The sequence below is a fragment of the Lontra canadensis genome, unplaced genomic scaffold (genome assembly GCF_010015895.1).
Source record: "Lontra canadensis isolate GAN:19392208 unplaced genomic scaffold, GSC_riverotter_1.0 scaffold11, whole genome shotgun sequence".
NCBI lineage: Eukaryota > Metazoa > Chordata > Mammalia > Carnivora > Mustelidae > Lontra > Lontra canadensis.
The window spans coordinates 9,771,157-9,843,245 of record NW_022631005.1 but is presented as its reverse complement, the minus strand read 5'-3'; positions in this window follow the sequence as shown (position 1 = coordinate 9,843,245).

Genomic DNA, 72,089 nt, shown 5'->3' with positions numbered 1-72,089 from the left:
ACTAATTTTGATAAATTGAAATTTCATTATCATTTAGTTCAAATATTTTAAATGTATCTTGAGATTTCTTTGACCTGTGTGTTATTTAGAAGTGTGTCATTTAATTACCATGTATTTTAGGATTACCCAGTTGTCTTCCTGTTATTTATTTCTAGTTTAATACTACTGTGGTCTGAGAGTAGTAGATATTGTATCATTTCTGTACTTAAAAATGACAAGTTGTATTTTATGACCCAAATTGTGGTCTGTTTTTGTGAATATTACATGTGAGCTTGAGAAAAATGTGTATTCTGCTGTTGTTAGATGAAATATTTCATAAATGTCAATTATGTCTTGTTGATTGATGGTATTGTTGGGTTTCACTATTTCCTTACTGATTTTTGGCCTGCTACATCTATTTCTGAGACAATGGTGCTGAAGTCTCATGTTTTGATTCTGGATTCATCTATTTCTCCTTATAGTTCTATCACTTTTCACCTTATGAAGTTTGACACTGTGTTGTTATGTATAGTAAGAGTTGTTATGACTTCTTGGAAAATGGATACCTTTATCATTATGTAATGCTCTTCTTTATCCCTGATAATTTTCCTAACTTTAAAGTCTGCTCTGTTTGAAGGTAATATAGTTACTCCTGCCTTTTTTTTAATTAGTGTTAGCAAGTTATATTTTTTTTCCATTTACTTACCTTTAATCTATATGTATCTTTATATTGAAAGTGTGTTTCTTGTAGGCGACATATACCTAGACACTATTTTTTTATTCACTCTGATAATCTCATTAGTGCATTTAGGCCATTGACATTCAACGTGGTTATTGATATTGATGAATTAATTACTGTTTTCTATTTGTTACACTTGTTCTTTGTTCCTTTTTTTCTTCCACTCCTTATCTGCCTTTGTGGTTTTAATTGAGCATTTTATGTAATTCCATTTTTTCTCTTATCTGTTATACTTCTTGGAATTGTTGACCTTGATTTTGCAATATACATTTTCAACTAATCAAAGTCCACTTTCAAATAACACTATACTACTTCACAGGTAGTGTGAGTATATTGTAAGAAAATAATTCTAATTTCTGCCTCCCATCCCTGTATCATTTTGTCAATTGTTTCATTTACATAGAAGCACACATAAGCCTATATATGTGTATGTATATGATATATATGTACACGTAATAATCTAATACCTCTTTGCTATTATTATTTTGAACAAACTTTTATCTGTTTAATTATAAATTAGAAAAATAAAAATTTTTATTTTATTTTTATTTATCCCTTCTTTGTTGCTTTTCCTTTATGTAGATCTGAGGTTTTGATCTATGTTGTTTTTCTTCTCTTTAAAGAATTTTTTAAACATTTTTTGCAAAAATAGTTCTACTTGCAACAAATTCTTTCAATTTTTGTTTGTTGAGAAAGTCTTCATCTGCCTTCACTTTTGTAAGATAATTTTACAGGGTACAGAATTCTAGGTTGGTGGTTTCTTTTGACATCTTACTCCACTTTCTTCTTGCTTATGTGATTTCTGAAGTCAGATGTAATTTTTATCTTTTGTCCTCAATTTTTCTTTTCTGGTCTTTGTTATTTATCTTGTGTGGTGTTCTCTGAGGTTCTTGCATCTGTGGTTTGGGGTTTAACATTAATTTGGGGGAAATTCTCAGTCATTATTATTTCAAATATTTCTTCTGTTCCTGCTTTTCTTTCTTTTTTTTTTTTTCTTTTCTTTACTTCTTCTTCTTCTTCTTCTTCTTCTTCTTCTTTTTTTTTTTTTTCATCTGTTATTTCCATTTGACATGTTTCACCTTTTGTAGTTGTCCCACAGTGCTTGGACATTTTGTTCAGTCTTTTCTCCCTGGTTTTGTTTTCTTTGCTTTTTGGCTTTTGATAATTCTACTGATACATACTCTACCTCAGAAATTCACTCTTCAGTCATGTCCAGACCACAAATTTGTCTGTAAGCCATTCTTCATTTTGGCTTCATTTTTTAAATCTTTAGCATTTCTTTGTATTTTTTTCTTAGGAATTCAGTCTCTCTGCTTTCCTTGCCCATCAGTTCTTGAATGCTGTCTGGTTTATTCATGGAACACCAAGCATATTAATCATACTTGTTCTGAGTTCCCTGTTTGATAATTCCACCATCTCTGCCATGTGTCACAGGTTTTGATGCTTGTTCTTTCTCTCTAAAATTATATTTTTATCTATTGATATGCCTTATAATTTTTCTTGATAGTTGGACATCATGTACTGAGTAAACGAAGTTCCTATAAATAAGGATTTAGTAATGTGGTAGTGAGGTATGGAGGGAGGGAAATTGTTCTATAGCTCTGTGATTAAGTCAGGTCTCAAGTCTTTTAGTAAGCCTGTGCCCCGAATTCAAACTTCACAAGTGATTCTCAGTCCCCTACCAGTACCGCCCATTTCCGTCTTAGATAAGATTGGATAGCTGCAGAGGACTGGGGTTAAGGATTTTCCTTCTCCTACATGGAAGTATGGAGCTGGCTCTGGGTATTTCCCTTCCCCAAGTCAGTTAGGATCTAATAATATTCCAGCAAGATAGGCTCTGCTTAATTAGTTTCCCTGATGGCAAGCCTTATTAAGATGAAAAGAGTGTTTTGGTGTATTTCAAAATGATTCATTTTCTCCTCCCCAGGAGAAGATTTTCCTGAGGGCATTTTCCTCCAATATTTACTGCATAAATCTGGTTAAGCTTTAGAGGTAAATCTCACAATACTGTGAGGGCCCTTCATGACTGGGTCCTTCTGGGGTTTTAAACTCTCCACATTGAGCAGCTAGCAATTCATCAAGTAAACTTTAGGTTTTCCTAACCTGGAACTTGTTCTTATGGCAGTTTCAGGTGGTGAATCTCTGCCCCACCATGACTTTCTGTATTCACCTGTCTCTGCAGTCTTGTGGGCAGCAGAGTGTCTTCTCCCTCCCTCCCTGTCTTCCTGTCTTTTTTCCTCTTATGGATCCAAGAAGAATTGTTGATTTTTCAGTATATTCAGATTTTTAGTTCTTGTTTGGATGGAGTGGTGACTTCCAAGCTCTCTACATGTGGAACTGGATATGAGCTGTCTCCAAATTGGATTTTTAAAAATATGATTCATGAAAAAGAAAGACAGAAAAAAGGAAAACAACAGTAACCAACAGTTGGAACAATACAAAACAAATAGTGAAATTGTAGACTTACACCCAACCTTATCAGCCATTACCATAAGTAAAGATGGGATGATCCCATTAATCAGAAGATAAAGATTGCCATGTGGGGAGAATACATAAAATAACAAAACCCAGCTATGTGCCATTTAAAAATATATACTTTAAAAATAAAGTCACAGGATGGGCGTTTGGGTGGCTCAGTTGGTTAAGCAACTGCCTTCAGCTCAGATCATGATCCTGGATTCCCAGGATCAAGTCCTGCATTGGGCTCCCAGCTCCATGGAGAGTCTGCTTCTCCCTCCAACCTTCTCCCCTCTAATGCTCTCTCTCACTGTCTCTCTTTCAAATAAATAAATAAAACCTTAAAAAAGAAGTCACAGGCTTAAAGTGAATAAATAAAAGAAAATATGTAATTAATATAATATGAATAGTAAAGTTGGCTATAGTAATATCAAACAAATGCAGGAAATATTACTCAACATTAAGGAGGACATTTCACAATGATGAGATAAACAGAAGTAGATAATATTCAAAACATAAAAAACAAAACTAGAAAAGGAAACACAGACAAATTATTGTCATATTTGGAAATTTTAATTTAATGGTCTCGTTAAGTGGTAGAAGCAGCAAACATAAATTAGAAAATGTAGAAAATTGAACAACAGTATTTATTACCTTGACCTAAATTTATTACCTTGACCTAAATCTAATCCACTAAATATGTTATCTTCAAGTATACATTACTCATCCCTAACAAAAGACACAAAACCTCCTTTAAATATACAAATAATAATTTTTAAAAAACAAAAAAATCATTCTATAAGTCAAAAAGAAGAAAAAAAACAAACTAAAAAAAATGAACAAAATAATTAAAGAAGGGTGCCTGGATGGCTCAGTCAGTTAAGTGTCCTACAGACTTTCATCACACAGAGACTGCTCTGTTGTAACTGTACTATGATAGTCCACAAAAAACAATGCTTCCTTCTGGGTAATGAGTACTCTTCTTTGTGTAACTTATGTAAAAACACTAAATAAATATGCAGTATCTTGACATTATAGTTTTCAGTAAAGAAACCCTCACCACTTCACTCAACAATATTTTCCAGTCAAAATATATCATAGGGAATGAATTGGGGTTGTTCTGTGGGGGTTTTTAGGGGGGTGAGGGAACAAATTTGAATTGTGCAGCTTGTTCCTTTTGGACATATCCAACATTTACAAATCCATATTTTATGACCAGAAAGTCCATTTTTTAGCACATCGGCTGTTTCTTGTGGCTTGAACCACATTTATCTTAGATTTTGTGTTACTCAAAGGGCAATTTTCTGTGCCATAACTTTCTAAGGTATAATTTTAATGGAAGATGAAAGTGAGTCTCTAAAGTTTTGAAATATTAGTGAGGAAAATGCTATAGAAAAAATAAATAGCCTTCCAAAGTTATCAGTTTCTCACAACCCACCACTACCAGCAACCATCTTCTCTTCTTTTGGGTAATATGGTCAATCTTTGTTACATTAAATTTTATGTACAAGCTGTATGAATTTCAAACTTGTCCATTGGGCTTATTTCTAAGAAGGGGAAGATAGAGCACCATAGTCAATTTAGTCATCTTGGTGCATAGTAGTGGTTGAAACAGACTTAACATTTCTCAGAGTAATTTTAAATATTATTGGAGGATCTCCATAGATTTATATGGGGTTTCTCAAAATGTACGAGAATGAAATGACTGCTGATGAAAAGGCCTAATCTACATGGCACAGAGGTCAATTTTTCTCTTAACCCTTCTTAATGATATAGATGGGGAGATAAAACCACTTTGTAATCAATCAATCAATCCATACATTTATACATACACTTTGCAGATATCTGCAAACAAGAGCCCAAAATAGTTCCACTACAGTACTAAAATCAACTTGTGGGTCTTTGAATCTAAAAAGCAAATATTTTCTCCTTTTACCATAAGTGTCTAGCTGATTTTGGCCATATGTTTTGGGGATGAATTAATAGGTCAACTTGCTATTTTGCTTTTTCTTATTTATATATGATCTTATTAAAGTAAAACCCCTGGTTAATGGCATAGAAGCTAACTTAATTCTTGAATTTTTCCATTTATTCATTTATTCATTAAATAGTGTTCCATCTACTTAATAAAATCTTTAGAATATTTAATATAAATGTTGAAATTTATTTTATAATGATCATTCAACAAGTCATTCACTTTGATGAATTGTCTTATAATAATTGGCTACCTTAAATTGTTTCTTGGTTGTATTTGGAGTTCAGCATTCATTAGCTACTGTATTCTTGTATTTTTTTTTTTTCTTTACTTACTTGCTTACATGGCTAGTTGCTTTTCCACAGATATTAATTACTGTGTATATTCAATATATATATATATTCATCTGCATGCCACATTGCATTATCAGATAGCACTGTGGAGACAATGTTTACCTAGGTTAGAATTGATTCCTTCTTAAACAAAGAATATGAATGATTATTTGGAGAAAGATCAAATAGAATGTTTAATAACTCAGAATTGAGAAACTTCAATGTGAGTTAGCCTACAGAGATGTCTTCTTTTCAAGAAGATACTTAAACAGACTTCTCCAAAGAAGGCATACAAATGGCTAACAGGCACATGAAAAAAATGTTCATCATCATTAGTATCAGGGAGATTCAAATCAAAACCACATTGAGATATTACCTTATACCAGTTAGAATGGCCAAAACCAATAAGACAGTAAACAACAAGTGTTGGAGAGGATGTGGAGAAAGGGGAACCCTCTCAAACTGTTGGTGGGAAACCAAGTTGGTTAGCTGCTTTGGAAAAACAGTGTGGAGATTCCTTAAGAAATTAAAAATAGAGTTACCCTATGCCTCTGCAATTGCACTACTGGGTATTTACCCCAAAGACGGATGTAGTGAAAAGAAGGGCCACCTGTACTCCAATGTTCATAGCAGGAATGGCCACAGTTGCCAAACTGGAAAGAACCAAGAAGCCCTTCAAGGGACGAATGGATAAAGAAGATATGGTCCATGTATACAATGGAGTATTATGCCTCCATCAGAAAGGATGAATACCCAACTTTTATATCAAGTGGATGGGACTGGAAGAGATTATGTTGAGTGAAATAAGTCAAACAGAGAGTCAATTATCATATGGTTTCACTTACTTGTGGAGCATAAAGAATAACATGGTGGACATTGGGAGATTGAGAGGAGAAGTGAGATGAGGGAAATAGGAGGAGGAGACAAACCATGAGAGACTCTGGACTCTGAGGGTTTTGGAGAGGGGGAGGGGGTTGGGTGAGTCTGGTGGTGGGTATTATGGAGAGCATGTATTGTATGGAGCACTGGGTTGGTGCATAAACAATGAATTTTGGAACACTGAAAAAAAATTAAATTAAATTTAAAAAAGAAAGAAGATACTTAAAAATAATTAATGTTTAACTTTTCTGACCATCCATTATTATAGCAATATCTCTAAGGAATGTCCCTCAATAGATGTATAAAACTAAACTGTTGTAAAGCTAAATTTGAAATTTTTGCCTGTCTTCTCAAAAATTGACAAGAATTGGGGTGCTTGGGTGGCTCGGTGGGTTAAGCCTCTGCCTTTGGTTTGGGTCATGATCTCAGCGTCCTGGGATCAAGCCCCGTATCGGGCTCTCTGCTCAGCGAGGAGCCTGCTTCCCCCTCTCTCTCTGCCTGCTTCTCTGCCTACTTGTGATCTTTCTCTCTGTCAAATAAATAAAATCTTTTTAAAAAACCTGACAAGAATACTATTTACATAATTTATTGAAGAAAAAAATTATGAGTGAAATATATTTGTCTATTTCTTCCCGTCTAAATCTTCATCACCTGAATGGTGCCTTGCATATAATGTTTTTTGAACAAATATCTTTTTCAATATAAATCATCATAACTATTCATTATTATCCATTATATTGATAAATGCAACAATAGCACTATATACTATAACGTCCTTTATATTACAGGAAATATGTTCACATATATTAATTTTTACACTATGAATTCTATTAGATTTACAAGATAAATATTATTAGTAATTCAAAAGAGTAGAACATATTTTTTCACTTGTTCATGATCATAGAACTAACATTTTCACAAACAATCCCAGGAAACAATTATTCTCACTCATGGTCCAGTCTTTTCTTTGTGCTTCAACATCTCTTGTGAAAAACTCTTATTTCTACCTGGTATAAATTTCTTTTATTCTTTGACCTCCAAAACCAGTTCCAACACTTTATCTTCACAAATATATTTAATATTCACTGTACCTAGAACATCTTCCTCCATGTTTTCAATTCAGTCCAGTTAAATTAAATATAGTTAAGTTCACATTTATGGTACATTTGCTAGATACTAAGTCCTCTGTTAGGAACTGAGATATCCATATTTGAAAAGGCGTTTCCAGTACACCTGAAAATTTACCATTAAACTGGGAGACTATACAACTCTAATATATGAAAATCTTTGTGAGTGCTGTAAAACAGCTGTAAACAAAGTTCTTAATTGAGCAGAAGGATTAATTGATTTTTGACTAAGAAGAGGAACATGGAAGGCTTCATTCTGAGATGTCATGTGTAATGAGTATGATATAATATGCCATACATAGTCCATATGAAAAAACCTTTGAAATAATTATACCTAAGTCCTTTCCAAAGCCCCAGTATACTATCCAGGATTCCCAATAGTGGATATTTTTAATTGATAATTTTAGAATAAACTAAGTTACTTCAGTACTTCTTATTATTTTAAAGTTTTTCCCTTTAGTTTTTTTTTATTTTTGTTGTTTTTGTTGGAGATACTTACTAATTTCATTTTTTAAAAGATTTTATTTATTTGATAGAGAAAAAGAGAGAGAGGGAACACAATTGGGTGAGTGGAAGAGGGAAAAGCAGGCCTCCCATTGAGTGGGGAGCCTGATGTGGGGCTCTATCCCAGGACCCCAGGATCATGACCTGAGCTGAATACAGATACTTAACAACTGAGCCACCCCGATGCCCCAACTATTTTCAAGTAATAAGTGGGCAAGATGTGATGAATAGGAAAAAAAAATTACACCAAAAGTCATTATAGGATATCCAGTAAGGTTTACATTATCCCATGTAGTCTACAGTAACTTTTCTCCCTCCAAGAAGGCATCTGCTGAGATAGCTATGTTCCCCCTGTACCCATGTTGCATCTGCTATTGCATCCAATTATTTAGATTTGTAAAAGTCTTTTAGTTTTCCTATTCTTTCTTATAAGTTCTCTCATCTATTATTATGCATTTTTTGGGTTTGCAGAAATCAGTACAGCTGGCTTCCCCTTCCATGAAACTTCTCTTTGATATTGGCTCTGCTTGTGCCGAGAGTTCAAAGCAGTATGTTAGGCTCTTGCCAGCCAGTGTTCCAGATAAGACACCTAACACCAGTGGCACCTATTTGTAGATCCTCCATGTTATCTGATAATCTCACCTCCAGGCCCCTTCCTTATTCTAGAGCTAGTGATGGTGGATGAGTAGGTACAACATTCAAACTCTACTGCTCCATCTTTGTTACTCTCTTCCAGTTACGTGCTGTTAGTATGTCCTTTGGGAAAGGACAAAAACAGTCTCAGAAACTTGTTTTTAAATATATTTCTTAGTATAAGACCCGTACTACAGAGTCCAACCTTGGTATCACTCTGGCAACTCCTCAAATCAATGAACAACTCCAATCTATCTGGCTAAATGGCAGTAATTTTAAGTGTGTAGAGAAAGAAGCTTGATGGCTGATATGTCAGAATATTATCTCATTAGGCATCTAACTTGGGCCTTGAAAATTGGACTTTTTTCCTAGAGTAAATAAAGGAAAGTTCAATTTCAGCAGAAGTGGCACCAGGCATAAAATATGAAGATGTGAAAATACGTGGCATATTTGGGTAATAGTCTGTATACTTTGCCTGGGCTCATGTTAATCATCTCCTACATCAAAGTATTTCTTTTCAAATACTTCAAAATATGGCCAAATATTCATGTCATGAAGGAAGTAGGTTTCAATCCTTTTATTAAGTCTATTAATCAATCCCAGTAGTCTCACCTCTATCAGTGACAAGCATTAAAAAGGAATGATATATACTCTCCTTTTACTCCTCCTTCAGAACATGGCTTACTTTTAGCACAAGGGGAACAGAGTAAATCTGGACTGGCTTTTTCAGATTTAAGCATTATGAAAATAGTTTTGAAAAATGAATGTGGTGGAATTGGACTGCCAGTCTTGGATTATTTACAATATGTCTTCTTTGATGTAGTTGCTGGTTTGTTTGTTAGTTAACACAGGCAGAAAGAAAAAGAAAGGAATTATTTGTCCTTGCCAATCTCTGAAAGAAAATGTAGGCCTATACACTGACTTGTATCTGTGTCAGGTGAGAATGTGGGGCTGGTGATTTGTCATATTGTTTTTGTTGTTGTTAAATTTTCATTAGAAATACTCAATGATTTACTTATTTGTTTTATGTTCTATTCAGTTAGATTGCTCCATTTTTTTTTAGGTGCATGTTATTTTAAACAACTTTCCAGTTCTTCATAGTAGAATCCTACTCATATTAAGTGTGATTGCCAGATATCAAATGAATGATATGCTTCTTGAAATAATACCGTTTGGAAGTCAAATGGTTGTCAAATGAATTATTTTATCATCAAAATAGTGTATTCCTATAATTTAAATATTTATTTCAGTTGTTAAGCATCAAATCACATGTTAAGTAATGATTTTAATATTTACAATGATGGAGAACAATTGTTCTGCAGAAGGTCAAGAAAACACCAACTCAATTCCTTTAGAAAAAGTCTCATAAGACAAGAGCAGCTGCCCATATAATCTCTTTTCTCCATGAGTCTACTTATTATTTATTTATAAATTAATTTTAATGTAAAATAGCTCTGTAGGAAATAGTATTCCATTTTGACAAAGAGTAGAATAAAAAATTATATCATATACTAAATTATATGTATATTAAATATATTTAAACATGAAACTAATTTAAGTAGTTATATTGTGTAACTTAAATAAATTAAATTAATTTATAATTTATAAATTTATAACTAATTTATAATTATAATTTATAATTTATATAGTTTATAATTTATGATTATATAAATTATAATTTATAAATTAAATTATGTAAGTAAAGACATATAAGATTTTGCCTTTTATTTTTGTCAGTGTTCTATTTTAGAACTATTAAATGTAATTTAGAACTAACCACTGATAGTCATAATAAAATAGTGCCATTTTCCTAAGTAGGAACAAAAATTTAATATCATAAATGAAACCTATAATACTTAGACTTTTATAATGAAAGGTGATATATTTTTGTGCGAACTTAAAGGTTCCTGTATGTCAAAGGAAACTAGAAATAAGCAGAATTTTTTCTCTTTGTTGTCAAAATGGTGGGGGAGCGGGGCGGTGCGTGGAATAAATTTGCTCCACAGAGAGAGAAAGAAGACAAGGGATGCCTGAACTGATAACTAGATAATTCCCTGATAATAAATAAAATGAGTAAGAATGTAGAAATTAAATTAATAAAAGTATGCATCTAAACTATAAGTCGGTAGGGGCACCTGGGTGGCTCAGTTGGTTAAGTGTTGACTCAGTTTCCCTTCAGATCATGATCTCATGACATGACATGGAGTCCCCTGTAAGGCTCTGCACTCAGTGAGAGTTTGCTCGTCCCTCTCCTTCTACTCCTACCCCTGCTCACACTCTGTCTCTCAAATAAATAAATAATTTAAAAAATAATAAAATAAAATATGAGTGGGTAAGTAAAAAAATAAAATTTTTGTTTCCTTGCTCTCCTTTAGCCTGCTTCCCACCCCTAATCTAGACACTAGTCAGCATTTTCTAGAATTATTCTTAGAAATGAGAATGAACTCAATCCAGTGAGATATAGGATGCTAATCAATTGACAGATCATATTCAAAATGAAATCCAGAAAGAAAAAATGTCAGCTATGTGAGTCATTCTAAATTACTCTATATTTATTTTTCCAGGATAAAAGTCTAAGTATGAAAAAATTCATGTGATATAAAAATTGTTTACTCTTTTACTCATATAGATATTTAATGTTTATTTTTTAAAGATTTTATTTATTGGTTTGACAGAGATAGTGAGAGAGCACAAGCAGGGGGAGCAGCAGAAGGAGAGGGAGAAGCAGACTTCCCACTGAGCAGAGAGCCTTACACAGGGCTCAATGCCAGGACTCTAGGATCATGACCTGGGCTAAAGGCAGATTCTTAACTGACTGAGCCACCCAGGCATGACTGTTTAATGTTTATTTTAAACTCAGTTGACCCTTAAACAATATGGGTTTGAACTATGTAGGCTCACTTATACATGGATTTTTTTTTCAATAAATACAGTACAGTGAATGTATTTTCTCTTCCTTATGATTTTCTTAACACTTTTTTTCTTTAGTGTACCTTATTGAAAGAATACAGTACATTCAAAATATGTCAATTGTCTATGTTATTGATAAGGCTTCTGATCAACAGCCCACTATTAGTAATTAATTTTGGGGAGAGCCAAAGGTTATATAAGATTTTCTGACCGTGTGTGGGGGGTTGGTGCTTCTAACTCCCATTTTGTCCAAGGGTCAGCTGTACTTTATTTTCTTAAAATAATATTAGCTACAAGAAGAATTTCAATTTACATTTCATTAAAATGTGACTAAAATTAATTGCAATGTAATTTTGTTTCATCAGAGAAAGATATTTTTATTAAATTGTCCAGAATTTCTAGAGATGAATACTAAGTCCTTGATTTCACTTACCATAATTCAAAAAATGGCAAAGGTAACTATAGAATCAAATAATGAAATAGTGAAAAAAATCTATTTGCAATATTTCCAAAATTTTTTTTCACTATTGAAAATCTATTTAAAATATTTTCAAATAGATTTTTTTCACTATTGAAATCTTTGCCAATTTTTCTTTTGTGGAATATCTAATAACGGTTTTTTTTTCAACCTGCATGCTATTATTAGTCTGAGTTATGAAAAATGTTTTGTGATAGTTGAACATTTTTTATTTTCAAGAGTATGCAAGGTTCTTCCAACATTCTTATAGTTGCATAGAAAATTAAGTTTTTTCTGAGTTGCCATTAAATGTCAATAATATATTATGAAAACCTATTCCTTTTTTCAATTAATAATTTAAATTTTGTAGTAATATTACTGAAATTACCTTGTTAAAATTACCTCAGGGTTAATGTTACTAATAGTGATAATGTTAATATGACTGTTATTAATAGTAATATCATGTTAATATTAAAAACAAATATAAGAAAGACTGATTATTTTTTATGAAATAATGCTAAAATTTAGGCTTGATTGAGCAGACTTTGGCATTAAATAATAAATTAAAGAATACATTTCAGTCTCAGTAGTTTATATTTTTTTAAATACAGATCAAATCAATAAACTTCACTGTAAGGAAAAGGTTCCACTTTATTTTGTGGGAACTTAAATCATAATAGTGTAGTCTTTGGAAAGTGGTATTGAATATGCAACATTTCTCAGGAAAGTAAAAATGAAGAATGATGTATGAATGTATTTTGAAAGAACAACAGTTTAGGAATGTTTGCTTCAGGCAAACAGTCTTTGATAAAGGTTATTCCTGGATGAAACAACACCATTAAAGATTAGCCATTTTAGTAAATGACAAAATCGATACTGCATTTGTTTGCTAGTTATCAAAGACTTAGTACATTTTTGAAAGAATTAAATGGATGTTTTGGCATTCACTGGGAAAAACCAATTTCTTTTTTTTTTTTTTAAAGGTTTTATTTATTTGACAGAGAGGGAGAATACAAGCAGGGGGAACAGCAGAGGGAGAGGGAGAAGTAGGCTCCCCACTGAGCAGGGAGCCTGATGCGGGACTGGATCCCAGGACCCTGGGATCATGACTTGAGCTGGAGGTAGTCCCTTAACTGACTGAGCCACCCAGGTGCAAGAAAAACCGATTTCAAAAACACTTTTTTACTAAGTATATTGTTGCTTTATATACTCAATTGTAATGTCCAAATAAATTCATAATTCCAGAAAGTCAAGTATTCATATTTCCATCTTCCAGAGAATGGAGATATTATAAATGCACCAGATAAACTCACTGTACACATTTCATTACACTGAATATGTGAGAGTTATTAAAGCCTATACGCAAAATTACTACACTGATTTGGATCATGTGGAGCTCAATAACATCAAAACAGGCAAGTTATTTGTTGAAGCTTTATTTAAAATATAGTTGTGGGTATTTTTAGTTTCAGTGTTTTTTGTTTTGTTTTAAGTTTTTATTTTAATCCCAGTTGGTTAATATACAGGGTATATTAGATTCTGGTGTCCAATATGATGATTCAACACTTTCTTAATACACCTGGTGCTCATCACAAGTGCACTCCTTAATCCATTTATGGATTAAGTAACATTGCATATATAACATTCTGTGTCAACTATACTCAAAATAATAAAGAAAGGAGAAAAAATACACCCGTCTTAATCTAAAGACACACCCCATCCACAGAAACAAGGGTTTGCCTTTGGTAGACAAATACACATGCACACACATACACAATTAATGTATCCTTCCTGCACATTACCTTTAAATAAAATTTTGAATATTTGTTGACTAATGTACATCTTTTAGATAAAAAATACCAATTTTTAGATAACACAGTTGAATAAAGGCACGATTTGTAGAGATATTTTAGTTATATTGACATTGGTAAAAAGTTTACCAATATTAAAGAAATGAATATTTGAATGTGAATCTGCTTTCCATTTGTCCACATGATTTTTAATTAGACTGAATCTCAAAGCATCACATGGTCAACTGGGAAAGGCAAAATGAAATACTAATTACATATGCAGTCTTACATATGCAATAAAAAATAAAGCAAGAGCGAAAGTGTATCGATTAAATAATAATAATATAATACATGTTCTGGAAATTTGGATGAGCAGAGATCACCAAAGCAATTTAGATATAATGGCACCTTTTGTGCAGTTTCTATGTACCTAATATCCTAAGATGTAAAAAGTGGCAAGCTTCATCAACTGTCGGTTCTTTTTTTAAAAATTTTTAAAAAAGATTTTATTTATTTATTTGACAGACAGAGATCACACATAGGCAGAGAGGCAGGCAGAGAGAGAGGAGGAAGCAGGCTCCCTGCTGAGCAGAGAGCCCGATGCAATGTGAGGCTCGATCCCAGGACCCTGAGATCATGACCTGAGCTGAAGGCAGAGACTTTAACCCACTGAGCCATCCAGGTGCCCCATCAACTATCTGGTTCTTACAACAAATAGCAAATTGGATTAGAATTGGAATAAACACTCTATCTCATTTTTTATTTCAAATTTTAATCAATTACAACAGGAATTATATTCACAGTGTCATGGAGATTTCTACCCTTAAAGTGTTATGCCAACACCAATACCTATTAAATATGGTGTTAGGACTATTAAATTCAATTGGTGAAATATGTTACATTTGCATGTAATTCAGTGAACCATACTCAACTAGGTATAACCACCCATTAATCAACATAATGCAATGTTTTCAGAGCTTGACTAAGGGAAAATGAATTAATAAATTTTATCTGGCAATGATTCCTTCTATAGTTTTTCTAATTTCATGTTACTCAATCTTGTAAGTGTTATCATTTAAGTTCAGATTTTATATAATGTTTTACATCTTTCTTAGTCTACTTCAATGCATCTTATATCTTGGTTTGTTCACTATATGTACATATGTATATATAGATATGGAAATACTGATAGACTCCTATTCTGAGCCCAATTAATATGTTTATAAAATATATTTATTCTTATCCCCTCTGTACGGAAATTCACTGCAAAATTGCAAAGCTATTCCTCACAGTCTTGTGTGATTATGTATAAGGTGTATCAGGTAAATATAATAATATTAAGTTATGTATGACGATCTGAGGGAGGATTTAGGATAGAGGGCAAAGTAATTTCTTTTGGGGGGTGGGGTTGGAGTAATAATAAAGAAAACCAATGTTAAAAAGAAAATCAGAAAATCAGATTGTTTGCAAGATACAGCAATAAACAGATTAAAGCAGGCAAGACAAGAAGAAAGATCTTGGAACCTTACAACAAATGATTTTTCACAACATTGTATTTATGGACAAATTTACTTACTTGTCACTGTCATAAAATTAGCAAGTTTGTAAACATCTTGCTTTGAGAGTGATGACATGTCTAAAGGGCATATTAACTTATTATAAATGAATGAAGTCATTAATGAAGTCACTTAAATGAGTGGATGAAGTTTTCATAAGAGACACATTAGTGTACTGCTGGTAATAGTATTAACAAATGCAATATATGATGAAACAATTTGGCATAATGTAACCAGATAATTAAAACTTTTGATCCTTTAAGCCAATAGTAAACCTGTTAAAGATAATTTTTAGTAAATGGAAAGTTAACAATGTGTCAATTGAAAAGATACTTATTATAATATTTTTATAGTAAAAACTTTTTAGGGGCACCTGAGTAGCTCAGTGGGTTAAGCCTCTGCTTTCAGCTCAGGTCATGATCTCAGGGTCCTGGGATCGAGGCCCTCATTGGGCTCTCTGCTCAGTGGGGAGCCTGCTTCCCCCCTCTCTCTCTGCCTGCCTCTCTGCCTACTTGTGACCTCTCTCTCTCTGTCAAATAAATAAATAAAATCTCAAAAAATCTTTTATAGTAACAAATAGAAATGGAAGAAAAAATCAAATCAAACCAATGCACTCCATAGAAATAATTCTTTATATATATATGTAATATATATAATGTATATATATAGAATATATATTTATATATATTATTAGAAATATATATTCTATATATATTTATATTCTCTCTATATATAGTCCTGAAAATATATATATTCATTCCTAAAAATAATTTAATGATAGAGGAAAATTCTTGGAGGGAAAAAAAAAAACAGGACATAACATTTTGCACATAGTAACACATAAAATTTTGTTATTTTATAAACATACCTATGTATATATTGAGCTAGAAAATTTATCTGAAGTCATAGGTAAAACAGATAATGGCATTTCAGTTCTGAATTCCTTTGATGAATTAATTTAACTATTCTTATTCTCTTTGACATCTTTGGTATGATTTCTACTTTCCCTTCAGTGTTTATTTAATAGTCATATGACTCTAATCACAGTTTCTCCCTTCTTTTACGCAAATAGTTATTATAGGTCTTCTATGTTTGGGGAACATTTTAGTCCTGTTATAGTGATGAATAAGATAGATAAATGTGCAGGGGTTCATAATATCGTTTTCTGTAAGTGCCAGACAGTAAATATATATGCCTCATAGTCTTTGGGATTTTTGTTTTGTTTTGTTTTCTTTAAACTCATTGCAAATGTAAAAGCTCTTCTAAGCTCATGGGCCATACAAAAGAGACTGTAGGTACAATCTGGCATATCAGGCTATAGTTTGCCAACTCCCGTTTCAGTTCAGTGCTATCTCAGTGGTTGTTTTGATTGTAATTGTAAAGACTGTAACACTTACCAGGAAAGGGTCAAACATAGAAGACATCCTACATGTAGTTAGACAGTCTAAAAAACTGAAGATTAATCCTGTGTGTCCAGTAAGTCATTTCAATGCTATGCTGCTCATCATACACACGGAATACTTCATCCTAATGACCTGGGTCTAAAATGTAGCTTCATCCTACAAATAAACAGAAATTACTTTTAGAGATTTTAATATTTACTAGAATGTCTAAGAATAAAACTAGTATATTAAAAAAGAAGAATAACTCATTTTGTTGTTGCTGTTGGGAGTCTTTACTAAAAATTGTTCATCAGAAACACTGCACGTAGAAACTGAATAACAATACAATACACTTGAATCAGGCTACATTTGTAACTATCACATTCACTCTCATTTTTTATTAGAAGCAAAAGTCTATTTCTTCTAATGTAGTATTATTTTATTTTAAATTACTCTTATTTTATTTTTCTTTATAGTATAGTCGAAGAATCATATACTTACCCACTGACTTATGCACACAGATTGTAAGTGTTATATCATTTCTGAATTCCACTTTTCAATGTTTTAATTATTTTAAAGAAAATCAGATTCTATCTAGGCTACTCTAAAATGAATGGGATTGGTGGAATTAAAAAGAAAAATGATGGAGTTCTATGTTCAATCATTCTATATGTATATATTTAATAGATTATTTTTCTATAGTTACACAGAACTGATTATAGTTTGAATTCTTTACCCAATAAATTGGTCCATCAATGAAAAACAAAAAGTGATTTTCTAATATTCAACTAGCAGTGAGGCCTCACAAAATATTTTATCTTATTGTATGCTCATTTTTCTGAAACTTTCTGGTATTAGGTCTCTTCTCATTTCATCTATTCATTTATTTGAAGTTTATTCACTTCCTTTTAGCATTTGTGAAATAAACAATTATAATGTTTTGTATATTAGAAACATGACAGTATCATAGAGTTTACTAACTTAGAATCATGCATAGTTTACTAGGAGGTTTCTTCAATTAAATCCTCTCTAATGAATGATAAATAATTTTGGTTGATAATAAAAGTTATCAACTTTGAGGGCCCCTAAGTGGCTCAGTTGGTTAACCATCTGTCTTCGGCTTGGGTCATGACCTCAAGGCTCTGAGATCTAGCCCCACATTGGGCTCCCCTGTAGAGACCCTGATTCTCCCTCTCCTTCTGCCTGATCCTTCCCCTGCTTGTTCTCTCTCTCTCTCTATGTAAATAAATAAATAAAATATTTAAAAATACATAAATTAATTTTAAAAAGTGATCACCTTTGATATGTAAGTGATAACTTTGACATTCTTTTCATTCTTAAACTTATTTTAAAAATGCATCCCTGAGCCAGAATAAATACCATCTAGCAGTGAATTCAAGCTTGTTTCTCTCTACCTCAATATTTTATTACTTGGTTGGATAATTCCACATGAAATCATGGGGTCTTCATTGGAATTAGCTTAATATCCTTGCTTGAAGCCTTCTAGTGACCTCAAGAGAGATGAAATTACAAGAAAGTTCAGAGACAAAGAGCCATTAGGTGAAAAAGGATATCAGCTAATGAGACTCATGTGGTTAAAAACTACCTACTACTATGAAATTTATAAGGTCAGGTTCTTTTTAGAATCCTTTTTTGTTTCAGTTCAGATTGAAAAGAAAATAGTATAGTTAAAGGTACTCTTGAAACTATCCTTGTGATTCTCAGCTTCTGAGTCAATTTAATATCCATTCTAAAGAATGAAATCCTGTTTCTTCTTCCAACGCTTCTGTCACACATTTTCCTAGGTCCTAGCTATAAATTAGGGGAAAAAAAAAGTTTTTGATCTTATAGGAATTATATTAGGGTACAAAGTAGGAGATGGGGATAAGGAGACATTTAATGCACATATAATTTTAAATTAAGTTTAATATTACATTTTTTTTAAAGTACATATGAGAGACTGGAAGCCCTAATAATTGGTCAGGGAAGGTTTCACTGAATCAGTGACATCTGAGCTTAGATGGAAATACAGAAAGGGACCAGCCATAGCAAGACTTCCTGTGCAGAGGGAACCGTCTATGCAAAGGCCCCAAGGCAGAAAATAATTGCAGTGTTCTAGGAACAGAAAGGCCTGTGAGGTTTCAGGTCAGTGACTGAATTTGAGAGTCATGGGTAGGAAATGTGTTTGAGAAGGTAAGAGGTGAGACTACAAAGGTCATGGAAGAGCAAAGTAAGGAGTTTAAATTTTATTTTAAGTAAAATGGAAAGTTATCAATGTACTTTGAACAGTTAAGGGTCATAATCCAGAAAGAGTTTGGAGAAATTTTTATCACAGAGTAAGAATGGAAAAGGAAAGGATTTAGTAGTCTACTGTTGTTGCCCAAACAGAGAGTTTTGACTTAAGAGAAATGGTAGCTCTGTGTCAGGAGTGAATTGAAATTTTGGTCATAAAGTCACTAAAATTTGCACATACATAAAAATACATAGGCTCCATAAAACTGAAAACATATCAGTTTATAAAGATTTGTTAAATGAACAAGTATTTAGATATAGATAATGAAGAAAAAGATAATTCAACAATAATCCCTAGGTTTGGGACCTGAAAAACTATGTGAGTGATGATGCCATTTACTAAGAAGAATACAGGGCTCTTCTGTAACCCTTTCATCTTTTAGAGTGTGACTGCTATTCCATTGTCTTCTGATTTCCAGAATGGGAGATATTGGAACTGCAAGGCTATTTATTTTAATATACAGATAATTTGTTCTCTTCATTGAAAGCTCCTAAGATTTTTCCCTTTTTTTCTAAGTTCATGAATTTTATCAGGATGTGGCTAGTTTTAAAACTTTCCACAGCAATCCTGTCTGGAACTAAACAGAACCTATGAACTAGAAGACTCATACCTGAAAGTAGTTTATTCCATAAATTATGGATAACAAGAATAGAAAATTTTCAACTAATACCAGAATAACTGAACAAATTAAGAATTATTATTTCTTGAAGAAATAAATTAACAAATATATGTTTATTAAATTGCAAATAAATGATAAACAATGAGAAAGTTACCTTAATTCACAGGATTTATTTTTACATGTGTATTTTAAGTATTTTTAAAAAAGATTTTATTTATTTATTTGACAGTCAGAGATCACAAGTAGGCGGAGAGCAGGCAGAGAGAGAGAGGAGAAAGCAGGCTCCCTGCTGAGCAGAGAGCCCGATGCAATGCGGGGCTCGATCCCAGGACCCTGAGATCATGACCTGAGTCGAAGGCAGGGGCTTAATCCATTGAGCCACTCAGGCACCCTGTATTTTAAGTATTTTGATACATAAAAATACACATATGAAAATTAAACTATTATCATATTAATATGTTGAAGATTACCAAAATTAGTAAGATCTTACAGATTCAGTAAAAGAAGACCATGGAAAAAAGCATACCCATATAAAAATGATGAATATTTATGGGATCTTGTAACTTCATATGTATTTTAGAGACGTTGGAAATACTTGTTTTGGAGTTTAAAATTATAGTTCCCTGGAAGAGTTCTCAAAGAACACATTCCCTGGAAGTAATAAGTAGAAAAAGGTTATAGTGGTATGTTCTTTGTTTTCTTTTCCCTCCCAAAATTATATCAGCTGTCTTCTTTGTTAACTTTAAAGTTTTGCATGTATGAAGTTTAGACTATGAAACCACTTTTCAAAAAAAAAAGATTTAGTCATTTTTTTTGAGGGGCGGCCAGGAAAGGGGCAGAGAGACAGAATCCACTAGCAGACTCCCCGCTATACGGGAGCCTCAATGTGGGGCTTCATCTCATGACTCATGAGATCATGACCTGGGCCAAAACCATGAGTGAGATGCTTAAATGACTGAGCCACCCAGGCACCATGAAACTACTTTGATGGATTATGTTTCTCTTTTGTATTTGTTTTTATATATAATAATTACTCTGATATTTTCCCTGTATTTTTTTAAAGAAACAGTTTTCAGAGACATCGCTTGTGAAGATAAATTAACTTATAAGTGGGTGGCTTATTTCTCTATTATTAGTATATTTAAATTTATATAAGTGGGGAAGACCAAACTGTTATTAAGTAAAACATGTTGGCATTTTTCCCCATGATTTCATAAAAAAACATCAATAACATTGTATGTTGGAAAATAGCTAAGAATATGAAGTAGAACAAGTGTGGAAACAAATGTTTGAGAGCAATGCAAACCAGATTTCTCATTAAAATTGAAGAACCAATTTGGTTGGAAAGAAGTAGTATAAATAGACGAAAAAAACCCTGATTTATGAGAAAGGCTGTAAAATATGGGCATTTGTTAAGTTTCCTCAACATATATTTCTACCAAAATACCATCAGTTTCCCTTTAGGAAAGTCAATCATTTTCTGCTGTGTAGAATTCAAAGTATAAGTTTGGATGGGGGTAAGGATTGTTGTTGAGCTCAGTCAGAGTTCTCTTGGTTAGTCTCAATTGGGAAAAGAAAATAAATTCTTCAACTCTTTGGCCATAATAGTCACTTCATTTCAAGGCAGGTGACACAATTCAAGCCAATGAAAGTAACAATCCCACTGTTTGCACAGAAGATACAAGAAATATTATCTTTTATCATTTGGATGTGAAAGAAAAAATATGCTTATTAACTGAGGCAAACTTAAGATAAAATCAGAAATCATAGACAACAGTGAAGAGGAGAGAAATTCTTCCTCATTAGTATATTTTAGCAGCTGTATCAGAACTTTCCAGATCACCCTCCTGTATAATTTTCACAGCTTTTAATATCTTTTTTTTAAAAGATTTTATTTATTTGAGAGAGAGTGCATGCAAGTGCCTGTGCAGGAGCACAAGTGCGGGAAGAGGGTGGAGTGGGCAGAGGGAGAGGGAGAAGGAAGCTTTGCACCCCATTGAGTAGGGAGCCCAAATCCAGGACCCTGGAATCATGACCTGAGCTGAAGGCAGCCGCTTAACTGACTGTGAGGTGCCCCTCACAGCTGTAATATATTTTTTTAGGGTTTAAATATATTTGGCTAGGTTTTTGGTATAAATGCATCCTAATTTATACAGAATTTCAGGGAGATAGAATATCTCTGAGGTGTCTGTCTATCATCTACCTAACAAAAGAATAGTATTGAAAAAAACCTCTGGGTCACATGCCAGAGAAATAAGATAGGAATAATAACAGTGCATTATAGAAAAGAAACAAAGGGGAGAAGTAGAAGGATACTGTGAAATAGAAGACAGAATTTAAAACACATCATAAGAAACACAAGAAAGATAAATATGGAATATAATAAAGAGAATTACGATGTTTTACAAAGAAGATAAAATATGACAGTCCTTCAATATATGTACTATTTTGAATGATTGGAAGAGGTATTCCTCCAAGACCCCTTTATTTAATGAACTATATCTCATTTTACAGGAAAAAAATTCATTTATGATCATAATTCCAGCTTTTTAAAAATGTTTAAGCTTGTCAAATATTTGTTTTATTTCTTAAAAGAAGTATTCAGGTTGATGATGAATAGAAATATAATAATGAGTAGAAATATAATTATTATATGCTTTTATATGGCATATATTTTATATATGTTTATTATATACTCTGTATATGTGTGTGTATATATACAGACATACACATACATATATAGAGAGAAAGAGAGACAGAGAGCTGAACTAGATTGTATATTGTAGTAAAGTTGTAAAATATAGTGGCTTGCAATATTTTCTTCTCAATAAGGAAATGCTAAAAAAGAAATATCCCTCACTAACAAAATACCACTGTTCTATTCTAGGCATTAACAGACACCATTTCCCATATAGAGAATAAAATTAGAGCAAAGTGCCATATTTTCCAAGTATAAAAGATGACTAGGATGACTCCAGAGCACCAGTAGTTTCTTTGCTGTCAGCAAAATCAGCAGGGGTGCCAGACAAGAGCACTGAGGCTAGTTAAAAGCATAAATGTTTCTAGAAAAGACATATTTTGAAGTGAGATATTTTAGTTCAACATTCTTCAAAATTTACCTCCTAAATATGGACATAAGTAAGGCTTGGATTTAGAGATTACTAAATAGAATATGACAAGGAGATTGAGACCTTGTATATGTAGTAAAATTATTAATGACAATAATTAAAGTCATTCTGTCAAGGGAGTCATACTTTAGGTGTTATCTTCAAGGTAATATACTTCAAGGTACATTGTATATCACTCTAAATTAGAGTTAACCTTTGAGTATAAATGAGCATATTTTACCTGCAGAATCTTGTTTTAAAATAAAGATCTACAAACATATATACATTTAGATATGCATAAATAATCATGTTATACTTTATATAGTATTTCATGGAATAACCCACATTTTAATAATTATCAAAACTTATTTTATAATTCATAAAGCATCAATAAATTACTAACAGGCAGTAGGACAATGAAAATAATTGTCATATATAGTTATTTTTAAAATATGGTTATCATAAAGGAAAATATTTTAAACAAAAGAAGAAAAGTTTTTTAAAAAGACTGGTTATTATGATCTTAAGATTGAAAACTGCAAAATACTATTAATTTTAAATTTTGTACTATTTAAGACAACTTAAACATTAGTAAAATATTATTATGTTCAAAAGTAATAATGTGTGATCATATACGAAAATTAGCTTAGGGACAACAAAAGTGAGGGGAATGGGAGCTTTTGAAGAGTCTAAAATAATTTGGGAAATTAATTGTAAGTGTGTATACCCAGCAAAAGTATTATTTTTTAAAGAAAAAAAGAGAAAACTGGTTGTCTACTTCATAGAGCAAATGTCTTAAATGTCAGAAACCAAATGTAAAGATTTCTGTCATTTATATCATTTGCTTTTGTGACAGCATATCTGAACGTTCAAATTTTTCAATTCTTTCTTTTCTTTCTATATGCATTCCTGTAGGCAGTTTCATTTTACTCCAAGTTGTTTTGATGTAATTATTAGCAGTTATTAACTATTTACTTTCTTCTTATACTGATTAAGTACTAACTAGTATTTAATGCCAATAAATACTATTGCTTATTACTATTATCACCAATGCTATAAAATAGGCATGTGTAAGTTAGAGTGGGAAATAAGGATAAGGAGCATATGAATCTGCAGAGGTTGGGAAAGGTGCAGTAAGTATATAGATATGTACATGTTCATGCATATGATATATATGTATATATGTATATATTTATGTAGAGAAATTTATAGAGAGGAAGATTTCATTTAGACATGAAGTCATAAAACAATTTCAGGGAGGAATTATGATATGCGAAATAACACATAAAATCATAAAGGGATAAGAAATATATTAGGACATCTTAGATTTAAAGGGGTCTCTAACCTTCTCCCATCCTCCTTGAACACACCCAGTTATAAAGTTTCAGGTTAATTATGGCAAGGGTACAGAATGCACAGATCCTTAGTCGCTATACAGAGCAGAGACTGATGCAGCACATATCTGTGAAACTGTCTAAGCCTGTTTTCCCTATCACTGTCCTGTAGATAACACTTTCCTGCTAGAGCGGAAAAGGACGCTAATTTCTTGCTTTGTCTTGCTCTTTAAACGCTGGGTAATTTACCACTGAAATACTTTACAAAATTCCTCTTTGGATTTTCTCTACCAACATGAACTTCTGCTGGTTTATCAACGCAACACCTTCATGTTTGAGAGGATAAGAAAATGTGGGGACATCTTCCGTGCCCAGGAGTCTAAACCTCAGAACTAAACCTCAGCCTTCACTCTCCAGTAGACTAAAAGCTGATCTTGCAGTTTGTCGCTGCACTCTAGAGATTAAGGGATTGGAATGGCCAAATAGACTGGATAAGTAAGGAAAAGAGGTAAAGGAGTTGCATTTACGTCTGCACATGATGGCAGCTACTGAGATTAATAATTTTATTATTAATAAAATTCAAAATTAAAATAACCTTCCCTCTTGGAGGTATAGAGGACAGAATTGCAGGAGAGATTAGAAGTAAAGGGAGATTTGCGAGGATGCTATGCCTTGGTTCAGGTTGAGATGGTGGTAGTCTGAACTAAGGAGTAGGTGTTGAAGGGCTGTTACGACTTGGTCAAATTAACAGTCATGAAGATGAACACAAGGTGCTGGGCTGCGAACCATGGTTCAACAACAAACCATCAGATAAATTCAAATAGAGATGTTTCTTACTTAGAGATCCTGAGGAAGTACCTGGGATGCCTGGAGGGGCCGTGAGAGAAAAACGAAGCAGAGTGCAGACAGACAGAAAAAGAGAGAAGACACGGAGCACATACCTTTATTAGGTCTGTGGGTAGAGTGCTTTTGGGTTCCTGGGCTAATGAACAGAGTGAGATTTTGGTTAGCCCCGTGGGGGTCTTTTCTTAGGGTGTGTAAGGGGATGGACCTGGGAGGCAGGGAAGGCTATTGAACACAAAGGTGATTGGGGAAGTCAAATCAGAAACTTACATATTTGAGACTGTCAGCTGCTATCCAGGGCATGCATTTGTTGAGGGGCTACTGTCAGTTTAAGGTCACTGCAAGCTGCTTAGCCAAACAAAATAGATGCTGAGGAAGCAATACGAAGCATAGCTTAGCTGAACTCTTGACAAGGCGGGGGAGCTATATGTGGTTGTGGGTAGAGAGAAGCTGGGATAGGCAGTGGTCAGAGATAGCCACATTGGAAAGAGATTTTATTTTATTTATATATTTTAATCATTTTTATTTGAATTCAATTATTTAACATATAGTGTATTATTAGTTTCAAATGTAGAGTTCAGTGATTCATCAGTCTTATATAATACCCAGTTCTCTTAACATCACATGCCATCCTTAATGTCCATCACCCAGTTACCCCATCCACCTCTCCCCTCCAGCAATACCCAGTTAGTTTCCTATGATTAAGAGTCTCTTATGGTTTGTCTCCATCTCTGATTTCATCATGTTTTATTTTTCCCTCCCTTCCTCTATGATCCTATTTTGTTTCTTAAATTGCACATATGAATGAGATCATATGATAATTGTCTTTCTTTGATTGACATTTTTTTTGCTTAGCATAATGCCCTCTAGTTCCAACCACATCATTACAAATGACAAGATTTCAATTTTTTGATGGCTGAGTAGTATATCTCACAACTTCTTTATCCATTCATCTGTTGATAGACATCTGGGCTCTCTCCGTAGTATGGCTATTGTGGATATTGTTGCTATAAACATTGGGGTGCAGGTGCCCCTTTAGATCACTACATTTGTATCTGTGGGGTAAATATTCAGTAGTGTAGTTTCTGGGTTGTAGGGTAGCTCCATCTTCAACTCTTTAATGAACCCCCACACTGTTTTCCAGAGAGGATTTAACACCTTACATTCCCACCAAAAGTGTAAGAAGGTTACTGTTTCTCCACATCTGCACCAACATCTGTCATTTCCTGACTTGTTTATTATAACTATTCTGACTGGTATGAGATGATATCTCATTGTGGTTTTAATTTGTATTTCCCTGATGCCAAGTGATATGGAGAATTTTTTCATATGTCTGTTGACCATTTGTATGTCTTCTTTGCAGAAATGTCTGTTCATGTCTTCTGCCCATTTCTTGATTGGATTATTTGTTCTTTGGGTGTTGAGGTTGTTAAGGTCTTCATAGATTTTAGATATTAGCCTTTTATCTGATAAGACATTTGCAAATATCTTCTCCCATTCTGTTATTTTTGGTTTTGTGGGCTATTTCTTTTTCTGTGCAAAAGCTTTTTATCTTGGTGAGGTCCCAATAGTTAATTTTTTGTTTTTGGTTCCCTTGCCTTTGGAGACATGTCTAGCAAGCAGTTGTTGCAGCTGAGGTTGAAGAAGTTGCTGCCTGTGTTCTTCTCTAGGATTTTGATGGATTCCTTTCTCACATTTAGGTCTTTCATCCATTTTGAGTCTATTTTTGTGTATGAGGTAAAGAAATGGTCCAGTTTCATTCTTCTGCATGTGGCTGTCCAATTTCCCCAACACCATTTATTGAAGAGACTGTCTTTTTTCCATTGGAGATTCCTTCCTGCCTTGTTGCAAATTAGTTGACCATAGAGTTGAGGGTCTATTTCTGGGTTCTGTTTGTTCCATTGACCTATGCATCTGTTTTTGTGCTGGTGCCATACTGTCTTGATGATCGCAACTTTGTAATAGAGTTTGAAGTCTGGGATTGTGATGCCATCAGCTTTGGTTTTCTTTTTCAACATTCCTCTGGCTATTTGCAGTCTTTTCTGGTTCTATACAAATTTTAGGATTATTTGTTTCAGCTCTTTAAAAAGTTGATAGTATTTTGATAGGGATTGCATTGAATGTATAGATTGCTCTAGGTAGCATGGATGTTTTCAAAATATTTGTTCTTCCAATCCATAAGCATGGAATGTTTTTCCATTTCTTTGTGTCTTCCTCAATTTTTTTCATGAGTATTCTATAGTTTTTTGAGTACAGATCCTTTGTCTCTTTGGTTAGGTTTATTCCTAGGTATCTTATGGTTTTCAGTGCGATCGTAAATGGGACCCACTCCTTAATTTCTCTTTCTTCTGTGTCATTGTTAGTATATAGAAATGCAACTATTTCCATGCATTGATTTTATATCCTGCCACATCGCTGAATTTCTGTATGGTTCTAGTAATTTTTAGGTGGAGTCTTTTGGGTTTTCCACATAGAGTATCATGTTGTCTTCAAAGTGAGACTCTGCTTTCTTCTTTGACAATTTGAATACCTGTATTTCTTTTTGTTGTCTGATTCCTGAGGCTAGGACTCCTAGTACTATGTTGATCAAAAATGGTGAGAGTGGACATCCCTGCCTGTTCCAGACCTTAGGGGAAAAGCTGCCAGATTTTCCCTATTGAGAATAATATTCACTGTGGGCTTTCCCCATATGTTTTTTATGATATTGAGGTATGTTCCCGCTATCCCTACACTTTACTTAATCAAGTAAAGATGCTGTACTTTGTCAAATGCTTTTTCTGCATCTATTGAAAGGATCATATTGTTTTTGTCCTTGCTTGTATTAATGTAGTGTACCACATTATTTGATTTGCAAATGTTGAACCACCTTTGCAGCCCAAGAATAAATCCCACTTGGTCATGGTGAATAATCCTTTTGATGTATTGTTGGGTCCTACTGGCTACTTTATTGGTGAGAATTTTTGCATCAATGTTCATCAAAAATATTGGTCAGTAATTTTCCTTTTTGATGGGGTCTTTGTCTTCTTTCAGTCTGGAGGTGTCTTTGGGTCTAAAATGAAGCTCTAGCAGATAACGTATCAATGGGTCTTGCTTTTTTATCCAATCTGATACCCTGTGTCTTTTGATTGGGACATTTAGCCCATTTACATTCTGAGTATCTCTTGAAAGGTATGAATTTAGTGCCATTGTATTACCTGTGAAGTCACTATTTCTGTATGTTGTCTCTGTTCCTTTCTGGTCTACTTTTGGGCCTCTGTTCACTTACAGGATCTGCTTTATATTTCTTGCAGGTCTGTTTTACTGATCACAATTTTTTTTAGTTTCTATTTGTCTTGGAAGCTTTTAGTCTCTCCTTGTATTTTGAATGACATCTTAGCTGGATAAAGTATTCTTGGCTGCATCTTTTTTCTCATTTAACACCCCGAATATGTCATGCCAGTCTTTTCTGGCATGCCAGATCCCTGCAGATAGGTCTGCTGCCAGTGTAATGTTTCTACCTTTGTAGGTTACTGACCTCTTATCCTGACCTGTTTTTATTTTTGTTCCTAAGATTTGCACGTTTTGCTATTATATGTCAGGGTGTTGATCTATTTTTATTGATTTTGAGGAGAACTCTATAAGCTGGCTACCAGAAAGTAATATAGCAGTGGAATGCAAAATCAGAACTTTTAGAAGTCTGCTCCAGTGAGGGGCATCCCTGCCTGAAAGGTGCTCAGGTGGTGAAATGGGGTGAAATCCTAGATAGGACAGTGTAGGTCAGGATCCCTGGGGTCACAGAAAGAATAGGGGTGCCTGAGAGTGGTAGAGTTCCCAGGCATTCGAGTGGGGAACCTGGCACAATCAGTGGGCCCAAGAAGCTGGTGATTTTTTAATTTTCTTCCTGTTTGACCAGAACAGGATTTTTTAAAACTATTTCTTAATGTACAACATTTAATTAATATTTCACAATATTGCAGAGTTAACAACTAATGGACCTATCTCTCTGTTGGAATTCTATCTCTCTATTGGAAAGAGTTATGCCATAATCAGTATTCATAAACTAAGCTATAGCTAAGTCTCTTTTCATTTTTGGACATTCTTTACATATGAGTAATTAATCCTGGGCATTGTTCATATTCCATCCCACCATATTTTAAAAATTTGTTTACTCAGGGTGCCTGGGTGGCTCAGTTGTTAACCATCTGCCTTCGGCTTAGGTCATGATCCTGGGGTCCTGGGATTGGGCCCTGCATCAGCCTCTCTGCTCAGCGGAAGCCTGCTTCTCCCTTTCCCACTCACCCTGCTAGTGTTCCCTCTCTCACTATAAGTCTCTCTCTGTCAAATAAATAAAATCTTTAAAAAATTTTTTTGTTTACTCAAAAGTACCAGAAATACTAAAGATCCTGAAATTAAAATTAAGAACAAAATGGTAAATTTACTTATACATCTAACCTATATAATTTTTGCCATAATCTGTGTTTAGAACAAAGGGTTCTTATACACGATTGTCTTCCCTTCTATTCTTTTTATCATTATCATTGTATTACCATTTGTTGAAAATAATACCTTAGCTGATTCTAATTTCATCTTTATTTATCCATTCTAGTTCTCTTACTTTTCTCTTCTATTGAACTTTTTATTTTTGTAAAGCTTAATAGTTAAGAACCTTCTCCACAGACTATTTGGTTGTCTCAGACTTATGGTTGTAGTGGTTGTAGAAGAATTTGTATTATATTGATGGATCCAAAATGTATTCTCTAGCCCTGAGTTTTGTATTAATTTTTCTAATTACATACCTAGATAATCTAAACTTATTTGTTAAAAAATTAACTCAACATTTAATCCTACAGAAGTAATGATGGTCATATAAACCCTTATTAGTATGCTTTGTCCCTTGGTAGTATACTTATTACCCAGATCAGATCTGAGAATAATTCTACACTCAACTCACTTAAATCACTTTTTTCAATAAACATTATTTTTTTTTTTACTTTGGCTCATCTGTTGCTCTCAATTTTATTACCTTTTCTGTAGTAACTACCACTTTATTATTTACCCTTTCTCTAAAAGTTTTTATTAATTACAAAGTCCAAAGTGTATAAGGTTGACCCATAGGTAATAACATCTCTATGCCCCTATTTAGTAAGAAGTTACAGAAGATAAGACCTTTTACTCTCAAAAAGCTTAAAGATCTTAGGGTGAAAATTGTTCTAGGGAGAAATGAAGAGGAGAATAAAGGCAAAAGAAATGTAGATAAAATGAAATTCCCTTACAGTTTGCAGCCCATTGATAAATAACTGATACCAGCAGAGTCTGAGATTCCTAAAGGAACTAGTAACTGCCTCATTGTTAATGTTTTGCTAGTGGCAAAAAAGCAACCTTAGCCTGACAATAGCCAGACCTCCAGGATCTTGGGTCTTCTTTAACATATAAAAAAAACTTTTGAAAGGCATCGGGGATCCTTCCACAGTTTAGGAAGAAATCAGAGAGGGAGACAAACCAGGAGAGACTCTGGAGTCCAAGAAACAAACTGAGGGTTTCAAAAGGGAGGAGGATTGGATAGTCAGGTGATGGGTATTAAGGAGGGCACACGTTGTGATGAACATTGGGTGTTATACCCAACTAATGAATGATTGAACACTACATCAAAAACTAATGATGTACTATATGGTGACTAACTGAAGATAAAAAAATCCTTTTGGAAATTTCTTTTATCTCTACTCTCCCTACTTAAAAGTATATAATCAAATGCTTCTACAATCAGTGCAGGTCTTTTTGCCCATGGGTACTTATTCCTGTGCTTTAAGAAGAATACCTTTTTGCACAAAGTAAATAAATACGTAAAAAATAAACAATGGATGAACTATAATAAAAAATTATTTCCTAGATAAAAAATTAAAATAGTTGTTCTGGATTAACACATATTTCTCAAAACTCTCATTTGAGTTTCTAAGTTCGTTATATTTTTCCTTTCCATCATTTACAGCTGGCTTTCAGGGTGACTGTTCTTATCTATATCACACTCATAGAAATGAAAAGAGCATGGAGAATCATTCATGGGACATTTTTAGTGGCAAAATTAGAAATGATGTATGCCAGTTCAGCTCACATATAAAAAGTGATGACAAAATAGACTTAAAAACCATACCTTCTTAACTGTGGATTTGAAACATAAAATAAATATAAAACATTAAACAAGAGTCGATGCAATAAGCTACATGCAAATTCATTGAAACCTGTGAAAACATGGCAATTTCAAGAAACTTCATTGAGCAAAACTCTGATCAGTCCAAGAATGAATAGAAACATCAACTTCTCTGTCTAGCCATTATGCCCAAGGTGTTCCTTCTAAGTGTTTTCTGCCTCAAATAAAAAAGAGAATTATAGGAGCACCTGGGTGGCTCAGTCAGTTAAGTACCTGACTCAGGTCCTGACCTCAGGGTGGTGATACTGAGCCCCCTATGTGGATGGGCTATCTGCTTGGATTCTGTTTCTCCCTCTCTACCCTTCCCCCACTGTCTTTCTCTCTCTCAAAGGAAAATAAAAAAGACAAAAGTGTGGGCATATCTGCCACCTTTACTGAAATCTTCAAGAAGATGTTTGTTTCACATTCAGCTTTTTTTTTTTTTTTTGATGTTTATCTGGCACGTAGTAGGAGTTCCAAAAATATAGGTAGCATGAATTAATCCTATCAGACAAAATAATTATAAAGAATATGAATTACAGGTTATATTTTATAAACATTTTCAGGAATTTCAGGAATTTATAAACAATTTCAGCCACACTGACAATCTTGTATAGGATTTTATGCAACTACAAAGGTAATAGGTACAGAGGTTTATTCAACTGTCAGACTTCATTGAAAAGAACCCTGTTGCATTTCACTTTATGTTAATTATATCTCAATAAAAATAATTAAATACAGATCTCTATGCCTAGGCCAGAATTTGTGTACACTGAGATACAGTATGCAATATGTGTCAGATGGAAGGAACTCTGGATTACATGGAGAAATAGGTGCTAATGAATAGATGGGTTATTTTTCACAGGTCTGTCATTTTTTTATAGTTCCATCATGTAAAAAAGCTAAAGTGTGGAATCAGGAACATTATAGTTTGAAAATGATAATTTTCTCCATTGTTTAATAAGATAAAGCAAATTCTGATTCAGACCAGTTCTTGCTGATTCAACAAAGTCTTTTGTTAATATTAAGCATTTGTTGGGGGAGGTGTCAAGGAAGAGCAGGTACATGGGGATTTACAGATGCAGCTGAGGTAACTTGCTTACTCTTGATTTTGAACACAGGTATGTAAATCTAGAAGTGAAAATATGCTGTGATTTCTTTCTCTTTTTAAATACACAAAAATGATTAATAAAAGTGCTAGTTGACATTTTAATTATCTTGTAGTTTTAGACGTTTACAGAAGGATTTTGTGGCTTGAAAAGCAGGGACTATTTTCTTAGCTGTGTATGAGAGCTGACTGATTTTCAACAAACAGATTTTCTTTGATGAAATCAACAGTAATTTTCTCTTCATAGACTATTTACCTGTCAGAGTGAACAAACATTCTATCAAATGATTGCATCACTTTTCATTTCATTCTTAGTAGAAATAATATATTGTTGAGTGATAAGGTGGGAAAAAATTGTATAAAAAAAACCACCTTCAACTAAGAGGCATTGATTGAATATATAATTCCATTACACATTTAATGCTCTCAGTCATGTATCAACTATCATTTCATTCACTCAAACACTTTAACTTCTTTATCCCATATTGGAATGAGTTAAAAGGTAGTGAATATATGAGAGAGGAAAGTCATCAGTTAAAATCATTTGCATTGAGCTAAGAGCACAGTGACTGACATAGTGAGCACTACAGATTTTATAATAACATATTGCAAAAATATGCATTTATGTAAGATTTATGCATTATGAACTAGTATGTATATAGGGACAAACAGGTACATACAGATAAAGCTAAAGTTCACATTTGTAGTCCACTATGGTGTATGTATGTACAGACACACACATATACTACACAATATATGTGCATATATATGTGTATGTGTATATATAGTGCATATTTATGCATATGTACATACATACACTATTCACAGGCTTTATACACACACTTACATGTATTCAGAAATAATATTAGTTAAATTTTATTTTCTAATCAATTGAAAATTGCTGTTAACTGGCATTTACATATAAATAGTATTATTATTTTTAAGATTATTTTAAGCATTGTAAAATCCATAACTGGCATTTTCTCTGAACATTGAAAATCAACTTTATAAATTTTATAAATTTTATAAATTTTAAGGGAAAGATATGTTATTTTATCACTTGGGAATATGTGTGACGATTACATATTTATTTAATTCCTTAAAACATCTTATTCCCCAATCTTTCTAAATAAAATGAAGTTCAAAATGAAGATTTAGTATATACACATATCTTCAAATTTTAATGCAGAGCTAGTCATGACTAGCTCTAGAAATAGCAACAGAGTAAAAATATATAATGTTGCAAGACTTTGTGGTTGGAGAAATCAAATTTTGGAATGGAAATTTGATTTTAAAGTAAATGCTAAAATCCTTGCTATGACAGATGGACTCAGCAGCTTCAGAGTGGGCCCCTGCTGTCTCTGTCACACTCTTGGCTGCCTTGTGTAGGCTCCAGCCCTTAAAGCAATAATGGTTCCTGTGGAGGCAGAGGGATAATGTACACCTCAAATAGCTACAAATGGTATAAGCCTGACTAATTAATATGTACTCTCAGATTCTTACCCACTAGTAATTCACCTTAAAGTTATGTCAACTATTAAAAAAAAAAAAAGTTGGCTAGGCTATAATAGAATGCCATGTGAAAAAAATTGCTCTATAACTTTTATACAGATACTACATCTTTAAATAAACTTCCTCTCTCTAGCTCTCCACTCCTATCTGTAGTGCTTCAATTCTTCACAAATAATAGGTCTTTAAAACAGAGAAATTCATGTGTTGCTGTTGCAGTGAATGAAACTGTAGCTTATATTTAGCAGTTTGGGAAATAGCAGTGACTGTACCTATTTCTGAGGGAAAATAGGATTAGGTTATTCAGAATTGTTTCATGTTTCTAAACTTCTTTTTAATATTTTCAATCATGATTACCATCTAAAACACATAACTTATTACTTGACACACTAATGATAACTTGAACTATATCTATACAATATCAAACAATTTGCCAATGAGTAGAAAGCAGAAAATCAAAATAAAACAAAATAGAATTCTTGGCATCTCTGTGGAAAAACTAAGTGGTACTTAGATAGAATCTATCTTTTTATAAAGTAGTTGCCTATAATTATGTAGATGTTATCAAAGATGTGAGAGGCAAGGTGTAGGAGAAAAAAATTAGCCCCTCTCTGAAATAAATAATAGTACTTTAATTGATCTTTCTTTTACCATTTTAATATATTATGATGTAATATGGTCACATACCTAGAATGTAACACAAAAATGATGAATATACTTAATAGGTAAATAGTAGTCACAAGGCAAAAGTAGTGGACTGAGCACTGATATCTTCTGCAAAGGCAATTTTCAATCCTTCCAGCATCCCACAGAGTGTGATGGGGCACACAATGAAAGGACATATGTTCTAATGACAGATTCTGCGCTCTCTTTCTCACTCTCTTATAGGGTACTCAGATACTTAAATAAGGTATTCATGAGAACAATATAGCCAGTGGGGAGAGAAGTAGCTTACTTGGGTATCAGGCAATATAGGTTTAGATACCAACTGTTCATAGTAGTTGTTTGAAAAACATTAGGTACCCAGCACCCAGGGGATGTGTATGTGAAAACCTGAGTTCAAATGTAATTGTCCAGGCAACGCTGAGTAAGCTTTCTGGGTCAATTTCAGACATTATTGAAACCACTGAAGTGATATGCTGTCTTTAGAGGTTACGTCAAAATGAACATAGAATTACTTATTATAATCTAAAATAAATGTTTTGATATTTAAAAGCACAAAACTTGGGATGCCTAGCTGGTTCTGTCAGTGGGACATGTGGCTGTTGATCTTGGGTTGTGAGTTCGAGCCCCACTTTGAATTTTGAGATTAATTAAAAATAAAAATCCCTTAAAAATAATAATAAAATAAAAGCACAAAACCTAAAAGTCTGTATGTTTATGTTTTCAGGAAAAAAAATACTAAAAACACACAAATATTATTAAACAGTTTAAGTAATGACATCTTTACAACCTATTATTCTACACTACTAATTTAAAAAAATAGTCCCTTGAACCACCTCCAACATTATCCAATTTATATTTTATATTTATGATTATATTATTACAGAAATTAAAATATGAGAGCTTATATATATTTTTTTAAGTTATTCAATTATCTGTTAAACTGAAACATTTATTTTCTCTTATACATGTTCATCAGTATTACTATTTCTATAATGGCAACACTCATCACTACATGTTAATTACATTATTTTTATTTATTGACTATTAATAAAATAAATGCCATTTAATTGTTTTCCCATTTCAAACATTTAAAAAGAAGAAATTAAAAAAAAATAAAATAACCTCGAGACCCTGAAGAAATAAAGGAATATATATTTCTTCCCAGGTATTGCTGCTTACCTAAAAAAAGGAAAAGGTACAAAAAATCTTGCTATGTGACTTTCCTATCTCTTCATCTGATATATTAAGAAAGTAATTTAAAATTGTATAAAAGTGAAAAGGAAAAAAAAGACAGTGAGATTTGCTGTCTTTAGAGATTACAACAAAATAAACATAAGGTTAAATTTATTAATATCTAAAATAATAATTTTGATATTTAAAAACACAAACTTAAGAAAATTAAAAATACATGAATATTATTAAGGCATTATTCTCTTATTTTCTGTACCATGCATTGCTGTGTGGCATGACTGGGCTTTCTGAAACCCAAAAGTATAATCCTTACCTCTTCCTTTACATAGAATTAACCAAGACGCTTTTTTTTTTTAAATAAATTGAAGTAGACTTTAATTGTTAGCTATAAGACCAGCCACACACCTTGACTGTCTCTTTAAAATTAATTGATTGATTGATTAAACATCAAATATAAGAGAAACAACTACTGTAAATGCACCAAACCACAATTTTAAGGAATTATAAGGCCAAAATCTATATGAAATTAGAAACAATGAGAAATTAACTAGAAATAAAAGAGAAATATAAATTTATTCTGCTGTAGGGGTATTTGTTTATTATCTTGCAATTGATCGTTTGTTTAATGGACATCCTTAAAGAAGAAAGAAGAAAAATGCAAGCAAGACCATGGCCAACTTGGAAAAGTAATAGAAGTGTCTACAGTTCATTAAATGGAGAACACAAAAAAGAGCACTCTCAAGAAAAAAGTAAAACAGAAAAAGCCCCTTTTCCACCCAGAAGAAGGGAACAAAAGTTATTGTATCACTAAATAGAGGAAGGAAGAAACTAACTCATTCCTGAGAATTAAGCCAGCCTTAACACAGAATTGTTAAGTTCAAATCCCTTACATGATCTCCTGCCCCCAAATTCTCAAATTGTGAATTTTGTTTTAAAGTTGGCAGGACTGGTAGATTCCTCAAGTCTCTAGCAAAAGTAAACAAAATAAATTCTGAAGAAACATTCATGACAGACTTAAAAGAACTTTGAATAATTTTTCAAGGAAAATGAGCATCTCAGGGTGTACAATTAAAGGTAATACAAGAAAATAAGGCATATGAACAAGAAACATCAGAAAGAGTCTTAACTGTACCTCTACAATTATTTTATATGTCAGAATTTTCAGATACAAAAAATAACAGTGAATTCACTATTTTTAAAAATAAAGAATAAACATAAAAGAAATGATCTAGTTAATAAGCATTATAAGGATATAATAAATTAACCAAGAATGCTGAAAAATAACTAAATAGATATATAAATATATAATCCATTTAGATATAATCTCTATATAACATATATACTATATAAAATATAGAATAGAATGGAACATCTACAATAGGAAAACAAAACCATAGATATTACTAATTCTGGATTCAATAATACACTCAGTTGGGAATTGGTGAACTGAAAGTAGATGTTAAAGTGCAGCACAAAAACATAAAGAAATGAAATGTAGAAAGACATAAGGGAAACCAAATACAGAGTTAAAAGCTCTTGCTTCTAACTAATGAAAATTCCAGAAAGAGAAGTAAGAATGAGAAAGAGACAAGACAATGTTCACTGAATAGTCATGAGTTGGTAGACTAAAGGTAAAGCACACTATACTCAAAAGACTATTCGTAATATAACAAGGAATATAACAAGTAACATAATTGTCCAGTTGTAAACTTAACAATATCTTGCATGGCCAAGGAAGAAGAGAAAACATGGTTTTTAAAGAAATTTCCTTGATATAGTAAATGAGAGAGCTAAAATGCTTTTAACTTGAACTGAATAAAAAGTTATTGTATGATCTTGAATTGTGGAATAAAAGTCAGTGGGTTCTGCTTTGAGGGCATTATCCTAAGTGAAATAAGCCAGACAGAGAAAAGCAAATATTATGTAATATCACTTATCTGTAGAATCTAAAAAAGCCAAACTCAAAGAAACTGAGTATAGGGGTGGGTTTGAGGGTAGATGGGGGAAACAGGGAGATATTGATCAAAGGGTACAAACTTCCAGCTATGATTAATAAATTTGGTACATGGTGATTAGCAAGATGATTATAGCTTAAAAATACTGTATCATATACTTGAATATTGCTAAGAGAGTAGATCTTAAATGTTTTAATAATTTTGTAACATCTTAATTTATCAGATTGTATACCTTAAATTTACAAATGTTATGTGTCAATTATATTTCAATAAAGCTGGAAAAAAAGAAAAGAAAGTTGGTGCTGCAGTTTTGGGTAGCTCTTAATTTCTTCTGAAATACTAATGAGTTTATCATCATTTTGGAATTTTTCAGATTAATTTTAATTTGTATCTTAATATCTTGCTGGGCTTTAGAAATTAGAATTCTGTCACATTTATCTAAGATGTTGGTATGTATTATGATAATTCATATCATATATATATATTATTTTCATTCCTATATTGTTAAAATGCAAAGGTAGAAGGTGTTATTTTATCTATTAATCTGTGTATTATCTAATCTATATATTATCTATGTATTATCTAAAAATTTATGATACATATATAACCAAAGTTGATTCACAGTTCCTTTAATGATAATGAAGCACTGCTATTTTGTTCCAATGATAAAATAAACAGTAACACAATAAATAAAGCTTAGGATTAGATCTAGCTATTTTCAGAAATATATTCAACAACACTCAGGTTGTGTTTGAAAAGCAACTAATATAAAACATATTTCGTGATAATTTTCCCCAGTGTGTGCAATTGTAGTTTTGATAACTTTGTGCAATAACTTGTACTCATTAATTTATGCAGCAATAACAGCTTTGGCATGAGGTTAATACTGCAGGCAGATGAAACAAATGAGCAGGCAAAATTTTCCCTTCCTGTGAAGACAATAAGCCTCAGAGGACTTTAAGGGAAAGACTAACTGATAAGTATTTATAAGAGTGACTTTGACTATAGTTAGTTTATCTGTCCTTTAGGTCATTTGTGCTGGAAGAGTCTCTGGAATAGGACTTAGATGAAAAAGTTTACATATAATCATATTTTTTGCAACTCTTGCCATATATCTCACATAGTTTATATTAAGATCTGGTCACAAAACATTCTATTACTATACTCAAGCTTATGTTTAATGTTTATCTATTCATTATCAACCATGGTTTGAAATTTATAGCCCATTGTTTTAAACCTAGATATATTCTCCTTTTGGGGGGACCTCTTAGGGTATTTTAGCTTTTGATATGACATTGTGTTCTAAAGAAACACTAATAGGGGTGCCTGGGTGGCTCAGTCATTAAGCGTCTGCCTTCAGCTCAGGTCATGACCATAGTGTTGTGGGATCGTGTTCTGCATCGGGCTTCCTGCTCAGTGGGAAGCCTGCTTCTCCCTCTCCCTCAGCTTGTGTTTGCTCTGTAGCTCTTTCTCTGGGAAAGGAAGGAAGGAAAGAAGGAAGGAAGGAAGGAAGGAAGGAAGGAAGGAAGGAAGGAAGGGAGACTAATGAGTCACATACAAATCTCTCTCACACACAAATATTATAGGTGATTAGCTTTTTTTACTTACACAAGATTTTTACTATTTTAAACATCAGCATATACACTGATATCTCTTTTGCTACTGTCAGATTTTTTTTAAAAAAATCCCTTAAATTTAATATGTTGAGCAGCCACAAAATATCCATTAAATACCTTGGTAATTGGAAGAAATCAAGACAGAGTCTAAATAAATCTGACACAATGAACAAAATGAACCTACAGTTAAGATAAAGAAAATATCAGTATGTAAAATCAATTATTTATACTTGGACAGAAAGACTATGGAATTCAGCTAATGCTCTCTATAAATATATACTCTTAAGCATAGTCATAGGAAATATTGTTTAAAGTGGAAGACTTGTAGGTATCCTTAGTGTTCTCATTTTTGCCACTGTCCATCCCCACATAATCATGACCACCAGCCCCTGTTTCCTCCCTAACCTAACCTCCCTAACCTCCTCACTCCTACAGTACCCCTGCCTTGCAGTGCAGACATAGATTATCATATGAGAATTCAGGAGTGTTGTTGTTATGGTTTCTATCTCAACCTTTATTGGACTTTTTATATAGATCAGGGAAATCAAAAAGGGTAAATAAAATAATTAAGTAAGCTAGAAGGATTTACATTATAAAAGGAGACCCATGATTACAAAAAGATGAAAAGATTTCACAGAAGAATAGGTTAGGTGATTAGAGACTGAATTGTCTAAAACTATGGACTTTATAGAATTGAGAGGCAGTTTATAAAAAAGGGAAATGGATTTGAGAAAATCATTTCCAGACTTGGAAATGATTCTAAGATGACCGGGGTAGTGGAGATTTTTATGAAATTATTCTTGTTTCCTATAATTTCTTCTAGGGACTCGGGTAAATATTTTAATTGTTTTCTAAATATCTATATATTTTTCTTTTGTATGTCTAAGGACCAGCCTAGAAACTAGCTAAAGGAATAAAGAAAATAAAAGCCAGAGAAGATAAATAACTTGTCCAAGATCACTTCGCTAATGAAGGATAGATCTGTAACTAGAGCAGAAGCTTCCAAAGCCCTTGTTTTGATTCCTATTTCACTAAGCTACTCTCCAAACGTAACAACAGATTGTGTGAAATTGCCCTTGTTTCCTCTTCATACTCTGTATTAGAGAAATATTTATTCAGCTTTGTTTCTTGGAATAATTTCAACACATTAACACTCTATTGTCCCTGAGCAAACTATCCCTAGGAACTTTTTATTTCCTCTGCTAGTAAATTGGCTCATAGGCTGTGGACCACTTTAGACAATTAAATAGAGTTCAGAACCTAGCACACAGTGGTGGTTTCCGTGAACTTTTGAGACTGATTATATCCTACCAGATACAAATGGTTTTAAATTCTTTTTAGCAAATTTTTCCCACAAAATCATTTTCAGAATATCACACAGATTAATGATGTTGAAACTGAATGTATCCCCCTGTCCCTGAAATCTGAATTTTTTTCTTGTGTTTACAGTGACTAGGGTTAGGATCTTGGGGTCTACCTCTCATCTCGCCTTCACACTTAATAGCCAACCATTTTCCAAAGCTTACCTCATAAATACCTATTTGATCCTTCACTTATCTCCAACAACTTCTAAACTCTACACCAAATAGTGATTATTCCTTGCTCAGATTAGATTACTGCTAACAACCCTCCCCCCCCACCCCATACACACAGCCCCCTAACAACAGCAAACCATTCATTTAGTGTTCCCAGCCTTCAGGTCATTCTCTACCCTATTATCAATATTTTGTTTCATAAACAAAAATCAAGTTAATGACATTCTCCTGTTAAAACTCTTCGTATCATTCCTGTGACCTTTAGACGAAGTCCCAATCCCTGACTATGGCCACTGCCTACTGCATGGCCTCATCTCTCACCACTTAACCTTCACTGTCTTCACTCCATAACCTCCTAACGTAATAGGTTCTAAAAACTCTGCTGATGCTCTTTTCTATGATGAAAATGTAGTCTTTTTCCCCATGATACCAGGTGCCAGTTAAGTGCTTCACTTACAGTATTCTTCTATACTTTAAACTTTCCTATTATAATACCTATCATGATTTATCATATTTGTTTCATTATATTTTATATCCTTACCCTCCCTTCCAATGGATTATAAAATCAGAGAGGGCAGGGATTATTTCTACCCAGTTTATTCTTATAACTCTCAGTACATAAGGTCCTTGGTTAATAGTTTTTGAGTGATTAACTCTTGGAATAGCTTAATACCAACAAAATATATGATTTAAAAATAAACCTTTATTTGATGAGTGAAGGAGCTGTTGTATCTATACCTCCTCTTTCCTTTTATCCTCTTGTAAAATTATTATTCCCTTTGCTCACAACTGATTAAGTAAGCAAGCACACGCATACACACACAGCATAAGTTTTGTGGGCAGAGCTAAAATTTTCTACCCTGAATTTGGCTACGACATTTCTTTCAGTACTCTAGATCATTAGCCAAATATCCACAATTGTAGCACACTTTCTGGAACAGATGCATTCTAAAAATTCAATTTCTGTCAGTTGACTCATGTTCACATTGATTTGTATACCAATTTTAAAATCACTTTATTTTTATTTTCTAGTTATTTTCAATGGCCATTGATTTCTAATATCTTGCTACTTTTTCTCAGCCCATAAAATAATTATATATACACCTACCCGTGTGCAACTGTATAAATGGTTGCCAACCTTTAAAGACACTGCTTTTTAAAGTTTATTCATTTAAAAAATCCTCCTGGTCAGATAATATTCTTCTTCATTACAGTAAAATTGATTATTAAAAATCAGACTTAAAATGCAGAATGTGCATTGTTTACTATTCTACAACTTCTGGAAAATTGTCACTGGAAGTCTGGATGACCAAGCTTCTGAGTTCAATTTGTTTAGGAAAGATCAAATTCTTGGGGTGCCTGGCTGGCTCAGTTGTTAAGCATCTGTCTTTGGCCTCAGGTCATGGTTAAGCATCTGCATTAGGCCTCAGGTCATGATCCCAGGGTCCTGGGATCCAGCCCTCCATTGGGCTCCCTGCTCAGCAGGAAGCCTGCTTCTCCCTCTCCTATTCCCCCTACTTGTGTTCCTGCTCTAGCTCTCTCTCTCTCTCTCTCTGTGTCAAATAAATAAAATCTTAAAAAAAAAAAAAAAAAAAGGTATCCCATCCCTCCACCCCCCTCCCTTCTGTAACCCTCTGTTTGTTTCCCAGAGTCCCGAGTCTCTCATGGTTTGTCTCCTTCTTTGATTTCTTCCCATTCAATTTTCCCTCCCTTCCCCTGTGGTCTTCCGCACTATTCCTTATGTTCCACATATAAGTGAAATTATATAATTGTCTTTCTCTACTTAATTTATTTCCACTTACTTAATCCCTCTAGTTCCATGATATTGATGCAATGGTGGGTATTCATCCTTTCTGATGACTGAGTAATAGTCCATTATATGTATGTACCACATCATCTTTATCCATTCATCTGTGGAAGGGCATCATGTCTCCTTCCACACTTTGGCTATTGTGGACATTGCTGCTATGAACATAGGGGTGCATTCAGATCACTGCATTTGTATCTTTGGGGTAAATACCTAGTAGTTATGTGAATGGTGGAGATCTGTTTTGGATCTTTGTAGCTTCAGTAGATGTATCCAAGTAGAAAATAACTGCAAAAAACCTTGCATTTATATAGTATTTTAAACTCTGTAGATTACTTTCTTTCATATATAATTTATCAGATTTTCACAATAATCATTTCAGGTAAACAAGAATTTTGTTACTAGTTTACAAATATGTTTATTACTCTAGAAAAACAAGTATTTTTTAACATCACTCACAGGCTAAATATTAGAGGGTAGATATACTCAGGGTTTTTATATACTTAATTCCATTTTCAGTGGTTATTCTACTATAAAATGTTAGCTATTTAATGTGGAAAAGGCATTCTTAGACACTGGGCATTCAGAGGTGAATATGCCATACAATATTCTAATTGACAGGGAACTTACATAAAAGTAGGAAGAATTAGAAATAATAATATTTAAAAAGACTTTTCTAGACAGAAAAGAGATGAAAGCAAGAAATCTGTAATGTGAAAATGGCTTGAGAGAGATAAGTCATGATAAAGAAGGGAGACCCTATTTATAGAGGTGATATTTTAGCTGGATAAAGAATTCCAGAGGTCCTGAGAAAGGAGCTAACTTGGCTAGTTTGAAGAACCCAAAGAACGCCAAGATGCTTGGTGTATGAGAGAACAAGGTATCAGGAGAAGAGATCAAATATGTAGGAAGTAAAAATAATAATGTAGGGTATAAAAGCTATGATAACAAGATTCAGTGTTACTAAATGTGCATTAGAAAGCTATTAAACAGTTCTAGGTGAGGGAATTATGTGATTTGATTTATAGTTTAAAAGAGATCATTCTACTGTTGTATATAGAATGGATTTGAAAAGTAGAAGTAAAATTGGAATCAAGGAGATGAGCTATTGTATTAGCTCTGAAAAAAAATAAAGTAGCAAGTTTATCATGATAGCGTGGAGATAAAAACAAATTAAAGTGAGTAGATTAAAATAGACCGTGAAGGTCGAGTTAACATAATACAGTGATTTACTGAATATGGACTATAAGGGAAATAGAAGAATCAAGGCTAAAAACAATAATTTATTTAAGTCAATGTGATTGCTGGTTTTTTTCTTAGGTGGGGTCCATTGAGTGAAGAACATTTTCTAGTGTGTGAGAACTGATAATATTTTGCATGCATTAAGTTTGCTATTTATTAGAAATCAAACTGAAATATCAATAGGCAAAAAATTTGGAACTTAAAGTAGGATTCTGGACAAGGCTTAAATATCAGTGAATGACTTACACATATACACATATGGCACATAATGATGTAATGGCATTAGATGGGTTGTGATTATGTAAGGACAGTGTTTGATTAATAAGTGCAGGGGAGTGCAAGCTCTAGAACACTTCAATATTAAAGGTCAGAGTAGAGGAAACTGATTCAAAGAAGGTAACTTTGAAAAAAAATAGACCATAATATTATAGTGTGACCTCACAGAAGCTTTCTTATTAAAAAGAGGAGAAGGAAGCAAAGAAAAATATATGATTAATTATTAAACCATTTTGTAGCTATTGATTGCAAATCATTTTGATTAAATTAATTATCTTTATAGTCAAACTAGCTGTGCATGTGAGGATTCTAGAAAATTTTCATCATTCATTCTTTCATGGGAAGGTATTAAGCTCTGTGTTGACCCTTTACTGAATAAAAGAAGAATGTCCACTCTAATAGGCTATCATCTGTTACAGGAACTAAAAGTTCATTAACACATATTTACAATAAAATGCAGTACATGTAATGATAGAAATATAGAAATATGTGTCAGTTAACGCAGTCTAAAGCTTAGACAACTTGTAGAAGCAATCAAATGAGTGAAGAGAGTAGTGAAATGCATTCATTTCAAGTGAAAAAAATATTAGGCAAATGATTAAAGGCACAGCAAACTTACAAGATAGTAAATAGCATAAAGTGAGTCAAAAACTGTAATTGCTGGAATTAGCATTAAGGGATTGTCATGACAAGGAGCTTGGGATTTTTTTTTTTTTTAATTTGATCTTGGGTTGTATATGATGGTCAATTAAGAGACTTCAAAATTTAGGGGTTAAGACTGAATGGCTTATATTTGATTTGAGATAAACTAAAATTGGAATTGCAAGAAAGGTAGAATGAAAGATGTCTGACTTGAGACTGAAGCTCGTTGTGAGCAGTTTTTGCAATAATTCTGCTAAAAGAACATAAGATCCCAAATCAAGATTAAAAAAAAAAAGTGCTTTGTGGAGAAGGCACAGATATTATAGAACTAGTTGGAATAATTTTTGCAGAAACATCTGATTGTCTGCCTATAAAGGCAATATAAGAAGAGTCCATGATGATTTTTAGCTTGAGTGACTGAATGATGTAATCACTATCATTGAAGAAATTTTAGGTAGTGGGGCAGTAGTAATGTCTACTGCAAGTAGACCAAGATTGTAAAGAAAAGTATAACCAGTCATCATTAAAGATACTTTGTTCAGGTAAAATATTATCTTTATTTAAATCAATAAATGTAGATATACCCAGTTCGTTTCACATGAAATCTCCTAAAAATTGATGCCACTGTGTCTCACTTTATTCTTGAATAGATTAGATTGTTTTTGGCAAAATTGAAAAATTTGTAAAACAAACACTTATTGGCTTATTAGTTATTAGTTTATTAGTAATGAACATTACTACCTCTTGCCTCTTCTAAGCTGGCAAACACTGCCTCCAAAGTCAGAAGCTAGAAATTTCTTCTTCATTAGTCATGAGATTTGGGACAATGAGAAACAAAAACTGAATCAAGTAGGGAGACTTCTGGTAAAAAGTTTTTTCCCAGATAAAAATACATGGGTACCTAAAAAGTACACTCCCACCGATTAGTCCTTTCTCTTTTACTTTTTTGTATATTGTTATGTAAGGGCATTATTTGTAGGTTTTGTAGCCCTAGTTAAGATCATAAGTGAAGTTATGGACACCAGGCTATGAATGGCAAAACAAAAAGAAGAAAGAACTCTATCCTTGGTAATAACATTGAGCCTCTGATCCAACCTTACAACTATCTTCCTGCAGACTTCTTACATCAGTTAACTGAATGTCATTCTTATCTAAGCCACTGTGTATGAGTCAGGCATTCTTCTACTTTGTGCTGGAAGCATTCTAGTTAATATAGCAAGTAAATATAACTACCAAAGAGTCTTAACTTAGTGGAGTAAAAACAAAAAATAATTTTAATGATTTCTAAATACTGCATTCAATCAAACGATGTTGAATTTACATTCCAAATCTCTTAGGAGTATCTTGGGCAGACCCATAGCTCTGTTGTCACTTTGAATATTTATGAAGTCCAATTCATTTTAGTTCAATTTAAAAGCTCATGTTCTTATTTATTGCAACTCTTATTTCCCTTACCTATCTCCCCAAATAGAGGCCAAATTTCAAGAATGAATACTAGTTCTATGGAGTTGGAAGGTGTGGACTTGTCTTTTTTTTTTCTTAAAGATTTTATTTATTTATTTATTTATTTATTTATTTATTTATTTATTTGACAGACAGAGATCACAAGTAGGCAGAGAGGCAGGCAGAGAGAGAGGAGGAAGCAGGCTCCCTGCTGAGCAGAGAGCCCAATGCGGGTCTCAATTCCAGGACCCTGGGATCATGACCTGAGCCGAAGGCAGAGGCTTTAACCCACTAAGCCAGCCAGGCACCCTGGACTTGTCTTTTATTCCTCCATCTCTCCTTCCAACAAGCCTGGAGGTAAGGCCTGGGCCAACTTTGTTAAAGGGGCAGAGGTATTTTTCACTTAGCTTGGTTTTAAATGTGAACCTGCAACCATTTATGCTACCATCTCTCTGCTAGTGTTCCCTAGGAGAGCAAGGAAGTGTATTCTCTGAATGCCTTAAAGCTACTGCACTCCGTTATAACAGGAAGCAGCTTTTTTGGAGGCTATTATTGGGCATGTCAAATGAAAATCAATCCAGATTTAGATAAAAAGAGTTTAATTGGAAAGACTATTGCAATAGGGAGAATCCTTTCAATATAGGAAGTATCTCAAAATCAAACAGAAAAAGGTATTTCCTTTAATGGGAAACAGTAAGCAGTAAGTAAGGGGAAGATGAGCAAATAAGGGGAAATGACAAGCAGTATGGCAGGAATAGCATCTGGCTCTATCAGCCAGTTCTCAGGATAGCTGATAAGCTGGCAAGTTCAGCTTTTTTGTGCTAGCTCAGGCTTCAGAGTAAGCAGAGTTCAGGGGACTCCAGGGAGGACAGAGGCCTGACTAAAAGTTTTGTCTAGAGAAAGCAGAAGATTTAAAATGGGCAATTATGAACACTGGTCAGGTGGGCTAGTAGTCTGGGAACCATACATGGTAGTTTGCTTAGTTCTCTCCCAGCTTGTGTCTTTTGTCTGAATAATTATTAGTGATGACCCATTTTGCTCTCAAAACTGCCCCATATAGGACAATAAATTATATAGCCATCCACAGTATCAGCAACATTGCTGATCCCTTCTACTAGCCACTCTGCCTACTTGATTCACAGAAAATACATAGTCTTGCCAAAGCAGATGCTGGGGATGGACTCAGATCCCTGGAGGCTCTTACTCTCACCCTGCCTTCTCTCCATTTCTTCATCAGATAGGTACAGTCTGGTCAGCAATTTTGTTCCCTAAGTAGGCTGATATCTAACTCAAGAACGATTTACTGCTATTCCTTCGTGTCCGTCTCTGCAATGTTTTTGGTAGTTTTTTGTTGTTTTTGTCTTTATTGTTTTGTTTTGCTGGTAACCTATCCTTTGGAGAATTCTGAAAGTTTTCTCTCCCTCCTTCTCTAGAATTCTGTATATACAGCTTCAGGGGACTGTGTGTCTTTTTGGTAGATACAACACTTTTTGCCCGATTCAAGTGCTCGTTTCCAATCCAAATTAATAGAAAAATACCCTTTAAAATTATATGGAAATACATTAGTTATTAGAGTATGGATTTTTTGGATAACTTAGCATTATTTTTGAGGGTATATAAGAAATTGAAAATCTAAAATATAATTAGTAACAATTGAGAAATCAACATTAAATGCATTCAAATGTATTCTACAGTAATTATTTTAATTAGAAAATGAAACTAATGGAAATAATCATGCATTTGTCTATGTGATCTTGTTTGTGCATAAGTATATTTGCACTTTAAGGGAAATCAAATAATGATAACTATAAAACCAAGTGTACATACAAGTATGATCATTTTCATTGCCGGCTTAAAAATGAATACGTTTACATACTAGTACTAATTTAATCAGCCTATAATGTTCGCTTGCTGAAACACAATGTTTGCAACACATTATTCCAGTTGCTTTAAAAAATGTAAAATTAAGAATAAGCAATTGGCATAACATTATAATGGATGTTAATTGTAACTCTTGGAGATTGTGTGTTATTTTCCTGACAGCTTCAAGGAACAAACCACACCTTCAAATAAGCAGGATGAGTTAAGAGAGAAGCAAAACAAATAGTATCTTCAAGAGGTGCTCATTCATCAGCCATTAGCAGGAGACAATCAGCTGGTAAGTAAACCTAGATCCCTCCTTATATTCTTCAGGAATCCACAGAGAAAGAAGTGCAGGCAATTATTAGAAAGCGAAGAGCTGACTCAGCATCAGCAGCTGAGTTGGGCAACTTATCAGGCAACTAGGAAAGTCCTGAGTGGTATAAATTTACAAAAGGTATCTAAATTTATTGTGGTGAATAGAAAAGATCCCAGTGGCTAAATCCAATCCAATTAGGATAAAAACATTTTCCTCCTTAACTGCCAGCTTTTGTATGAAAAATTGCTTCTTCTCAAATTCAGTCAATTTTAAAATGTCTGCTAGCTGGGCTTGCCCAGCAGGAGGCTAAAGGGTCTATTACGCTGACAGATGCTCTCTGCTTTAAGAGTGTACAGAATTTAAATGACATTTATTTTCTATTTATAGCCATTTAAGTGGAATGAATATGAAAATAAAACTAAAATTTGCCATTTAAAACTTATCCCTTTTAGATAGCACTTTAAATGATTACCGATGTCACTAGTAGTCTATATTTTTAATATACCAAGTTATAGTTTCTGTTTTTTATTTGTCCAATTCTTTACAATGTAATCAATATTTATTACAATTTTGCAATCTACAGAGTTTTGACAAATATATCATTTTTGCATTATTGTGGTGGCAGTCAGATGAAATGGAGAACCAGGTACAATTATATACAGCAAATTCATGAGAAAAAAATAATTCTATTTATTTTAGTTTGTTATTAGACATTGAGTGGTAGAACCAGGACTATTTCCCAGAATCTTTCCAATATAGTTCAGAGTACATCATATTATGATTTCCTGACATTATATAAATTCAAGTGAAAGCATATTCATTATATTATATATTCATAAAATAAATAAAATGAAAAATTTGGAGCAATTTTTCATATACATAGAAAAATTTTAGCCTTTTGGGAGTAGGAGGAGAGAAAATGCATTGGTTGTCTTCATAAATTATTTAAACAGAATCTTTTATTTTTCTTTATCTATATATTATTAACCCTCTGTAATGGTTTGCTGGGACTGTTGCAACAAAGTACAGGTGGCTAAATGGCAGAATATTATTGCCTCACAGTTTTGGAGGCCAGAAGTCCAAAATCAAGGTATTGGCAGGTTTGGTTCCTTTTGAGGACTGAGGACTAGGATTTGTTGTAGGACTCTCTCTTTGGCTGTTTTCTTCCTGTGTCTCTTTACAGCATCTCTTCCCTATATGTATGTTTCTGTGTCCAGATTTACCCTTTTTATAAAGATACCAGGCACTCTGTATTATAACTATTTTAATGATCTCACTTTATTTGATTTCCTCTGCAAAGACCTTATGTCCAAATAAAGTTGCATTCTGAGGCACTTAGTATTAGAAAATATAAAGGAAGAAATGTTTTAATCCAATCCTCCATTCCCTAAAATACCATTGTTTCCTTTTTTTCGTAGGACACTGATAAAATGTCTCTACTCTTACTATCTTCACAGTAACTTTGACGGCATCACTCAACTATGCTTTTTTTTAATCTTCAAATTTTCCTTTATAAATTTTATGCATTTTAACATTTTCTTGATTACTTTTTAAAAGCTCTTAACCTCAAGTTATTTACTAGTCATAGTCCTATCATCTCTGCCATTCTTAACAGCTGTTCTCCTTAAAAGTAAGGAATGCCTAATAATCCAATTGGTCATCTCTTTCCCATTTTTCCCTCATCTCATTGCTATTCAGTTTCTACCCTCACAGTTTCACCAAAACTACTCTGAACAATCAACCACAACAAAGAATAAATTGAAAGTAAATTTTCATTTTGCTTCTCATATTACTTCTCTTTGGTATTTGTTATTATTAGTCATTTTTTTTTCTTGAACTTTCTTCTCTTTTGCTTTTCTCTCATTGCCTCTCGCTTCTTATAATTTTCCTCTTCCAATCATCTAAATATGTTGATTTTTACTCTATCCTGTTGGTCTTGTGCTATTTTCATTCTAAATTGATATTTTATTTAACTCAATCCAACTCTTGTTTGAAGTGCCACTTGTGAACTTCTGATTTCCAGATTGATATCAACAGATCTTTGAGACCTCCACTTTTAGAGTCCCCAAAGTTTCTCAAATCAGCATTAAAGGATGAACCAATCATCTTCCATGCTCTTTTCCAAATCTCTTTCATGTATTTTTTTATTGATGTGTATAAACCTTTAACTTTAAATAACCTTATGATTTTTGCTTCTTATAGCTCCCAAGATAATAGAAACCTAAGTTATTTGATACTCTAAATTTCTTATCTATCTAAATAACAGCTATTAAAATATGACCCTTTGCATTGGTCCTATTGATAAGGATCATCTGTATTCATCATTTCAAAACAATATGCAAAGAATTGATGTTGATCCAATGATGGAGTCCATGGGAGTCACTGGAAGACAAGATGAAGTACATTTGGAGATCTAATCTGGGGGAAAACCATTATATTCCATTGTATAAAGAATACATAATCTCTTATGGGTGATAAGATGGAGTGCTGTTCCTGTGCTCATCCATATGTCCAAAATATAAGAGATAGAAAATTGTGCTATGTTAATGGGATGAAGAATGAAATAATAATTTAAGAACTTACAAAAGGATACTTGATAAATAATTAACATTTTAAAAATTGCTTATTAGAAAGGATTTTCTATCAATGTGTTGATTAAAAAATTCTAGCAGATAGAACTAGATGGCACATGGTTTTTATATTTTTACTATTTTGAAGTTCCAGTATATCCTAAATATGTCCATACTACCCAGGGGCACCTGGGTGGGTTAGTCAGTGAAGCATCTGTCTTCGCCTCAGGTCATGATCCCAGAGTCCTGGGATCCAGCCTTGCATCAGGCTCCCTGCTCAGTGTGGCGTATGCCTCTCCCTCTTCCTCTGTCATTCCCCCTGCTTCTGCTTGCTTTCTCTCCCTCTCTCAAATAAATAAATAAATAACATATTTAAAAAATATCCATACTACCCAAAGCAATCTACAGATTCAATGCAATCCTTATCAAAATACCAATGACATCACCAGCATGGAAAGTACAGCATGGGGAATATATTCAATAATATTGTAGTAAGACTGTATGGTGGTAACTAAACTTATGGTGAGCATAGCTTAATGTATAGAATTGTTGAATCACTATGTCATACACTTGAAACTAATATAACATTGTATGTCAACTATACTTTTATTAGAAAAAAAATACAAATGGTATTTTTCACAGAACTGAAACAAAAATATCCTAAAATTTGTACAGATCCACAAAAGACCCTGAACAGTCAGAGAGATCTAGAGAAAAAAAGACAAAGCTGGAGGTATCATGCTCCCAGATATCAAACTATACTACAAAGCAATAGTAATCAAAATAATCTGGTATTCAAACAATAACAGAAATAGGTCAGTGGGACAGAATAGAGATCAAAAAAATAAACCCACACTTACATACTCAATTAATCCATAATAATGGAGGCTATAATATGCAATGGATAAAAGATAGTCTTGTCAATAAATGGTGCTGGGAAAATTGGACAGCTACATGCAAAGGGGTAAAATTGGATCATTTTCTTATACCATATAAAAAATAAACTCAAAATAGATTTAAGACTGAAATAAAACCTGAAACCATAAAATTCCTGGAAGAAAAGATAGGCAGCAAGCTCTTCGACATCAGTCCCAGCTATATTTGTTTAGATCTGTCTCTTTAGGCAAGGACAAGAAAAGCAACAATAAGCAATAGGACTGTATCAAATTTTAAAAAAAATGCACTGTGAAGGAAACCATTATCAAAATGAAATGGGAGAAGATGTTTGTAAATGAAGAATTTATACAACTCAATACCAAAATCCAATTTAAAAAATGGGCAGAGGACATGAATAGACACTATTTCAAATCTATCTATGGACATTTAGATTGGTTCCACATCTTTGCCATTGTAAATGATGTTGCAATGAATATAGGAGTATATATTCTTTTTGAATTAGTGTTCTTGTTTTTTTTTCAGATAAATATCTAAGTGGAATGAATCAGTGGATTTTATGGTAGTTCTATTTTTAATTTTTTGAGGAATCTCCATACTGTTTTCCATATTGGCTGCATGGATTTACATTCCCACAGCAGTATGTGAGGTTTCCTTTTGCTCCACATCCTCAATAATACTTGTCATTTCTTATCTTTTTGATAATAGCCATTCTGACAGTTGTGAGGTAATACCTCATTGTATGTCTTGACTATCATTTCCATGATGCTGAACATCCTTCTGTGTGTTTTGTGACCATCTGTGTATCTTCTTTGAAATGGAATACCACTGGGCACCTGGGTGGCTCAGTCATTAATGTCTGCCTTAGGCTCAGGTCATGATCGCAGGGTCCTGGGATCAAGCCCCACATTGGGCTCTCTCCTCAGCAGGAAGCACGCTTCTCCCTCTCCCACTCCTCCTGCTTGTGTTCCCTCTCTCGTTGTGTCTCTCTCTGTCAAATAAATAAATCTTAAAAAAAAAAAAGCAAAAAAAACAAAACACCTCTTTACCAAGTGAAGGGACAATGATGGAATGGAATATTACTCAGCCATAAAAAAGAATGAGATCTGGCCATTTGCCAGCACATAGATGGACCTACGTGGTATTATGCTAAGTGAAATAAATTAGACAGAGACAAATATCATATGATTTCACTTATAGATGGAATCTAAACAAACAAAACAAATGAACAAACAAAAAAAACAGAAATAGATTCATAGATACAGAGAGCTAATGGTTACCAGAAGAGAGAGGGGTGGGAGGATAAACAAAATAGATGAAAGGTATTAAGAAGTGTAATCTTCCAGTTATAAAATAAATAAGACAAAGGAATATAAGATAGGGAATGTAACATAGAGAATATTGTCAATAATATTATGACAACTTTGTATTATGGCATGGTAATTAGATTCATTGTCATTACATTTCATAATGTATAAATTCAAATCACTATATTGTACACCTACAACTAATACATAGTTTTAATATATTATAATAATAAAATATCAGTTATTCCTCAAATTAAAAAATTGACAATCTTAATATTAGATTTTAAAAACTTTTTAAAGTCCATGTTTTATTTTTTAAATCATAGAATTTAATTCACAATGAAACAAAAAATTAAGGCTGAATAAAAACCTACTCACTGTCCATTTTGTATAGCTTTCTTTGGTCTTATTAATTTTTTTCTATAAACTGAAGTGTCAGTTTTCTCTGTATTTTGACACCAAAACACTACTCTGCTTTTCATAACCAATGATGACTGAATGGATTTCAGTACCTACCCTGTATGTTTTAAAACTTAGCAGCATTAGTCCAGGTTTATTGGCTAAAATGTTAAATTAGCAGTTTTACTTTTAACATCAAATTAGAACTATCATTTAGTATCATAGATGTAAAGTTTAGTATACCAGAAATTATTCTAATTTAAATTATTCTAATTTTTTAATAATTCTTGTATAATTTTGGGAAGCAATATCCAAAATCGAGTGCTTTACTATATAGTCATATCTACTTTGAGATGTGTCTTCTAAGTCAAAAGTTTTCCTTGCAAACAAAATTTATTTTATGATATTTTTATAGAACTATTTGGATATAGAAACACACATTCTTTTTCCCCAGAAGTAAATATTTACCTGGTAGAATTAGGATTTTCAGTTCTGGGAGAACAACTAAAAAATGATGGGGAGGATTACTCTAATTATGCCAACCAATTTGACAGAGTAGTTTTAAATATTAATAATTTTCAGTAACTCTTGAGAAACAGCTGCCCCTTGTTTAACTTTACATCACAGAAATAAGCAGATTGGAGAAAGGGATTTCAGGGAATAGAGTCTTTGCTTGGTGGTGGTTCTAATTTTATGGTGATAAATGACAGTGAAAAAAGTGAGTGAGAAAGAAGAGATCCCTGTTGTGGGGCATTGGGGATTTAAAAAAGATCCTGAAGCAGAAAATAACCACTAGAGAATAGCAGAACTATTCTTCAGGAGTGTAAATTAAATTGCCCTGAATTATTTGCTGAGGTAAATATCAGAATCTTTTGAACATATGTATACTGTATGTATAGTTTGTGGATTATGTTAGTTTAAATCCAATATTATTTTAACAAAGTATCCTGGGATGAAACACATTTCTTAATAACATATAGTGGAGGATACTAGACAAAAGGTAACTAGTAGTGATGGACTGCAGATAGATAAAACTATCTTACTAAATTCCAGTTTTTCTACCTCCAAGATAATGGAATCAAGTACAGACTTAATTAACATTCAATTTTATAAATAGTTATCAAGAATTTTTTAGCTGGGAAATTTATATTTGATGGAGAAAATCTGTATTAAATGTTCCAATATATCTATTACCTTTGCTTTCATATAATTAGATTAAGGAAAATTGGACCTCTAGCTTAAGGAAAATTTATGGATACTTTTTCAAATAGGAAATATGACTATTGTCAGTACTTGAATGTTGCAATGTGACATTTCCAAAGGTTGTGAGTAAGGAGACCAGGAAAGCCACCAGAAAGGCACAGCTTACTGGATTTGATGATAGCCTGATTGAATACATTTACATTACTGTAGAAACAGTGTCCCAGTCAGATATAAAAGATAACTTCAGAAGTATTCTCACCCACAGAAACTTTAGCACTATCCACCCAAGCCCTGACCAGGGAAAATGAGGTCTTGACCAACTGTCTTCAAATTGTGCAGGTCCATTATTCCAAACCAAAGTATATTTGTGTGTATACTCTCAAACATACATTGATCTACTTAGCTTGCTTTATTTTTATGCCATGCCCACATAAAGCTTTAGGAACAGGGATTGGCTTCTCATCTAATCTAGGTATAGGAAGAGATTGCAATGACTATAATGAGAAGAATATTCTGATAGATTTGTTATATTTATAATAAAAAATGAATAAATTAACATGTCTATTAATTAAGCAATCTCATGAATTTTAGTTATGTGAGTCTATCTGACTGGTCTTACAATGCCAGACTTTTCTGAATGTGCAAGGTAGAATGACAAGAATCCAAGCTGTGTTAATTTAACAAAATAATAAATTTCAGTTTGTAAGCTCTCCTGACAGCTTATCTATGTGATCCTGACATTAAGAGAGCTTTATTTCTTTTTAATTTTTTGCTTTCAACTTTATAGAAAAATGCTGGAATACTTAGTTCAGATTTTATAAGCCACTGGATATTCCTTTTTCATTGAAAGGACTTCCTCTCAACCCTGTATTTTTGGATATTTAACTCTGATTTATCATCCTTTTTTAGACAATATTGGAGTTTCCATAAAACAAAGCAAAACAATTTAAAAAAAAGACAAAAAGGGAAACAGGAGAACATTGATTTAGGACCACTCCATGACTCATAATTTTGTTTTGAGCCTTTATGAAGTCACAATTTTTATTTATTTTGAGCTCATGGCTTTAAAAACTATCTTTTAAGAACACTTAAACACTTAAATTTTTCCTAAAGAAGTTTGTCAAGTGTCTGAATTAGGAAAAAATTGTATTGCAACTTTTTCTCCTTCAAAACACACTAAATTAAGACAAATGACACATTGTGCTCCAATACCCAATTTCCATAAGGATTAAAAATCTAAATCTTTTTAGATATCTTTTTAAGATCTGTAAGATATCTTACATTTACAATATATAAGTTAACCATATACATGCATAATAATGTAAAAAAATCTAAAATATCATTATTGCCTAAAAACATTATGAATAAGTGTATTTGACCTGTCATTATTATCCTGCAATAAACTCTTACATAAATGCACTTATTCTTATAAAATATACTTACTGATTGAAAGCCCATTTACCTATCTAACCTATCATCTATCTATCCTTCTAATATGATCATCTATCTATCACATTCAAATAGCATGACTGACTGAATCAGACAAAATAATTGATGTGTAATACTTTTGTTTCACTCTTTTAAAGTTTAAAGAGTAGAGTTAAACATTTATTCTCATGATATGGAAAAATTTTATAAGACCTTCAAAGTACTCTTTCCATTCTGCCATTATTCTGGTCACAAATCCCATAGTGGACTTGTATAGAACTGTGAATTCTGTTGGATATATGTCCTTTCTTAACACCAGTAGTTTATGAAATAATTAACTGATTTGAACAACAAAAAGTAAACTTGAGGTTTGTGGGTAATATTGGTCAGGGAATTTCCTTCTCTCCATAGCCACTGATGACATCACTAGCCATCTCTCTTCCCCCAACAAATATCTTACAGATGTGCAACAGCCTGGACAATAATAAGTTGGAAAAGATGATACAAATTGATTGATAGAAATATCCCATTATCTTTGAAAAATATTTTGAAGTATATATTTATTAAGTAAATAAAAATGCTATATTTTTCTTGCAAGAAAGTAAATTACTTAATATTCATTTTTATTACTTAGAATTTTCATATCCTTAAGACTTGATAAAAGGCATAAGTTCAAATAATACAAATTTTATATCAGATTCAGTTTTATAACTGTGTTGCCAAATTTTGTCATTCAATTATATCTCATGGTAACAAAATGCTGACATTTCAATGTCCATTTTGTTGTGACCATTGAAAATCAGTATTTAAGTAGCTACTCATGAATTATATCCAATCTAAAGTTTAAAAAAGTATCCAAATTGTAACTTAAAAAATAACTTTTCTCCTACTGACATTTTAAGAGAAAACAGGGAATAACAGGAGCGCAAAAGAAATTTTTGTCATTGAATGATTTCAAGCCCTTGAAAGGAGATGATCCGTACTACTAGTTTTTAAATTAAAGTTTCTTACAAAATTCTCTATTGTTATAAATGTTCCACACTAACATATTACCAATTTTTCTTATCAGTATAATGAATTATCTCAAGTATAACTGTGATATGACTTTAAAATACCAGCCACCTACTTTAGCATAAAATTATTTTTTAAATATGAGATTTAATCCCTTGTTTTTTAATCTAGAAAATTCTTACTTTACTATAATCCCATGTTGCAGATGTAGAATTGTTTTTTATGGGCTTCATCCAGGTGTTTTAAAACCTATTTAATTTTTTTAGGACAAGAGTAGATTTTATTGTTTGTCCACCTCACACTAGTACCTCATTACTGAAACTGTCACATCCCTATAATATAGAAATTAAACACAATAGTGGTAACCTGCTGCTGACAGCTATGCATATCTGTGCAGCATTCATAGTGAAATCTGCACAATTGCTACCTCATCTAGTCCTCAATTAATGTAATCAGGAAGGTGTACAATTCCCAATGCACAAATCATTGAGAATTTTAACTTTTACCTGTCTTTTCATTGCCTAAGATTAATAGCATGCTCTTCATATATTCAATAGATTGGCATAAATTTCCATAGTATACCCCTCTGTAGTTCTTTCCTGTCATTTTCCCTAAAGGGGTGAATATAAATGCCTTTTCCTTATTAAAATTAGCCATAGGATTTAAAAATACATTTTTATTCTAGAATAAATTAATTTCAGTAGCTAGTGATATCTTTCACGTTATATGTATTTAATGAAGTTTCCAGTAATTAGTAGCACATAACAAAATAGTAAGTGCAAACTGCAACCTTTATATTCATTTACTAAAGTTTCTCCCATCTTCTGGTTTCAGTTGTCTTTTCACATTGCACTTGCTCTTAAAACATAAAATGTGATTGCACTTTGTCTATTCTGAAGTATCTGGTAGTTATTCTAAGACTCATTCTATTAATTTCAATTTTAGAGATTAAAAATGCTGGAAAAAATCTGTTTAAATCTCTGAAAAAAATTACCTCTCTAACAAATTGATTTATATGACTATTATGAATATTTCAATGTCACAATTAATTATGAAATTAACATTATAATGATTTTAAATCTTTATTTTATTTAAAGCAATACAATGTGTGTAAAGATTGGGTTGCTCAATGCAGAACAATAGACAAAGACTAAAATATAATCAATTTAGTCTATGTGGAGATTTTATTGTTTCATTTGAAATTAAAAAAAAAAATTGTCTGAAAAGGACTACTGCTGGGGCTCCTGAGTGGTTCTATAGTTAAGCATCTGCCTTTGGCTCAGGTCATGATCCCAGGGTCTTGGGATGGAGTCCTGCATTTTGGGCTCCCTGCTCAACAGGAAGTCTGCTTCCCTTTTTCCCACTCCCCTTGCTTGTGTTCCCTCTCTTTCTGTGTCTCTCTCTGTCAAATAAATAAAATAAAAATCTAAAAAACAGAAAAGAAAAGAAAAGAAAAGGACTACTGCTGGAATTCTATTCTAATTTGGAGATGACATTTTATTCATATTTTTATGATTTTTTTCCAAAGTCCTTAGAAAATATTAATTGTAAAGTGGAAAAACAAATCTCTGCCCACCATTCTTAGTATATGAGATAGCAATTTAGTAGTCCAAACATGGGCCATTCAGTTAGCTTCCCTTTCTGGACTTGATATGGTTGGAGTCCATTGGAGGTGAGGAGAAGACACAAGGATATGACATGAGTACTAGATTTTTAAAGTATAGTTTGAGGGTTAGAAAAATAAAGTAACATTTTCTGCTGAATTTAATCTCCTTTTATTCCTTGCTTTTTTGGGTGGGTGTTAAAGAGAGGGAACTAAAGCAAAAGACAATCAGAAGTGAAGGAGAAAATGTGACAACAATCTTTGGTAATAAAATTAAAGCCATGGAAACAGAAACTTTATATCATATTCCCCATGAATATTTCTACCTCAAGAAATGGAAGTAAAAGGAACTTAGAAAGTTTGGATGTAATTGTATACTTTAGATTAGAACATGATATTGTGGGGGCACCTGGGTGGTTCGGATGGTTAAGCATCAGGCTTTTTGGCTCTAGTCTTGATCCCAGGGTCCAGGGATCAAGCCCAATGTCAGGCTCCAGGCTCAGTGACAAGTCTGCTTTTCCCTCTCCCTTTCCCCCTGCTTGTGCTCTCTCTCTTTCTCTCTCTCTCAAATGAATAAATAAAATCTTAAAAAGGATAATATGGTTAATGTAATATGGTTAAGCATCAACTGACAATGCCCACAATTTCAAATTAATTAATTATTAGATATACCTTTAAAGAATTGTAAACACTTTTGTGAAAAGAGTAAAAATGCAAGAGTGTATTTTTTAAAGTACATTCTTTTAACAAAAAAAAAAAAAAGCTGTAACTTGGTATCAGAGAGAGATGTTTAAGAAATGAATTAAATTACCTCAAAAAATACTCAAAGCAATTATTTTCATGTGTTAATTTCTATTATTCAGATAATCAATATTAAGCTATTTTAATGTTGCTTTTATTATATGGAAATACATGTTATGTTTATTCTTTAAAAAGCAACTTTCATTTTGGAACAATTTAGACTTAGAAAAATTCCAGATATTACAGGGAGTTCCTGTACATTCCTCACTGGTTGTGGTAGTTAACTTTATGTGACAATTTTTAGTCTATGACACCTAGTTCTTTGGTCAAACATTAGTCTAGATGTTACTATGAACGTAGTCTGTGGATGTGATTAATATATACAATCTTTTGACTTAGAGTAAAACAAATTATCCTCCATAATATGTGTGGGCCTCATTCAATCAATTGAAGGCCTTAATAGTAAAAAACGTTTTCCTAGATATAAAGGAATTCTGCCTCAAGCCTATAACATAAAATTTTTTATCATTAATGTAGTATGAACAATCACCTACCCATTTTGTGTGGACATAGTTTTCAAATCATTTGGGTAAACACCTAGGAGCATGACTGCTAGGTGATATAAAAAGACTATGTTTGGCTGTATAAGAAACTGTCTAACATCTTCCAAAGTGGCTGTTATATTTTGCATTCCACCAGCAGAGTGAGAGTTCTTATTGCTCCACATCTTTGCTAGTATTTGTTATTTTCAGATATTAGCCCTAAATGTGTAATGTTGAGCATCTTTCCTATGCATATTTACCACATTTGTATTTTCTTTGGTGAGGTGATTGTTCAAATCTCTTGTTAACTTTTTACATTATTATTGAGTTTTCAGAGTTCTTTGTATATTTTGGATACAAATCCTTTATTAGATATGTATTTTGCAAATAGTTCTAGTTTGTGACACTTTTTATTCTCTTAACAGTGACTTTTGCAGAGCAGAAGTTTTGTATTTGATTTGATTTGATTTTTTAAAAAGATTTTATTTATTTATTTGACAGACAGAGATCACAAGTAGTCAGAGAGGCAGGCGGAGAAGGGTGTTGGGGGTGGGGAGAAGCAGGTTCTGAGCAGAGAGCCCGATATGGGACTCAATCCCAGGACTCTGGGATCGTGAACTGAGCTGAAGGCAGCGGCTTAACCCACTGAACCACCCAGGCACCCAAAGTTTTGTATTTTAATGAAGTCCTACTTACCAGTATTTTTCTTTCATGGATCATGCTTTTGTTGTATCTAAAGAAATCATCACCATCATTAGGAAACTGCAAATTAAAACTGCAAAGAGATACCATTACACATTAATTGATTATGGGAATCCAAAATGATGCAGTCACTTTGGAAGACAGTTTGGCAGTTTCTTACAAAATTAACCATTTTCTTACTGTTGACCCAGCAATTACACTCTTTTATATTTACCCAGATAAGCAGAAAACTTTTGTTTAGTCAAAAACCTGCAGACAGTGTTGGTGGCATATTTGTGAGCATAGCTACCTTCCAAAAACCTGCACACAAATGTTTTTATCAGCCTCATTTATTTATTTATTTATTTAATTTCTTTTCAGTGTAACAGTATTCATTGTTTTTGCACCACACCCAGTGCTCCATGCAATATGTGCCCTCCCCAATACCCACCACCTGGTTCCCCCAACCTCCCATCCCCAACCCCTTCAAAATCTTAAGGTTGTTTTTCAGGGTCCATAGTCTCTCATGGTTCACCTCCCCTTCCAATTTCCCTCAACTCCCTTCTCCTCTCCATCTCCCCATGTCCTCCATGTTATTTGTTATGCTCCTCAAATAAGTGAAACCATATGATAATTGACTCTGCTTGACTTATTTTACTCAGCATAATCTCTTCCAGTCCCATCCATGTTGCTACAAAAGTTGGGTGTTCATCCTTTCTGATAGAGGCATAATACTCCACATCTTCCTTATCCATTCATCCATTGAAGGGCATCTTTGTTCTTTCCACAGTTTGGCGACCGTGGCCATTGCTGCTATAAACATTGGGGTACAGATGGCCCTTCTTTTCACGACATCTGTATCTTAGGGGTAAATACCCAGCAGTGCAATTGCAGGGTCATAGGGAAGCTCTATTTTTAATTTCTTGAGGAATCTCCACACTGTTCTCCTAAGTGGCTGCACCAACTTGCATTCCCACCAACAGTGTAAGAGGGTTCCCCTTTCTCCACATCCTCTCCAACACATGTTGTTTCCTGTCTTGCTAATTTTGGCCATTCTAACTGGTATAAGGTGGTATCTCAATGTGGTTTTAATTTGAATCTCCCTGATGGCTAGTGATGATGAACATTTTTTCATGTGTCTGATAGCCATTTGTATGTCTTCATTGGAGAAATGTCTGTTCATATCTTCTGCCCATTTTTTGATATGATTATCTGTTTTGTGTGTGTTGAGTTTGAGGAGTTCTTTATAGATCTTGGATATCAGCCTTTTGTCTGTAGTGTCATTTGCAAATATCTTCTCCCATTCTGTGGGTTGCCTCTTTGTTTTCTTGACTGTTTCCTTTGCTGTGGTTTGCCTCTTTGTTTTCTTGACTGTTTCCTTTGCTGTGCAGAAGCTTTTGATCTTGATGAAGTCCCAAAAGTTCATTTTCACTTTTGTTTCCTTTGCCTTTGGAGACATATCTTGAAAGAAGTTGCTAATATCAAAGAGGTTACTGCCTATGTTCTCCTCTAGGATTCTGACGGATTCCTGTTTCATGTTGAGGTCTTTTATCCATTTTGAGTTTATCTGTGTGTACAGTGTAAGAGAATGGTCGAGTTTCATTCTTCTACATATAGCTGTCCAGTTTTCCCAGCACCATTTATTGAAGAGACTGTCTTTTTTCCACTGTATATTTTTTCTTGTTTTGTCGAAGATTATTTGACCATAGAGTTAAGGGTCCATATCTGGGCTCTCTACTCTATTCCACTGGTCTATGTGTCTCTTTTATATCAGCCTCATTTATAATTGCAAAAAATGTGGAAAAAAACCAAGATTGCCATCTTCTAAGTAAGCATATACATAAACTAGTAGTACATCCATAAAATAGAATGTTACTCAGTGCTAAAATGAAATGAGCTGACAAGTCAGGAAAAGACAGGGAGGGACCTTAAATGTGTATTACTAAGTGAAAGAAGTCAACTCTATAGTATTATATATAGTCCAACTCTATAGTATTCTGGAAAAAGCAAAACTATAGGCACAACAAAAAGATCAATGGTTGTAAGGGGTTAGGGTGAAGGACAGGTGTATAGACAGAGTACAGAGGATTTTTAGAGCAATGAAACATGCTATTTGCACATTTGTCTAAGTACATAGAATGTACAACACACCAAAACTGAACATTAATGGAAACTAAAGACTTTGATAATGATTTGTCAAAGCAGGTTCACTGATTGTGATAAGTGTACCAGTCTGAAACAAGATGTTGATAGTAGTGGAGACATGTATGGGACCAGGGAGTTTATGGAAACTCTCTGTACTTTATACCCACTTTACTGTGAAATTAAAATTGTTCCAAAAGTAAAGTCTATTTTGGCAAAAAATGTCATCACCAAAACAAGGTCACCTAGATTTTCTCCTATGTTATCTTCTATGAATTTTATAATTTTGTATTTTCCATTTAGATATGCTATAGTAGGTATATTAAAATGGATTTAATTTTATAAAAGATGTAAATTCTGCATCTAGATTTTCTTTTTTAATACGTGTGGCTATCTAGGTATCCTATTACCATTTGTTCAGAAGAATACCTTTTCTTGATAGAAATGCCTTTACTCCTTTGTCAAAGTCAGTGGACTATATTGTGTGGGTCTATTTCTGGACACTCTGTGTCTGTTGCAGTGATTTATTTCTCTATTCTTTTGCCAATACCTGACTGTCTTGATTATTATATCAAGTCTCAAAGTTCAGTAGGGTCAGTTCTAAAGCTTTGTTTGTTTGTTTTCAATTTTGTTTTGGCTATTCTGAGTCTTTTGACTTTCCACATAATCTTCAAAATCAGTTGTTCAATAACCAGAAAGTAACTTGCTGGGATTTTGATTGCGATTGTACTGAATCTATATAACAATTTGGGAAGAACTGGCATCATTGCTTGTTGAGTAACTATTCGCTATCCACCAATAAGGAATATCCCTCCATTGATTTAGCTCTTCCTTGATTTCTTTGATCAGAGGTTTCTAGTTTTCCTCATACAGTTTTAGCATATATGTTGGTAGATTTATACCCAAGTATTTCATTGGGGGTTTTTCATATATAAGGTATTAATTTAAAATTCCAATTATTCATTGCTGGTACATAAGAAAGCAATGAACTTTTGTATGCTAATCTTGTGTCCTGCAGTCTTGCTCAACTCACTGATTAGCTCCAAAAATTATTTTGATTCTTTGAAATTTTCTACAGAAGCATGCTGTCTGCAAAGATAGCTTTATTTCTTCTTTCTTAATCAGTATATCTTTTATTTATTTTTTAAATTACATCACCTAAGCTTCTGATATGATGTTCAATAGGAGTTGTGAAAGGGACGTACTGGCCTTGTTCCCATTTTTAGGGGAAAGCTTTATGTTTCTCTCCATTAAGTATGTTGGTAGGTGTAGGTTTTTCATAGATGTTCTGTGTCAAGTTGTGGATGTTCCATTTCTAACTTGTTTAGTTATTTTTATTATTATTATGAATGGGTATTGGGTTTTATACAATGATTTCTTTGTAGCTAATGATATGATTATATGACTTCTCTCCATTACCCTGTTCCTTTAATGAATTACATTTATTGATTTTTGAATATTGATTCAGCCTTATGTACCTAGAATAAATTTCACTTGAATGTGGTATATAATTATTTTTATGCAGTGCTGGATTTGCCTTGTTAATATTTTATTGAGGATTTTTGCAGTTATGTTCATGAAAGATACTGGTCTGTATTTTTCCTTCTTGTGATATGTTTACTTATTTTGGTATTAGATACCATGGAATGAGGTAAGTACTGTTTTCTCTGCTTTTATTATCTGGAAGTGATTGTAGGGAATTGGTATGATTTCTTCCTTAAATATTTAGTAAATTTATCAGTGGATCCATCTGGGTCTGATGCTTTCTGTTTTGGAAAATTGTTGATTATTTAATTTTTAAAATAGATATAGTTTTATTCTGATTATCTGTTTTCATTTGTGTGAGCTTTGCTAGATTATGTCTTTCAAGGAATTGGCCTATTTCATCTAAATTATCAATTTTGTGAGTATAGAGTTTTTATAATATTCCTTTATAATCCTTTTGATATCTTAAAGATCACTAGTGATGATCCCTCTTTTATTTCTGATATTAGTAAATTGTGCCTTCTCTCAGCTTCTGATTTTGTTGACTCTTCTCTGCGGTTGTCCCATTTTCAGTTTCATTTATTTCTGGTCTAGTTTATATCATTAATTTTCTTCTGCTTGACTGGATTTTTCTTTTCATTATTTTCTCTATTTGACAAACCTAGAAGCTTGGATTTTTTTAAAGTTTTGATACCTTTTTTTCTAATATATGAATCCAGTGGTGAAAAATTCCCTGTAAGTACTTCTTACATTACACCCACAAATTTTATAAGTAGTATTTTTGTTTTATTTTTTCAAAGCATTAATTTCTCATGAGACTTCTTGTTTGACTCATGTGTTATTTAGTAGCGTGTTGTTTAATCTCCAAGTACCTTATGATTTCTCAGCTACTTCTTTGTTATTGACTCCTTGGCATATACGTGAAATAAGAAAAGAATATTCAGTACTTGATGAAGTCCCAAAAGTTCATTTTTACTTTTTTTTCCTTTGCCTTTGGGGACATGTCTTGAAAGAAGTTGCTGTGGCCAATGTCAAAGATGTTACTGCTTATGTTCTCTAGGATTTTGATAGATTCCTGCCTCATGTTGAGGTCTTTTATCCATTTTGAGTTTATCTTTGTGTATGGTCTAAGAGAATGGTCAAGTTCCATTCTCCTATACATAGCTGTCCAATTTTCCCATCACCATTTATTGAAGAGACTGTCTTTTTACCACTGTGTATTTTTTCCTACTTTGCCAAATATTATTTGACCATGAGTTGAGGGTCCATATCTGAGCTCTCTACTGTGTTCCACTCGTCTATATGTCTGTTTTTGTGTCAGTACCATGCTGTCTTGGTGATCACAGCTTTGTAGTAAAGCTTGAAATCAGGCAACGTGGTGCCCCCAGTTTTGTTTTTCTTTTTCAACATTTCCTTAGCAATTCGGGGTCTCTTCTGTTTCCATATAAATTTTAGGATTATTTGTTCCAGCTCTTTGAAAAATGCCGGTGGAATTTTGATCAGGATGGCATTGAAAGTATAGATTGCTCTAGGCAGTATAGACATTTTAACAATATTTATTCTTCTGATCCATGAGCATGGAATGCTCTTCCATCTTTTTGTGTCTTCTTTAATTTCTTTCATGAGTGTTCTGTAGTTCCTTGAGTACAGATCCTCTACCTCTTTGGTAAAAGAGGATCTTTTAGTAAAAGGTCTTTTACCTCTTAGGTTTATTCCCAGGTATCTTATGGTTTTTGGTGCTGTAGTAAATGGAATAGATTCTCTAATTTCCCTTTCTATATTTTCAGTGTTAGTGTATAAGAAAGCAACTGATTTCTGTACGTTGATTTTGTATCCTGCCACATTACTGAATTGCTGTATGAGTTCTAGTAGTTTGGGGGTGGAGTCTTTTGGGTTTTCCATATAAGGTATCATGTCATCTTCGAAGAGAGTTTAGCTACTTCTTTGTCAATTTGAATAGCTTTTATTTCTTTTTGTTGTCTGATTGCTGTTGCTAGGACTTCTAGTACTATGTTGAACAACAGTGGAGAGAGTGGACATCCTTTTCATGTTCCTGATCTCAACGGGAAGGCTGTCAGCTTTTCCCCATTGAGGATGATATTTGCTGCGGGTTTTTCATGGATGGATTTTATGAAGTTGAGGAATGTTCCCTTTATCCCTATACTTTGAAGGGTTTTAATCAGGAATGGATGCTGTATCTTGTCAAATCCTTTTTCTGCATCAATTGAAAGGACCATGTGATTCTTCTCTCTTCTCTTACTGATTTGTTCTATCACATTGATTGATTTGCTAATGTTGAACCATCATCCTTGCATCTCATGGATAAATCTCACCTGGTCATGGTGGATAAACTTTTTAATGTACTGTTGGATCCTATTAGCTAGGATATTTTTGAGAATCTTGGCATCCATATTCATCAGAGATATTGGTCCGAAATTCTCCTTTTTGGTGGGGGTCTTTGCTTGATTTGGGAATCAAGGTAATTCTAGGTTCATAAAAAGAGTCTGAAAGTTTTACTTCTGTTTCTATTTTTTGAAACAGCTTTAGGAGAATAAGCATTATTTCTTCTTTAAATGTTTGATAGAATAGGAAATCTGTTAGGTCCTGGGCTCTTGTTTTTTGGGAGGTTTTTGATCACTGCTTCATCAAGATCAAAAGTTTCTGTACAACAAAGGAAACAGTCAACAAAGCAAAGAAGCAACTCATGGAATGGGAGAAGATATTTGCAAATGACACTACAGACTAAGGTCTGATATCCAAGATCTATAAAGAACTCCTCAAACTCAACACACACAAAACAGATAATCACATCAAAAAATGGGCAGAAGACATGAACAGACACTTCTCCAAAGAAGACATACAAATGGCTTACAGACACATGAAAAAATGCTCATCATCATTAGCCATCAGGGAGAGTCAAATCAAAACCACATTGAGATATCACCTTATACCAGTTAGAATGGCCAAAACCAACAAGACAGTAAACAACGAGTGTTGGAGAGGATGTGGAGTAAGGGGAACCCTCTTACACTATTGGTGGGAATGCAAGTTGGTGCAGCCAAATTGGAAAAACAGTGTGGAGATTCCTTAAGAAATTAAAAACAGAGCTACCCTATGACTCTGAAATTGCAATGCTGGGTATTTACCCCAAAGATATAGATGTAGTGAAAAGAAGGGCCATCTGTACCCCACTGTTCATAGCAGCAATGTCCACTGTCTCCAAACTATGGAAAGAATCAAGATGCCCTTCAACAGACAAATGGATAAAGAAGATATGATCCATATATACAATGGAGTATTATGCCTCTATCAGAAAGGATGAATACTCAACATTTTTATCAACATTGATGGGACTGGAGGAGATTAGGCTGAGTGAAATAAATCAAGCAGAGAAAGTCAATTATCATATGATTTCACTTACTTGTGGAGCATAAGGAATAACACAGAGGACATTGGGAGAAGGAAAGGAGAAGCGAGTGGGGGGATATCGGAGGGGAAACCAACCATGAGAGACTGTGGACTCTGAGAAACAAACTGAGGGTTTGGGAGGGGAAAGGGGTGGGGAGTTGGGTGAGCCTGGTCGTGGGTATTAAGGAGGGCACATATTGCATGGAGCACTGGGTAAGGTGCATAAACAATGAATTTTGGAAAATTAAAAAAAATCAATTAGAAAAAGAATATTCAGTACTGTCGGGTTAAAATAAGCTATTACTTGAATGAAAATTATTTAGAGCTTATTTCTATCGAGGTATATTGTACAGAGAATAAATTTCTCAGAATAGTAACTCAGAGTAGTAACTATTTTTACTGGGATTTTTTAGTGATTATACAGGGAGTCATTCCACTCCTAAAGTTAATATTTTTCACTAAACTGATTCTTCATTAAATGCAACATTTTATTAATCTTATAATCCTGAAAGACAATCTGTTTTTTCCAAAATACTCCAAAGAAACTGCTCAATGCCTTAATGAATCATACTGAAACTCTTGTAATACTTAAGATTTCCAGACTTTGATGTGTAATCATTTATATAAATAGCACATATCTTGGGTATTTTCAGTATGTTAGGTTTTATATATAAAGCATGCATTTAGTTAGTTATTCCAGAAATCTGGCCTAAAATGGATTTCTAAAACCCTTCATATTGCACATCATGGTAAAAACCTACATGTTTCGGAGCGCCTGGGTGGCTCAGTGGGTTAAAGCCACTGTCTTCGGCTCAGGTCATGATCCCAGGGTTCTGGGATCGAGCCCCACATCGGGTTCTCTGCTCAGCAGGGAGACTGCTTCCTCCTCTCTCTCTGCCTGCGTCTCTGCCTACTTTGTGATCTCTATCTGTCAAATAAATAAATAAAATCTTAAAAAAAAACAAACCTCCATGTTTCTAATTTCAACCTCAATCACTCAATTCCTCAAGAAGAGAACAGCAGCTTATAAAACGTAGTTTCTAATAGTGAAAAGCTAATTAGCAGCAAACAAACAAACAAAAAATACTTAAAAAAATAGTAAATAATTAAGGATGGTGCAAAATTATGTCACTCTTTATCATTGCTACATTTTAGATACGGATAAGATAGTCAAAACTTTTAAGTTTAATTTATGAATAGACTATTATTTGGCTTAAAATGTCAGAGTAATATGTCAGACAATTTAAAGAACAAGGAATAACCTATTATCATTTAAATAATAAATAAAGCCAATTTCTAAAAATACCCAGGATTTGAAAAATAGTAATTTTTCACACAAGAAACAATGTTCAAAATGTAATAGAGAAGAGAGAATAAGAGTAGAATGGTAAATATGAAAAAATTTTGAAGGTCCACAGACTGATCCAAAATTCAATATTAGAGCAAGTTAGATTACCTTTTCTGGAAATCAGATGAGAGCTTGTGAAATGTAATGTGATCAGAAATATAAACACTATCAAAGGTTATGGTAACATATTTATTCATTCAACAAATACAAAGGAGAAGATATTCTGTGCTGTTTGTTTCTCTGACATGGTTACAAAAGAGAAAACATGACAGGCAAGTTCCTGCACTCTTGAACCACATATTATGGTAGAGGATAAAAGAACCAACATAAAATATAACAAATAACTAAAAACAATAATTAGAGGTGGTTATTAAGAAAACAAAAATAAATATGATGTCCTAATGTTAAATGAGACAATAAAAGTGAGGACTACTTTAGATTAGAATGATCCAGACAAAAATTTGAGCTTTTTGTTTCAGTTATAAGATAAACAAACAAACAAACAAACAAAAAAACATGAATGTTGTGAGATGAGAAATGGTATACTGTGTTCAAGGGAATGACAGGACACTCAAGTAACTGGAGTTCAGTGAGAAAGATTCAAAGGAGAGGAGATTTCATGGTATCACATAGAACTGTACTGACTACTGACTGCCTAAAGTACAAGTACAACATATTCATTTTGATCAGATTTAAAGATATATATGTACCAGTTTGGAATGATTTTTCCACTATTGTTGCTTAATCAAATAATGTGCTTGATGCATGCTGTATTTGATATATCTTGTATTTCAATCTTTAAACAAAAATTTAATAAATAAATATGTTTATGCTCTCAAATATATTAATTCAAGGAATATCAATATCTGTGATATTAATGGATTCTATAAGGAAGATGAATAGGACTTATATGTAATTATCACAGTGTAGCAAATTCTCTTCCTCACCATCTCTTATATCTGTATTCATGCAGGGCCCTCTAAAGATCAAAATCCTGAGAAAAAGGAGAAAAACTGGATGAGTCTGTATAATGCATTAGTTTACTCCTCTTCCTAAACTCTCCACCATCAGTGTTCGCTTTCAAGTCAAACTGATGATTGCAAATAAGACTCTGAAGTGATTCCAATTTTTTTATATTAGTAGATGCCAAAACCTTTTGTCATTGGTCATCCAAACTTACTTGTTTGGAGTTTTCCAGTGATTGAATTTTAATATTAAGATATAATTCATGTTATATAAGTCCCAGCTCTAGCATGGGGGCCTTTAATTCAGGCTGCCCTCCATACACAGCCAGAGTCTACTCTGAAGAGTAAAAGTCTGAATTTCACTAATGGGAAAGATAGTGATAAATGTGGTTTGTGGTATTGGACTCTGATCCCCTTTTCAAAATAAAGAGTTGCATCAAGAAAATTGCAACTATTATAAATCTGAAATTAAGTTTGTCTTATTAATACTGGACGATTGGTATATCTCTAGTTATAAAGCCCACAACAGAATTACCATAAAATAAATTACAAATTTAGTTAATAAAAATTAGTATTAATGCATAAAGTTAAGAGGATGATAATTCTCTTATCTTTATAAGAGAATAAATATGACTTACAGGTAGAAACACTAAATATATAATACTGATCTAAATATTTAGGCAAAATTGATGAATATTTTACCTAAATTTCCTCATTAAAAATGTTTTGTTTTTCTACCGTTGTAGTTAGTAAAGCACTCTTATTATTTTCATTGAATCTGATACCTGTTGTACTATCTATGTTTTGATATGGAATCTGCTTTAAATATATTTGTTCCAAAATATGTTATATGCCTAGTACTTCCACAGTTGTTCAAAATTCATATTATCTTGGTTTGAATTTATTTTATTTACATCCACTTATAATTCTATATAATATTTTTAGTTGAAAAGGCAACAATTTTATTATGGTAAAAAGAAAACCAGTATCACTTACCATATATAAAAGCTAAATCTAAAAATACTTAGCAGAAAATACTGTTATCAAGTTCTCCTTAGATATTGCTGCCTGCCAAGGGTTTGAGCTTAAAACCTGTTCTCTCTCTGTTAAAACAGAGTTTAAAAAACTTTTGAAGTTTTTCCTTGGTGCAATGTATGGAACAGAAAAATAGTGATTTGGGTTAAAGAGAATTCTGATTCATTACACATTACATTTAATATTATTATAAATATCTGAACATACTGCCAATACAATGAAAATATTGAAAATAATTTAACTACATGCATTCTTAATCCTAGTGTTCCTTTCCACATAGTAAGACAAATTAGAGAGTGAGAAATCATCATCATTAAAAAATAATTCCAAACTATTTTTCAAAGTTGAAAGTTGGTTGTGTGGGAAGAACTAAGATAGAGAAGTAGGAGGAACCTAGGTTTGCCTTATACAACACCAGATAAACCTCAAATCATTTTGAAATCGATTTGAAGACTGATAGAACAAACTGCACAATTAGAGGGAGGTAATTGGCCACATCGTGGAAGATAGAAGGTGTGGAGACATGATTTGGGGGAGAAAAGGATCACAGATGCTGCTCAGGGCAGGGAGCCCTGATCACATAGAGGGAGGTTAGAGAGAGAAACAGAGAGAGAAATTGAGAGGTGTGCACAGGGGATCACAAAAGGAAAATAATTGCTCAAAGCCATTGCCTGGGAAAACAAGATGCGCTGATTATCGTGAGATTTTACAACCAGAGAAAGTCAAAGACTGAAGTTTTAGAGTCAGTGCTGCAACTGGTGTTGAGCCCTGTGGGTGCTGCAGTGCTCCTGTGGAGAGGAAGACAGAAGACAGGGAACCGAGGGCACTATGGGAGAATCTGCTGGAACTCACTGGGAGAAATAGTTCCTCCTTCTTGGACTGCTTCTGGGAGAGGTGGCATTGCCTTTCTGGGGACAAAAGAGTTAGTAGGCACCATGTTGCTCCCCCACCCTTTAGTATAGGTATAGGATACCCACTGAGGGCAGCTAACGTGGACACCAGCTATTTGCTGTACATTACACAAACTCCAGTTTTCTGAGTGTTGATATGACTGTCCTTCAGGGACAAACCTGAACTAG